Source organism: Oncorhynchus keta, chromosome 9 (genome assembly GCF_023373465.1).
Source record: "Oncorhynchus keta strain PuntledgeMale-10-30-2019 chromosome 9, Oket_V2, whole genome shotgun sequence".
NCBI lineage: Eukaryota > Metazoa > Chordata > Actinopteri > Salmoniformes > Salmonidae > Oncorhynchus > Oncorhynchus keta.
Window position 1 is genome coordinate 24537846 of NC_068429.1, and position 54919 is coordinate 24592764.

Consider the following 54919-nt stretch of genomic DNA (forward strand, 5'->3'; position numbering starts at 1 on the left):
ACACACACACACACACACACACACACACACACACACACACACACACACACACACACACACACACACACACACACACACACACACACACACACACACACACACACACACACACACACACACACACACACACACACACACACACACACACACACACACACACACACACACACACACACACACACACACACACACACACACACTCAGCACTATCTCCTCTCTCCCAGGTGAAGGGTCCACTGGACACTGGCAACTTTGACTGTTTCTCTGATGACAACGAGGACCCGCCCCCAGATGAGGAGTCTGGCTGGGATCTAGAGTTCTGACTTAAAAACACACACTGAGTATACCAAACATTAGGAACATTAGAATGGTGGTGAACCATTCTTGATAGACACAGGAAACTGTTGAACATGAAAAACCCAGCAGCATTGCAGATCGTGACACAAACCGGTGTGCCTGGAACCTACTACCATACCCCGTTCAAAGGCACTTAAATCTTTTGTCTTGCCCATTCACCCTCTGAATGGCACACATACGCAATCCACAGTGGTGTAAAGTACTTAAGTCAACATAATTGAATGTACTACTTTAGTAGTTTTATGGGGTATTTGTACTTTACTATTTATATTTTTACTTCACTACATTACTAAAGCAAATAATGTACTTTTTACTTCATACATTTTCCCTGACACCCAAAAGTACTCGTTACATTTGGAATGCTGAGCAGAACAGCAAAATTGTCTAATTCACACGTATCAAGAGAACATTCCGGGTCATCCCTACTGCATCTGATCCTCTGGACTCACTAAACACATGCTTAGTTTGTAAATGATGTCTGAGTGTTGGAGTGTGCCCCTTTCTATCCATGAAAGAAATGGGGACTTCTGGTTTACTTAATATAAGGAAATAATTTAGATACTTAAGTATATTAATACAATTATATTTACTTTTGAAACTTAAGTATATTTCAAACCAAATACTCTAAGACTTTTACTCAAGTAGTATTTTACTGGGTGACTTTCACTTTTACTTGAGTCATTTTATATTAAGGTTCCTTTACTTTTACTCAAGTATGACAACTGGGTGCTTTTTCCACCACTGACAATCCATGTATTAATTGTCTCAAGGCTTTAAAAATCATTTGAATGCGAACTTGCCTAGGTGTAGGTGCTTTTACCAGGTGTACTAGGTTTACCAAGTGTACCAGGTGGGTTTATCAGATACACAGGCTGTCTCTGCCAGGGTGAGCTGAGGATTATAGAATCTCCAGGTAATTAGACAATCAGCTGTTGCTTTCACATGCTCTTCATGACAGTTTTCTACAAAACAAAGTATATTCTAGAGATTTGTTTGTGTTGATATGTTCTGAATGGGTAGGGGAATAGTGTACAGTTTCACAACATTTAGTCATAACATATAAGCAAAATAACAACCTGAAACCCTGTATGAAATTTCTGAATACCTTAACAGAACACAGTGTCATGCAGAAACACCCAGAAGGAGGGAGAGGTGACAGTGTGTGTGAAAGGAAGAATTTGAGAAATAATGAGAGGAAGAGTGTGAGAATGAGTGTGAGAGTGAATGAGGGGAAAGTTAATGAAAGGTAAAACAGGATCATTTCCGTTCTCAGACGTCACAGCACTGAGGTCCTTATCAGATCATTTAACTCATTATAGGCTGAAGAGGTGTGTGTGTGTGTGTGTGTGTGTGTGTGTGTGTGTGTGTGTGTGTGTGTGTGTGTGTGTGTGTGTGTGTGTGTGTGTGTGTGTGTGTGTGTGTGTGTGTGTGTGTGTGTGTGTGTGTGTGTGTGTGTGTGTGTGTGTGTGTGTGTGTGTGTGTGTGTGTGTGTGTGTGTGTGTGTGTGTGTGTGTCAGATCCAAAGAAGTTGCCCCGGTAACACAGGTCATCTTGGAAACTCCACCACCTTCACAAATTACTTCTTTCCCCCTGATAACACACACACACATACAGTGCCTTCAAAATGGATGGAATATATTATTTTTTGCACACAATGCCCCATAATGACCAGGTGAAAACATGTTTTTCAAAGAAATTGCTAATTTATTGAAAATGAAATACAGAAATATCTCATTTACATAAGTCAATACTTTGTAGAAGCACTTTTGGCAGCGGTTACAGCTGTGAGTACTTCTGGGTAAGTCTCTAAGAGCTTTCCACACCTGGATTGTGCAACATTTGCCCATTATTCTTTAAAAAATTATTCAAGCTCTGTCAAATTGCTTGATCAATACTAGACAACCAATTCAGGTCTTGCCATAGAGTTTCAAGTAAATTTTAGACTAAACTGTAACTCGGCCTCTCAGGAACATTTACTGTCTCCTTCGTAAGTACTCAAGTGTAGATGTGCTTACAGTAGCTCCATTCCATGTATGTTTTATCCTGAAAAACTCCCCAGTCCTTAACAATTACAAGCATACCCATAACATGATGCAGCCACCACTATGCTTGAAAATATGGTACTCAGTAATGTGTACATAACACTTTGTATTCAGGTCAAAAAGTGCATTTCTTTGCCACATTTCTTGCAGTATTACTTTAGTGCCTTGTTGCAAAAAGGATGCATGTTTTGGAATATTTGTATTCTGTACAAGATTCCTTGCTTTCACTCTGTCAATTAGGTTAGTATTGTGGAGTAACTACAATGTTGTTGATCCATCCTCGGTTTTCTCCTATCACAGTTACAGTTTAAACTAAGTCACCATTGGCCTCATGGTGAAATACCTGAGTGGTTTCCTTCCTCTCCGGCAACTGAGTTAGGAAGGAAGCATGTATCTTTGCAGTGACTGGTTGTAATTGCTACACAATCCAAAGTGTAACGAATAAGTACACCATGCTGAAAGGGTTATTCAATGTCTGTGTTTTTTACTCATCTACCAATAGGTGACCTTCTTTGTGAGGCATTGGAAAACCTCCCTGGTCTTTGTGGTTGAATTTGTGTTTGAAATTAATTACTTAACTGATAATTGTATGTGTGGGGTACAGAGATGAAGTAGTCATTCAAAAATCATGTTGAATGCTATTATTGCACAACAAGTGAGTCCATGCAACTTATTATGAGCTGAGAGAGAGAGAGAGAGAGAGAGAGAGAGAGAGAGAGAGAGAGAGAGAGAGAGAGAGAGAGAGAGAGAGAGAGAGAGAGAGAGAGAGAGAGAGAGAGAGAGAGAGAGAGAGAGAGAGAGAGAGAGAGAGAGAGAGAGAGAGAGAGAGAGAGAGAGAGAGAGAGAGAGAGAGAGAGAGAGAGAGAGAGAGAGAGAGAGAGAGAGAGAGAGAGAGACTAATAAGAAGTGATTGTTCTGAGGAGGAGAGGTGTTCAGAAGCACAGGCGCCACTGAACACTGTTTGTTTATTTGAAAGATGGAGAACTGGTGGGACACAAAGATCACACAAAACCAGAAATATTCATAAAACCATATTCACAGTTTCGGGCTCTTTTCAGGAACAATAAGCCTAGACAATGCACCAAATCACAGATATGAATGTTCTCATGAAAAGTACTTGTGGTTTGGGGTGAGTGCAGCTAAACCAGTCTACATGCCGCCAGTTAGTAGTGATAACAGTATATTGTGCTGCTGCTGCTGTTCACAATGATTGATCGGATTTTCAAATCAAATTGTATTGGTCACATATACAGATGGTTAGCATATGTAAATGTGAGTGTAGCGAAATGCTTGTGCTTCAAGTTCCGACAGTGTAGTAATATCTAACAAGTACTCTAGCAATTCCACAACAACTACCTTATACACACAAATGTAAAGTGATGGAATATAATACAATAATATAAAAATATAATAATAATATAATAATATGTGCAAATAAATATATGGATGAGCGATGGCCGATCAGCGTAGGCAAGATATAATAGATGGTATAAAGTACAGTATACACATATGAGATGAGTAATGTAAGACATGTAAACATGATTAAAGTGGCATTATTTAAAGTGACTAGTGATCCATTTACTAAAGTGGCTAATGATTTGAGTCTGTATGTAGGCAGCAGCCTCTCTGTGTTACTGATGGCTGTTTAACAGTCTGATTGCCTTGAGATAGAAGCTGTTTTTCAGTCTCTCGGCCCCAGCTTTGATGCACCTGTACTGACCTCGCCTTCTGGGTGGTAGAGGGGTGAACAGGCAGGGGCTCGGGTGGCTGTTGTCCTTCATTCACTTTTTGGCCTTCCTGGGACATCGGCTGCTGTAGGTGTCCTGGAGGGTAGATAGTTTGCCCCCGGTGATCAAATCAAATGTTATTTGTCACATATAAACATTGTTAGCAGATGTTAATGCGAGTGTAGCGAAATACTTGTGTTACTAGTTCCGAGCATGCAGTAATGTCTAACAAGTAATCTAATGTAACAATTTCACAACAACTACATTATACACACAAGTATAAAGGAATGAAAAACTATATGTACATAAATATATATAAATGAGCGATGGCCGAACGGCATAGGCAAGTTGCAGTAGATGGTATAAAGTACAGTATATACATATGAGATGAGTAATGTAAGATATGTAAACATTATTAAAAGTGGCATTGTTTAAAGTGGCTAGAGATACATTTATTACTTCAATTTTTTCATTATTAAAGTGGCTAGAGATGAGTCAGTATGTTGGCAGCAGCCACTAAATGTTACTGTTAACAGTCTGATGGCATTGAGATAGAAGCTGTTTTTCAATCTCTCGGTCCCTGTACTGACCTCGCCTTCTGGATGATAGCGGGGTGAACAGGCAGTGGCTCGGGTGGTTGTTGTCCTTGATCTTTTTGGTCTTCCTGTGACATCGGGTGGTGTAGGTGTCCTGGAGGGCAGTTAGATTGCCCCCGGTGATGCGTTGTGCAGACCTCACTACCCTCTGGAGAGCCTTACGGTTGTGGGCAGAGCAGTTGCCGCACGAGGCGGTGATACAGCCCGACAGGATGCTCTCGATTGTTCATCTGTAAAAGTTTGTGAGTTGCTTTTGGTGACAAGCCGAAATTCTTCAGCCTCCTGAGGTTGAAGAGGCGCTGTTGTGCCTCTTTCACCCCACTGTCTATGTGGGTGAACCATTTCAGTTTGTCCGTGATGTGTACGCCAAGGAACTTAAAACTTTCCACCTTCTCCACTACTGTCCCATCGATGTGGATACAGGGGTGCTCATTTTGCTGTTTCCTGAAGTCCACAATCATCTCCTTTGTTTTGTTGACATTGAGTGTGAAGTTATTTTCCAGACACCACATTTCCAGGGCCTTCACCTCCTCCCTGTATGCCGTCTCATTGTTGTTGGTAATCAAGCCTACCACTGTAGTGTTGTCTGCAACCTTGATGATTGAGTTGGAGGCGACCATGGCCACGTAGTCATGGATGAACAGGGAGTACAGGAGAGGGCTGAGAACACACCCTTGTGGGGCCCCAGTGTTGAGGATCAGCGAGGTGGAGATGTTGTTACCTACCCTCACCACCTGAGGGCGGCCCGTCAGGAGGTCCAGGACCCAGTTGCACAGGGCGGGGTCGAGACCCAGGGTCTCGAGCTTATTGACGAGTTTGAGGGTACTATGGTGTTAAATGCTGAGCTGAAGTCGATGAACAGCATTCTTACATAGGTATTCCTCTTGTCCAGATTGGTTAGGGCAGTGTGCAGTGTGATTGCGATTGCGTTGTCTGTGGACCTATTATGGCGGTAAGCAAATTGGAGTGGGTCTAGGGTGTCAGGTAGGGTGGAGGTGATATGGTCCTTGACTAGTCTCTTTAAGCACTTCATGATGACGGAAGTGAGTGCTACGGTGCGATAGTCATTTAGCTCAGTTACCTTCACTTTCTTGGGAACAGGAACAATGGTGGCCCTCTTGAAGCATGTGGGAACAGCAGACTGAGATAAGGTTTGATTGAATATGTCTGTAAACACACCAGCCAGCTGGTCTGCGAAATGCTCTGAGGACACGGCTGGGGATGTCGTCTGGGCCGGCAGCCTTGCGAGGGTTAACTCGTTTAAATGTTTTCCTCGCGTTGGCTGCACTGAAGGAGAGTCCGCAGGTTTTGGTAGCGGGCTGTGTCAGTGGCACTGTGTTGTCCTCAAAGCGAGCAAAGAAGTTGTTTAGTTTGTCTGAGAGCAAGACATCGTGGTCCGCGACGGGGCAGGTTTTCCTTTTGTAGTCTGTGATTGACTGTAGACCCTGCCACATACCTCTCATGTCTGAGCCATTGAATTGCGACTCTACTTTGTCTCTATACTTACGCTTACCTTGTTTGATTGCCTTGCGGAGGGAATAGCTACACTGTTTATATTCGGTCATGTTTCCGGTCACCTTGCCTTGATTAAAAGCAGTGGTTCGCGCTTTCAGTTTTGCCCGAATGCTGCCATCAATCCACGGTTTCTGGTTGGGGATTGTTTTAATAGACGCTCTGGGTACAACATCACCGATGCACTTGCTAATAAACTCGCTCACCGAATCAGCGTATTCATCAATGTTATTGTCCGACGGTATGCGGAACATATCCCAGTCCACGTGATCGAAGCAATCTTGAAGCGTGGAATCCGATTGGTCAGACTAGCATTGAACAGACCTGAGAACGGGCGCTTCCTGTTTTAGTTTCTGTCTATAGGCTGGGAGCAACAAAATAGAGTCATGGTCAGATTTTCCGAAAGGAGGGCGGGGGAGGGATTTATATGCGTCACAGAAATTAGAGTAACAATGATCTAGGGTTTTGCCAGGCCGGGTCGCGCATTTAATATGCTGATCAAATTTAGGGAGCCTTGTTTTCAGATTAGCCACGTAAAAAAATCCCCAGCTACTATTAATGCAGCCTCAGGATATGTGGTTTCCAGGCTACATAGAGTCAAATGAAGTTCATTCAGGGCCGTAAATGTGTCTGTTTGGGGCGGGATATACACGACTGTGATTATGATCGAAGAGAATTATCTTGGTAGATAATGCGGTCGGCATTTGATTGTAAGGAATTCTAGGTCAGGTAAACAAAAGGACTTGAGTTCCTGTATGTTGTTATGATCACACCACGTCTCGTTGATCAAAAGGCATAAGGCCCCCCTTCTCCTTACCAGAGAGATGTTTGTTTCTGTCAGTGCGATGCGTGAAGAAGCGAGGTGGCAGTCCGCACCACCCTCTGTACCAGGTGGTGATACAGCCCGACAGGATGCTCTCAATTGTGCATCTGTGAGGGTTTTAGGTGACAAGCCAAATTTCTTCAGCCTCCTGAGGTTGAAGAGGCACCTTCTTCACCACACTTTTAATTTTACCTTTATTTAACTAGGCAAGTCAGTTAAGAACAAATTCTTATTTTCAATGACGGCCTAGGAACAGTGGGTTAACTGCCTGTTCAGGGGCAGAATGACAGATACAACCTTGTCAGCTCGGGGATTTGAACTTGCAACCTTCCGGTTACTAGTCCAACGCTCTAACCACTACCCTGATGCCCCACTGTCTATGTGGGTGGACCATTTCAGTTTGTCTGTGATGTGTATGCCGAGGAAGCCTACACGATTGAACCTTTCAAATAAAACGTGACTGAAATTGTTAAAAGCAACACATTTTTATTTCCTAGGTCTAATTTAACCAGGATATGGGGTTCTACTGCTTAAAAAATAAAGCTAAAAAAAAGCTGAAGCATTCTAAATTAAACTTGAGCTAATTGTAGGCTGGTCTTTTCACAATACTGAAATGTTCCTTGTTTTGTAGACAAATATTGTTTCCCCCCCGAACTCACCTGAACATTTGTCTCTCTCACCACAGCAGACTCGTGTAACCTCACCCTATGCACTTGCAGTAGTGGAAAAAGTACCCAATTGTCATATTTGAGTAAAAGTAAAGATACCTTAATAGAAAATGACTCAACTAAAAGTGAAAGTCACCCAGTTAACTTGAGTAAAAGTCTCAAATTATTGGGTTTTACATATACTTAAGTATCAAAAGTAAATGTAATTGCAAAAAAAATGTTTTTGTTTGTTTTGTATTTAAAGTTAGCCAGGGGCACACTCCACACTCCACAGGACCTCCATGTTAGACCTCCACAAGTCTGGTTCATCCTTGGGATCAATTTCCAAATGGCTGAAGGTAGCACGTTCATCAGTACAAACAATAATACGCAAGTATAAACACCATGGGACCACACAACCATCATTACCACTCAGGAAGGAGACGCTTTCTGTCTCCTAGAAATGAATGTACTTTGGTGCGAAAAGTGCAAGTCAATCCCAGAACAACAGCAAATGACCTTGTGAAGATGCTGGAGGAAACAGGTACAAAAGTATCCACAGTTAAAGGAGTCCTATATCGACATAACCTGAAAGACTGCTCAACAAGGAAGAAGCCACTACTCCAAAACCACCATAAAAAAGCCAGACTACTGCACATGGGGACAAAGATCATACTTTTTGGAGAAATGTCCTCTGGCCCGATGAAACAAAAATATAACTGTTTGTCCATAATGACCATCGTTATGTTTGGAGGAAAAACGGGAAGGCTTGCAAGCCAAAGAACACCATCCTAACCACGAAGCACAGGGGGTTTCAGCATCATGTTGTGGGGGTGCTTTCCTGCAGGAGGGACTGGTGCACTTCACAAAATAGATGGCATCAGAAGGATGGAAAAGTATGTGGATATATTGAAGCAACATCTCAAGACATCAGTCAGGAAGTTAAAGCTTGGTCGCAAATGGGTCTTCCAAATGGACAATGACCCCAAGCATACTTCCAAAGTTGTGGCAAAATGGCTTAAGGACAACAAAGTCAAGGTATTGGAGTGGCCATCACAAAGCCCTGACCTCAATCCTACAGAAAATTTGTGGGCAGAACTAAAAAAGCGTGTGCAAGCAAGGAGGCCAAAAAATCCTGACTCAGTTACACCAACTCTGTCAGGAGGAATGGCCCAAAATTCACACAACTTATTGTGGGAAGCTTGTGGAAGGCTACCTGAAATGTTTGACCCAAGTTAAAGAATGTAAAGGCAATGCTATCAAATACTAATTGAGTGTATGTACACTTCTGACCCACTGGGAATGTGATGAAAGAAATAAAAGCTGAAATAATTCATTCTCTCAACTATTATTCTGACATTTCACATTCTTAAAATGAAGTGGTGATCCTAATTGACCTAAAATAGGGAATTTTGGGATTAAATGTCAGGAATTGTGAAAAACTGAGTTTAAATGTATTTGGCTAAGGTGTCTGTAAACTTCTGACTTCAACTGTAATCTACAAGCGAAGCATTTGTGTTTAGTGAGTCCGCCAGATCAGAGGCAGAAGATGACCAAGGATGTTCCTGTCCTGCGAAGCATTCAAAATCTAGCTTGCACTTCTGGGTGTCAGGGAAAATGTATGGAGTACATTCTTTAGGAATGTAGTGAAGTAAAAGTAAAAGTGTCCAAAATATAAACAGTAAAGTCAAGTACAGATACCCCCCCAAAAATAATTAAGTAGTACTTTTAAAGTATTATAACGACCCTGGGTTTATAAACGCGGATAACGACTCTGCTGCTTGAGCATGCTTTTGGGGCACAGTCGATAGCGCGTTGGACTTCGGGCTAGGATTCGAGGCCTGCTCCCTCCCTGCCTGTTTCAATACAGTATTTTACTTAAGTAATTCACAACACAGTGCACTTGGGAATAAAATCATCACAGGAGTTTCAGTGTTCACAATGAAAGTTCTATCATGAATAAATATAAGCCCACGCACGGAAAGTTTAAAAGTTCCAAAGCGCAAGCTCAGTGGAAACATTCTATGGCGCGCGCCGCTGACCCCCACTGGAGATGCCGGGCGCTGATTGGACAAACCCGTGGGTTATCTAGTGATGTATGTAAAAACGGCTATAAAAACAGCCCGTAACTAACACCGGTCAGTGAACGAACAAGATATCAACAGCCTAACTGTTCTCCACCGACAATTCAAGCCGACCTGTCCTACCTATCCCATCGAAGAACATCACCATCTGACAAGATGCTCGCAAAATTCGGCCTGTGCGCGGTCTTCCTCGTCCTGGGAACTGCAGCCACCTTCGACACCGACCCAGAGGAAGCTTCTCCTCGCCGTGCACGCTTCTCACCCAACAGCCCCTGTGAGTAGCCTACATCTGGTTAGCCAACTGTGAAAAATATTCAAACGGCAGTTCTTATTCGAACAAGAGTTGGTTATGAAAGTTGCCTTTCTTCTAAAAATATGTACACTGCCATGGCTGGAGATATAGGCAAATTCCTTAATGTATGTCAGTTAATTCCATTACAGCCTCTGTCAAGAGGACTGGACCATTGCTAAAGTTGTATCTCTCTCTCTCTCTCTCTCTCTCTCTAGCGGATGTGGCTAGGTGTTTGAATGGCGCTCTAGACGTGGGATGTGGTACGTTTGCCTGCCTGGAGAATTCTACCTGTGACACTGATGGCATGCACGATATCTGTCAACTGTTCTTTCACACCGCAGCTACCTTTAACACACAGGTAAGCCTACACACACACACTTTTTGACGACCCACTTCAGTGTCTCTAACCCTGTGTGTGTGTGTGTGTGTGTGTGTGTGTGTGTGTGTGTGTGTGTGTGTGTGTGTGTGTGTGTGTGTGTGTGTGTGTGTGTGTGTGTGTGTGTGTGTGTGTGTGTGTGTGTGTAGGGTAAGACATTTGTAAAGGAGAGTCTGAGATGTATTGCCAACGGCGTCACGTCTAAAGTCTTTCAGACCATCAGGCGCTGTGGCGTCTTCCAGAGAATGATTTCTGAGGTCAGTCCCTCTGCTTTATTAGAGGTGCACACCATGTCAGCCTTCATATCATCCTATCTGTGCCCAAATGAGCTCTACATTTTTGTCATATCCAGAGCAATTAGAGTTAAGTGGCTTGCTCAAGGGCACATTGACAGAGATTTCACTTAGTTGGCTCTGGGATTCAACCCAGCAACCTTTCAGTTATTGGCCCAACACTCTTCACCACTTGGCCACTTGTCGTCCTTTACTGTGTGTCAACATGAAGTGCTAGTTTCTGAGTTTAACCTATTGTGTGTGTGTGTGTGTGTGTTTAGGTCCAGGAGGAGTGTTACAGTAGACTGGACATCTGTGGTGTGGCTCGCTCTAACCCTGAGGCCATTGGAGAGGTGGTGCAGGTCCCTGCACACTTCCCCAACAGGTGTGTGTGTGTGTGTGTGTGTGTGTGTGTGTGTGTGTGTGTGTGTGTGTGTGTGTGTGTCGCGGTGTGTGTGTGTCTAACCTCTTACATTTTTAGTCATTTAGCAGATGCTCTTATCCAGAGTAACTTAAAAGTAGTGAGTGCATACATTTTTATATTTGTTCGTACTGTGTGTATGTCATAACACGGTGTGTGTGTGTTCCAGGTACTACAGCACTCTGCTCCAGTCCCTGCTAGCCTGTGATGAGGAGACAGTGGCTGTGGTCAGGGCAGGGCTTGTTGCTAGGCTGGGGCCAGACATGGAAACTCTCTTCCAGCTACTGCAGAACAAACACTGCCCCCAGGGTTCTAACCAGGGTCCTAACTCAGCCCCCGCTGGCTGGCGCTGGCCAATGGGGTCGCCTCCTTCCTTCAAGATCCAGCCCAGCATGAGAGGAAGAGACCCCACCCACCTATTCGCTAGGAAACGCTCTGTGGAGGCATTGGAGAGAGAGATGGAGTAGATTGGAGAAGAGGAGGCAGACATACACACCACTTATACCTTAAGCATACATTCACGTGTACACACACACACACACACATACACACCACAGCTACCTTAAACACAAAACACACTCATGATAGCTTTGCTCACACACACACTGACTCACACACACACTGACACACACACATTTTCACACAACGCACACACACACACATAGCTTTACCCTCAAATGATTAAGGCTAAATTATTAATGGACGTTTGGGGCTGTTGTAATGTAGTATTTGATTTGGGGAAGCATCTCTCTGTAAATGCTGTTGAAGGTATTTCTGTGGGGGTTGATACTTGATGAAGGGGAGATGAAACCTGTTACCTAGAGCTTGAATGTGGAGGATTATATCTGCTCAGAATAGACTCGACTAAACATGAGAGCTGTTGAAAAGTCTGAACATTTAATATTAACAAGTGTTAATATTAAAACATTTCAAATGCCACCTAAGAAAACGAACCATCACTGTAGTTCCATTGGATTTCAACGTGGCCATAACATCCCCGTTTTGACCAGTTATTAAAGACTGATGGGTATATTATTATAATAATATTATTGATATTTATTTTCTTACAGAATGTTTATTAATGATGTCGATGTTGTGTTGTAACTCGGTTTGTTTCCCCCGGTGGGTGGGGTTTGACATCCTGATATGACGTCACTGGCTGATGTGTTGCTCTATGAGGATGTCACCACCTCAGAGGGACAGTGTGATGTCACCATGCTGGTCGTGGGACTCACCGCGTCCCTCTGTCTTCATCTGTGTTAATGTAAGATCCTGTAGTGTGTAAAGACATTATAGAGTGATCCTATGCTGTGTTCCTCAGATGTGGTTATGTGGTGTATGTTTTGAGATCCTGTGTGAGAATGTGTGCTCGTCTGGTACTATACACCGTGGGGCTTGGGGTCATTCTCTCTGCTATGAATAAATATTGTGATCTTCATCATTTTGTCTGAGGTGATTTGTGTCGAGACTCACTGGTGATTAAACGATCACAGTTTCAAACATTGGTGATCTTTAATCATTTGCATTGGTGTAGTGTGAGGTTAAGGGATTTTCTAAGTTTGCTGTCATTCCCATTTCAATCCAATGGGTGGCAATATAGTCCTGTGGTTGATCCCTGGTCAGGGGCAGAGCTACGTTGGCTGATCACTGGTCAGGGGCAGTGCTACGTTGGCTGATCACTGGTCAGGGGCAGAGCTACGTTAGCTGATCACTGGTCAGGGGCAGAGCTACGTTAGCTGATCTTTGGTCAGGGGCAGTGCTACCTTGGTACAGCCCAGTCGTTGGTACAGCAAGACTAGTTGTGGTATGTCTCTCCAGTCCCAGCCAAACTCCCCAGGCCTATGTCTTTACCAGACTTCTGTACATATAGCCAGCAGTCTAAATTACAGGCCTGTAAAACCTGTCTTCTCACCACTTTCTCAGTCAGTTTCTATGCTTTCACATACTCATCTGTTCAAGTACTTAGGGCCAGTTTTCCAAACAAGTCTGTGTCCAGGAAACCAGTGTACAGCAGTGGTTCAAAATGTCCTGTTTATTGTGATCAAGTGTTGAGATAATACCACTGACAATATAACTAATGATAATGGGTCCTTTATCAATCAGTCTGATCAGTTATGATGGGGGGGGGGGATGAGTCCCTAAGTGTTCAGTAATGACATTGAAAACATGATTTTTCTCTCTCTTCTACCTCTTTATTCTTTCTCCTACTCCCAAGTGGTCCAGCGTTCTATAGCACTGCATCTTAGTGCAAGAGGTGTCACTGCAGTCTCTGGTTCAAATCCATGCTGAATCACATCCGGCTGTGATTGGGAGTCCCATAGGGTGGTGCACAATTGGCCCAGTGTCATCTGGGTTTGTTGGTGTAGGCCGTCATTGTAAATAAGAATTTGTTCTTAACCGACTTGCCTAGTTAAATACAATTCTCTCCTTTCAACATGTCAGGAATACATGTGGTAAAACATACCTGTCTTAACTGCCTCAGAAATAAATGGCTGTAGTAAAAAGTTATGTTTCTAAAATGGTGGTTTGGATCACAGCAGATCCATTCCTTCTGGATTGTTATTGTGGTCGCAGCAGGGAATTCTGGAAGGCTTTAGATGGGTCACAGTGTAAAACAGTCTAGGAAGCACTGGTATGAGGTAGGCTACATGCTGCTGACCTGAGTACAACTGTAACTCTCTTTAACTCTCATGGTGCTTGCCTACGGAGCTGTGAGGGGAACGGCACCTCAGTACCTCCAGGCTCTGATCAGGCCCTACACCCAAACAAGGGCACTGCGTTCATCCACCTCTGGCCTGCTCGCCTCCCTACCACTGAGGAAGTACAGTTCCCGCTCAGCCCAGTCAAAACTGTTCGCTGCTCTGGCCCCCCAATGGTGGAACAAACTCCCTCACGACGCCAGGACAGCGGAGTCAATCACCACCTTCCGGAGACACCTGAAACCCCACCTCTTTAAGGAATACCTAGGATTGGATAAAGTAATCCTTCTCACCCCCTTAAAAGATTTAGATGCACTATTGTAAAGTGGCTGTTCCACTGGATGTCATAAGGTGAATGCACCAATTTGTAAGTCGCTCTGGATAAGAGCGTCTGCTAAATGACTTAAATGTAAATGTCTTTTTTCTGTGTCTGTCTCTCTCACACACGCACGTGTGTGTGTGTGTGTATTGCCTTTTCAGTGTGTGTGTTACAGTGGTCATCAGCTGGGCAATAGGGCAGATGGCTGGGTTAACAGGAATACGAGGAGCCTTGAGAAAATACATTTACACAGTCACTCAGGTAGAGTTCATGGAAGCTTATACCTGCTTTCCCTGAAAGGGTTAACAGGAATACGAGGAGCCTTGAGAAAATACATTTACACAGTCACTCAGGTAGAGTTCATGGAAGCTTATACCTGCTTTCCCTGAAAGGGTTATCAACAAATCAAGACAGAGAATTGGAGGGATCCTGAGAATTTCTATGATCTGAAACTATAATAAGGACAAGATCTGTATGAAGTGGTTTTGTTATAACACATAGTCATGAACTGTGGAATAGAATACAGGACACAGAACCATATAAAATCTCACTGGAGAGAATGTAGCCAGAAGTGTAACATGTTTCCTCTCCAAGGGACAGACATGCTCTCTAGACTCTGGACCTAAGCCATGTGTATGTGGGTGTGTGTGCCAGGGAGGAAGCTGCTCTCTGCTGCTGTGATTGATAGAGCGACCGTACTGACCAATCCTCTCTTCCCACCATTAATCATACAGACACATCTGGTGGAGTGAATGTTTCCTCTGCAGTCAACAGCTGAACCTATCCTCGCTCTGTTTCTCTCCCATCACACAGTCTTTCACCTCTCCTTCATTCAGCCCTGAAGTCCTGGCTGATCAGTTCAGCATGTGCTCTCTTCTCTCTCCCTCTTTTCTTTCTCATTCAAAAACACGCCATTGAAGTTTTGTAATGCCATTTTCTTTATTACAATACCTTTAATAAAGGCATTCTCTGTAAAGGCAGGTAGACTTCCATTGGAGATAAGTGAATTTGCCACTGTTTTAAAACCATGGCATTATCATTTACATTATCATTAACCTCAACATAACACTGTAGTGTCCATAGAGTCCAGACAAGAGAGTGATACTGAAGGCAAGCCCTGACTGACTAACACTGCTGCTATATTAGCTTATTAAAACACATAGCATCATAGCCACTTCTTTCCTCTGATTCTAACACATTGCATCATATCCACACCTCTCTTAGATGTCATTTCAATGACAGGGATAAAAACAAGCTACCATGTACAAAATAAAAATACTGGAAATATGTATTCATATTAACAATTCGTAATATACTGTATTTACAAAAGAACAACATTTTTCCTTGGTATCAATTTCCTTTATATATCCTGTATGGTTTGCTCAGCAAAGCAGCAGCATGTTTCATAATATGGCGATGAAGATCAATAATGTGTAGCAGCCTTCTCTTCCTCCTCCTGCTCCTGGGAGAGTCTCCCTACATTAAAGGGATAGTTCACCCAAATAAAAAAATACACATTGGTTTCCTTGCCCTGTAAGCAGTCTATGACCCTGTAAGCAGTCTATGGACAATGTTTGACAGCAATCCATGCATTGGTTTAGGTTCCCTTGCACTGTTTTAGCATTTGTGGCACATATCCAATTCAAGTCATGGAACTGATATTATACTTTTTTGCACATTATGTCCAAATTATCCAAAAGTATTTTAAATTGATTGTGAAGCTCAACAAAGTCACTTAGATGTTTTGTCCATGGGTGACAAATGCTAATATCAGTCCCATGACTTGAATGGGATATGTGTCACAAATACTAAAATGTTAGCATGTGAAAATAGTGCCACGGAAAATAAACCAAAGCATGGATTGCTCTCATACATTGTCTCATACCTTGCTTATAGTTTAAGAAAACCTCCAGGTAGCCTAGTGGTTAGAGCGTTGGGCCAGTAACCAGAAGGTTGCAAGATTGAATCCCCGAGCTGACAAGGTACAAATGTGTCGTTCTGCCCCTGAGCAAGGCAGTTGGTTCCTGTTCCCTGGCTGCCGTGGATGTCGATTAAGTCATCCCCCGCACCTCTCTGATTCAGAGGGGTTGGGTTAAATGCGGAAGACACATTTCAGTTGAAGGCATTCAGTTGGACAACTGCCTAGGTATCCCCCTTTCCCAATGTGTCATTTGGGTGAACTATCCCTTTAATAGTTCAGTATAGTCCTGGGGAGGAGGAGAGAAGAGTTCATATTTGTGCAAACTCTATTTCATGTCTTATGACTGTTATAACCCTCCATGTGTCTGTCTTTTCCATTGTCTTTATCTGTGGATAAAGAGGGAGGTGGATAGGTTAAGGTGTACAGGCGGGGCAGTGTTTTTAGATCAGCGTAGGCTGTGTCCGTGGGGGTACGTCAGGGTAGATGCTGTGGTGATCGTAGGCTAGGATGGAGGTTCAAGACGGGGTTCTGGAAGGTTTGTGGTGTGTGTAGGCCAGGGTGGAGGTATGAGAGGGGGTCCTAGAGGAGGTGTGCTGGGTGGAGGTCCAGGATGGGCTCAGCGGAGAGTACTCTGCTCCGTGAGTCGTCTCCCTGGAGAAGACAGAGTCAGAGGAGCTGCTGGTGTCTGGACCCAATGGAGAATACTGGACCACAGGGAGGGACAGATTCAAATACTCCTAGAGAGAGTTGAGGGAGGGAGGGAGGACACATTCAGGGGAATAATTCAAATGATACGAAAATGACACTGTTTGTGTGTGTGCGCACGTGAATGTGTTTGTTTACCTGGTTGGTCATGAGTGAGAGTGTGCGGTCCAGATCCTCTACCAGCTGTTGGAAGGTTGGTCTGTGAGATGGAACAGCGTGCCAGCAGTCTCTCATCATGATATACCTGAGAGCACACACCACAGTGTTACAACAGAGCGTGTGTTTGTATTACTCTACTTGCGAGGACATTCTTACAGTATACTTGTGTTTTTTTGTGTGTGTGTGTACTCACAGCTCCTCTGTGCAGGCGGCTGGCCTGTCCATACGATGTCCCTCCTTCAGCAGTTTGAACAGCTCCTCTACAGGGACCCCTGGGTAGGGAGATCCTCCTAGAGTAAAGATCTCCCACAGCAACACCCCAAACGACCACCTACAACAGAATTCAATACAATCAACATCACTTTCTCAGGGACAGTTATTGCTGGGCTTGAAAGTAAACCTACAGGCACATAACAACAGGATGGATAGCACAACACCACAGAATGTATATTAGGAGTTAGGAGTGTGACTTACACATCACTCTGGTGTGTGTAGATGCGGTCGAACAGAGCCTCTGGAGCCATCCACTTCACTGGCAGGCGACCCTGGGAGGAAAACAAGGGGTTAAACCACGAGGAAAACAAGGGGTTAAACCACGTGTTAAACTCATTCCACAGAGGGCTAAATGTCTGCAGGTTTTCGCTCCACCCTTGTACTTGATTGATTAATTAAGCTGACTAATTAGTAAGAAACTCCCCTCACCTGGTTATCTAATGCTTTTGTCTAGGTTTTAATTGAAAAACTCATTCCCTCCGTGGAATGAGTTTGCCACCCCTGGGTTAAAACATCTATATGTACGTCTGTGTCTGAATTTCAGTCGTCTACTCGCTCCACTGTGATCATGTTACTTACATTGGTGGTCTTCTTGTAGTAGTCTATGTGGTGGATGTCTCTGGCCAAACCAAAGTCTGCTATCTTCATCACATTGTCCTCTGTCACCAACACGTTCCTGGCTGCTAGGTCTCTGTGGATACACTACAGAAAAAAATGTGATTGATTAATTTATTGGTTGACTGATTTACACTAATGCCCAGTAAAGGAGAGGTAGAGTAAGATAAAATAATAGATTCAGATGAAGAGAATGAAACACCAAAAGAAGAGAGAGAGGGAGAGAGACAGACAGACAATAACACTGGTCTCTTCTCTGACCTTCTGTAAGGCGAGGTATGCCATGCCCCTGGCCACCTGGTAGGCAGCAGACACCAGCTCCCTGACCTCTACGCTGTCCAGGGGGGCCTGGGTTGGCCCAGACCAGTACTCCAGATCCACAGGCCTCCGACAACGCAGGTACTCCCTCAGGTTGCCCTGAGATGCATACTCTACCACCACGTAGAGAGGGCCTGGAGAGAGAGGGAAGGGTTATAATAAACAATGTGGTGTTCCCCAAGGTTCAGAGCTTGGACCCCTGCTGTTATTTTCACCCCTTGGTACTGTGGCCATTGTACTCATCTGTGCAAATAAAATGCTATTTCGCTCACACGCACACACATACACACACAAGCACACAAACACACACAGCACCAGTATTACCATCCTGTGTGCAGGCTCCCAGCAGGTTGATTATGTTTTTGTGTTTCCCGATCATCTTCATCATCTCCATTTCAGCGATCAGATCACTCAGGTCCTTCTCTGTGGCGTCCGCTACACAGGAAACAGGATGTGACATCAAATCAATATCAACCAATACAAACACTGTTTTTCAGTTTATTTTAAATGATCTCCTTAAATATTGGGAATATATTTCAGGAAGTAGTTTTATGTACCTTTGAGCATCTTGACGGCAACCTTGGTGAGACGAGAGGGTTTTTCTCTGTCCAGACCTGCAGCCTCTGCTAGCACAACCTGACCAAAACAACCTTCACCCAGTGGCTTCCCCAGAGACAGCCTAGAACACAGACATGCAAGGCTATGAATGTCCTGTGCATGGAGGTTATGAATCTCCTTGGTTACGTTATGAGTACCGTGTGCAGATGATGTAAGCAATATGTAGGGTTATGTATGCCGATATTATAGATTGGGTATTCTCTATGCAGGGATATAAGCCCTCTAGTACCTGTCTCGTGACAGCTCCCAGAGTGGGTCTGCGGGCAGCTCATACACTGACACGCCAACCAGGGTGGGCGTGGCTCCACTGGAAAGGCGGTACGGTCTGACCAGACACACCCCCGACTGTAGAGAGGAGGAGGAGTCTACTGACACCTTGAGAAAGAGAAGGGGAGGTAGTGAGAGAGGATATACTGTAATAAGAGTTAGCCTGCTGAACTAAAGCCTATGGATTAGCTCAGGAAAAAAAGTATTCACATCTCAGGCAAAGGTTACCCATCACACGATCATGGGGCACTAGTGTGTGTGTGTGTTACCTGTCTGTGTAGGGGAATGCTCTTGGCCAGTTTGTGAACGGCCAGCTGGCTGCTGAAGTTGCTCTTCTTCGGGGAGCAGCGTAGTCGGCAGGCGGTCACTACGGCGACCATGAACATGATGATGAAAAAACCGACGCAGTAGATGAAGATCTCCAGGTAGGCCTGAGATGGTACAGGGGAGGGGGGCAGATCTGGAGGAGAGGGAGTGAAGTGGGATAAATTCATAACATTTTTTACATAGTTTTTCTTCTTCTTCCATTTTAAGTGCAAATATACAAAGCACATTGGGCTGCAAAGGTTTGTACACAAGTGTACCTTTGATCACACTGAGCCAGGCAGAGTGGTGAGAGAGTCCTATAGAGTTTCCTGCCAGACAGGTGTACTCTCCTTCATCCTCCACAGACACGTTCCTCAGAGTAAACACCTCCATCTCCCTGTCTGTGTTGTTAAACCCTGCAGTCTGAGAGAGAAAGAGAGATTTTGTGACATAACCCTCGTCAATACAGTGTGCGTTAACCTTCAGAATGTGTACATATATATGTGTGTGTGTGTGTGTGTGTGTACCTTCAGTACGCGTACGTAAGGCAGTCCATCTGGTCCCACTCTGCTGCCATTAATGGTGATGCGTTTGAGCCACTGGATGTGGGGCTGAGGGTCGCTGAACACTCGACAAACAAACTCCACGTCGCTACCAACCATGGCCGTACGATTAGCTGGCAGGCCTGCCTGGAGGATGGGCCTGTGAGGGGAACGTTCTAGAATACACAGAAAACATCAATGCAATGTGAGTGATACAAAAACACTAACATACACACTCCCACCACTCAAGGCACACATAACAAAAGTAAACACACACAATATATATATAGTACCAGTCAAAAGTTTGGACACACCACCACTGCAGAATGCTGTGGTAGCCATGCTGGTTAAGTGTGCCTTGAATTCCAAAGAAATCACAGACAGTTTAACCAGCAAAGCACCACCTACACCATCACACCTCCTACTCCATGCTTCACGGTGGGAACTACACATGCGGAGATCATCTACTCTGCGTCTCACAAAGACATGGAGGTTGGAACCAAAAATCTCTAATTTGGACTCATCAAACCAAAAGACAGATTTCCACCGGTCTAACGTCCATTGCTCGTGTTTCTTGGCCCAAGCAAGTCTCTTCTTGTTATTGGTGTCCTTTAGCAGTGGTTCTTTGCAGCAATTTGACCATGGCCTGACTCATGCAGTCTCCTCTGAACAGTTGATGTTTAGATGTGTCTGTTACTTGAACTCTATAATACGGACTTGGTCTTTACCAAACAGGGCTATCTTCTGTATACCAACACTACCTTGTCACAACACAACTGATTGTCTCAAACGCATTAAGAAGGAAAGACATTTCACAAATGACCTTTTAACAAGGCACACCTGTTAATTGAAATGCATTCCAGGTGACTACTTCATGAAGCTGGTTGAGAAAATGCAAAGAGTGTGCAAATCAAGGCAAGGGGTGGCTACTTTGAAGAAACGCAAATATATTTTGATAGGTTTAACACTTATGGTTACTACATGATTCCATGTGTGCTATTTCATAGTTTTGATGTCTTAACTATTATTCTACAATGACCACTGGATGTCATAAGGTGAATGCACCAATTTGTAAGTCGCTCTGGATAAGAGCGTCTGCTAAATGACTTAAATGTAAATGTAGAAAATAGTAAAAATAAAGAAAAACCCTGGAATGACTACGTGTGTCCAAACTTTTGACTGGTACTGTATTTATATGCACACATACTGACTGACCCACTACGTCCAGCTGGTAGGTGTGTGTAAGGCTGCCGTGCTTGTTCTCCACCAGACAGGTGTAGTTGCCTTTATCAGACGGAACCACTGACTCCATTATTATTGTCCACATGTGGTCCCGGAGCTGAAAGAGGGAGACAGCGAGAGAGGAAGAGCGTGAGAGAAAGAGGCAAAGGAGTGAAAACGTGAGAAGAGCCATGAAAAATACACATTTTGTGTTGTGTTAGTAATTTAATTTTGGCAAAGTAGAAATAACATGTGTTCTCCAAGGTTCAGTGCTTGGACCCCTGCTGTTGTCTTTTTACACGGTATCCCTTGGTACTGTAATATTCGTTTTTAAGGTATGCTATTTACTCTCTGACTTACAGGCTCAATGCATCCATTTTTATTTCAATATCAAATAAAGAAATATTGTGTAACGCACCTTACTGTGATTGTTTTTTTAGTTGTTTTTTTTATAGCAAGAGCCATTTCTGAAGCAAGAATTTTGCTAAGACTGTCTAGGATTGGTTTGAGTGGGGAGGAGAACACTGAAAACTAGCTGTTATTGGCAGAGAGGTTTGGAACTAACTAATTTATCACCTGGTGATGTCACCAGGCACGACAAAACTCCATCCCACCAAAACAGGCTGAAATTTCAGGCAGTCTTCTCACAAAGTTCTTACACTAAAAGGGCATTCATATAATTTTCACAATATTATTCCAACCTCATAGTGTGGAAATACAGTTGAGGTCAGAAGTTTACATACACTTAGGATGGCATCATTAAAACTAGTTTTTCAACCAGTCCACAAATTTCTTGTTAACAAACTATAGTTTTGGCAAGTCGGTTAGGACATTACTTTGTGCATGACACAAGTAATTTTTCCAACAATTGTTCACTGACAGATTATTTCACTGTATCACAATTCCTGTGGGTCAGAAGTTTACATACACTAAGTTCACTGTACCTTTAAACAGGTTGGGAAATTCCAGAAAATTATGTCATGGCTTTAGAGGCTTCTGATAGGCTAATTGACATCATTTGAGTCAATTGGAGGTGTACCTGGGGATGTATTTCAAGGCCTACCTTCAAACTCAGTGCCTCTTTGCTTGCCATCATGGGAAAATCAAAAGAAATCAGCCAAGACCTCAGAAAAAAAATTGTAGACCTCCACAAGTCTGGTTCATCCTTGGGTGCAATTTCCAAACGCCTGAAGGTAACACGTTCATCTGTACAAACAATAGTATGCAAGTATAAACACCATGGGATCACGCAATTGTACTTTAGTACGAAATGTGCACATCAATCCCATAACAACAATAAAGGACCTTGTGAAGATGCTGGAGGAAACCGGTACAAAAGTATCTACATCCACAGTAAAATGAGTCCTATATCAACATAACGTGAAAGGCTACTCAGCAAGGAAGAAGCCACTGCTCCAAAACTGCCATAAAAAAGCCAAACTATGGTTTGCAACTGCACATGGGGACAAAGATCGTACTTTTTGGAGAAATGTCCTCTGGTCTGATGAAACAAAAATAGAACTGTTTGGCCATAATGACCATCGTTATGTTTGGAGGAAAAAGGTGGATGCTTGCAAGCCGAAGAACACCATCCCAACCATGAAGCACGAGGGTGGCAGCATCATGTCGTGGGGGTGCTTTGCTGCAGGAGGGACTGGCGCACTTCACAAAATAGATGGCATTTTGAGGATGGAAAATTATGTGGCTGTATTGAAGCAACATCTCAAGACATCAGTAAGAAAAACAAGTTAAAGCTTGGTCGCAAATGGGTCTTCCAAATGTACACTGACCCCAAGCATACTTCCAAAGTTGTGGCAAAATGGCTCAAGGACAACAAAGTCAAGGTATTGGAGTGGCCATCGCAAAGCCCTGACCTCAATCCCATAGAGAATTTGTGGGCAGAACTGAAAAAGCGTAGCAAGGAGGCCTACAAACCTGACTCGGTTACACCAGCTCTGTCAGGAGCAATGGGCCAAAATTCACTCAAATTATTGTCGGAAGCTTGTGGAAGGCTACCCGAAACGTTTTACCCAAATTAAACAATTTAAAGGCAATGCTACCTAAAACTAATTGAGTGTATGTAAACTTCTGATGAAAGAAATAAAAGCTGAAATAAATAATTCTCTCAACTATTATTCTGACTTTTCACATTATTAAAATAAAGTGGTGATCCTAACTGACCTAAGACAGGGAATTTTCTACTGGGATTAAATGTCAGGAATTGTGAAAAACTGAGTTTAAATGTATTTGGCTAAGGTGTCTGTAAACTTCTGACTTCAACTGTATATACACTGAGTGTATAACACATTAAGAACACCTTCCTAATATTGGGTTGCAATTGTTGTCTCATCTATATTGATTGAAGTGGATTTAACAAGTGACATCAATAAGCAATCATAGCTTTCACCTGGAATCACTTGGTCAGTCTTTGTCATGGAAAGAGGAGGTGTCCGTAATGTTTTGTACACTCCGTGTATAAAACACAGGACAATCACGTTTCTGGCTGTACTGGGGCTTTGACAGATTATACACAACTCAGACAACACAGTATGAAGCAGAGGGCTGTATAAAAAACACATACCTTGAAGCCTCCAATGCGCTGGTCTTTCCTGAACTCTTTCCCATTCCTGTACCACCGCAAAGTTGGTGTGGGATTACCAGTCGCCTGGCAACGAAATTTAACAGTCTTACTGGCAGGAACGGCATGGAGCCTCTTCTCCATCTTGTCTGGAGTCGCCCACTGAGGAGCCATCACTAGAGAGAGGGTATTTATATTTCACATTTTTGATTCAATATCAATCTTTCTTCAGTTGGTTTGGCTAGTAACTACTTTTTCAGACCAATAAAAGGGGAGAGAAAGGAAAGTGGCAGGGAAAGAGGTCAGAAGAAGGAGCTTACATTGGAGCTTTTGATTGTTGGATAGTTTATTTTCCTCTGAAGAAGACTCATCATCATCATCTTCGTCCTCAGAAGATGCCAGCATGTCAGCTATGGAGAGAGAAGAAAACGTAAACCAAAAATAGAAACCAGTGTGTGTGTGTTTAAACAGGAAGAGCTGAGGCAGGGTTACTCTGTGGGGGTCTGGGATGCTCCTGCTGAGTGAAAAGGGAAACGGCTTAAAGATTAACCGTTCACATTTTTACCCCTTTAAGCTGCCACACACACACACACACACACACACACACACACACACACACACACACACACACACACACACACATATCCCCTGTTGCTCCCTAACCCCCAGCTCAGAGATAAACAAACACACTAATAATCACCACCTTCATTCTGACAAATGGTTGTGAACAAAGGGTGAGGAGGGATGTGAGGGTGAGTTGGGAGAGAGGAGGGAAAAGCAGCAGGTTTCAGATCTTTAATGGGTCCTGTTTGAATACGTTGAATGAGAAAAAGCCTACTTCCTTCTACCATTAGACACAGTCGGCTCAGGTTCCATTCCACAGCATTCACAGATCCGGCCACATCCGATCAGTGATTACTATAAGCATGGATATTTACTGCCACACATCCCTTTTCACCTCTCATCAGGATTACTGATTACTATACAATATATTGGTAACTCAGGACATGTTCTGCCACAGATTCAATACCTCCCAACCTCTCAGCAGGACCTACACCAGAAAAGCAGCATTTCTCCTCTAATCTCCAGATATTAGGTCCATAATCAGCATCACCACAGACTGACACAGACCATCCCTGAATTCAAGCTCCCAACCTCACTACATTATGTATGTAATCTACAGGGAGAGGTCTACAGAGACTGCATTATGGGAGGTCTTGAATACAGCATGTCTGTCATCTAGAGGGAGAGGTCTACAGAGACTGCATTATGGGAGGTCTTGAATACAGCATGTCTGTCATCTAGAGGGAGAGGTCTACAGAGACTGCATTATGGGAGGTCTTGAATACTGCCTGCTCATAGCAGGGGGAACATTCTCAATGAGAGGTTGTCAAAAATAGACAGAGAGAGCGTGAAAGAGAAAGAGAGAGCGGGGAAGCGAGAGAGCGACAGAGAGAGGGGATAAAGACAAAAAGAGAAAAAAAATTACTGAAAAAAAAGAAAGGAATCCACTAAAAGAGAAAAAAGCAGGGGGAGTTGGTTGAAGTCCAAAAACATAAACCTTTATTTGAACGAAGCAACGAGAAGGAGAGAAGGATATGGGAAATTGGGAGCAGACTTTGTTTATGGAAAAAGAGTTTGCGGCACAAAAGTTACATTTAGGTGTTTTTGACTAAGAGAGAAAAACAAGAATTTATGGGTTACAAAACAACAGTATTACACACACACACTCTCAGCTGGATACCAGATGGCTGGAAGCGAAACACACACATAGACACGCATGCGCGTACAAACACACGCACACAACACAGGGTGTTAGGGTTGGTCAGGATGGTTGTGATTACAGTACTCGCCAATACAAATAAAACCATCTCCTTTCAGACGGCATTCATCCTTTCCTACCAAAACTAGCATTTCTGTTCCACCTCCAACCAGCTGTGTGTGTGTGCTCATGTATGTATGCGTGCGTGTGTGGACACGATATGTAAACCATTGCACCATGAAAAATCACTGTAAACATCCTCAGCTTTAAACTAAATGGACAAACCCTGAAGAGCTTCTTTCTAGCTCAATATAGAATCTCCCCCACCCCATACACACATCCATAAATGTAAGTGTATGTTCTGTTTTCTCGAGCTCAGAATAGAGACCCACTACTAACGGAACAGTTCCAGATCGCACTGACTCTGTTCTGCTATTGAACCACCATGGTAGCAGCCTGAACCCAGAACCCTCAGCCTGAACCTAGAACCTTCAGCCTGAACCTAGAACCCTCAGCCTGAACCCAGAACCCCTAGCCTGAACCCAGAACCCTCAGCCTGAACCTAGAACCCTCAGCCTGAACCTAGAACCCTCAGCCTGAACCTAGAACCCTCAGCCTGAACCCAGAACCCTCAGCCTGAACCCAGAACCTTCAGCCTGAACCTAGAACCCTCAGCCTGAACCTAGAACCCTCAGCCTGAACCCAGAACCCTCAGCCTAGCCTGAACCTAGAACCCCTAGCCTGAACCCAGAACCCTCAGCCTGAACCTAGAACCCTCAGCCTGTAAACAGAACCCCTAGCCTGAAAACAGAACACTCAGCCTGAACCCAGAACACTCAGCCTGAACCTAGAACCCTCAGCCTGAACCCAGAACCCTCAGCCTAAACCCTCAGAACCCCCTCAGCCTAAACCTAGAACCCCCTAGCCTGAACCCAGAACCCTCAGCCTGAACCCAGAACCCAGAACCTCAGCCTGAACCTAGAACCCTCAGCCTGAACCTAGAACCCTCAGCCTGAACCTAGAACCCCTAGCCTGAACCCAGAACCCTCAGCCTGAACCCAGAACCCTCAGCCTGAACCCAGAACCCCAGCCTGAGCCTGAACCTAGAACCCTAGCCTGAACCTAGAACCCCTAGCCTGAACCCAGAACCCCTAGCCTGAACCCAGAACCCTCAGCCTGAACCCAGAACCCAGTCAGCCTGAACCCAGAACCCTCAGCCTGAACCCCTCTAGCCTGAACCCAGAACCCTCAGCCTGAACCCAGAACCCTCAGCCTGAACCCAGAACCCTCAGCCTGAACCTAGAACACTCAGCCTGAACCCAGAACACTCAGCCTGAACCCAGAACACTCAGCCTGAACCCAGAACCCCCCTAGCCTGAACCTAGAACCCAGCCTGAACCTGAACCCAGAACCCTCAGCCTGAACCCAGAACCCTCAGCCTGAACCTAGAACCCTCAGCCTGAACCCAGAACCCTAGCCTGAACCCAGAACCCTCAGCCTGAACCCAGAACCCTCAGCCTGAACCCAGAACCCTCAGCCTGAACCTAGAACCCCTAGCCTGAACCTAGAACCCTAGCCTGAACCCAGAACCCTCAGCCTGAACCTAGAACCCTCAGCCTGAAACAGAACCCCTAGCCTGAACCCAGAACCCTCAGCCTGAACCCAGAACACTCAGCCTGAACCCAGAACCCTCAGCCTGAACCCAGAACCCTCAGCCTAAACCTTCAGCCTGAACCTAGAACCCTAGCCTGAACCCAGAACCCTCAGCCTGAACCCAGAACCCTCAGCCTGAACCCAGAACCCTCAGCCTGAACCCAGAACCCTCAGCCTGAACCTAGAACCTGAACCCAGAACCCTCAGCCTGAACCCAGAACCCTCAGCCTGAACCCAGAACCCAGCCTAGAACCTGAACCCAGAACCCTCAGCCTGAACCCAGAACCCTCAGCCTGAACCCAGAACCCTCAGCCTGAACCCAGAACCCTCAGCCTGAACCCAGAACCCTCAGCCTGAACCCAGAACCCTCAGCCTGAACCTAGAACCCCTAGCCTGAACCCAGAACCCCTAGCCTGAACCCAGAACCCTCAGCCTGAACCCAGAACCATCAGCCTGAATCTAGAACCCTCAGCCTGAACCCAGAACCCCTAGCCTGAACCTATAACCTCTAGCCTGAACCCAGAACCCCTAGCCTGAACCTAGAACCCTCAGCCTGAACCTAGAACCCCTAGCCTGAACCCAGAACCCTCAGCCTGAACCCAGAACCCTCAGCCTGAACCCAGAACCCTCAGCCTGAACCCAGAACCCTCAGCCTGAACCCAGAACCCTCAGCCTGAACCTAGAACCCTCAGCCTGAACCTAGAACCCCTAGCCTGAACCCAGAACCCTCAGCCTGAACCCAGAACCCTCAGCCTGAACCCAGAACCCTCAGCCTGAACCCAGAACCCTCAGCCTGAACCCAGAACCCTCAGCCTGAACCCAGAACCCTCAGCCTGAACCCAGAACACTCAGCCTGAACCCAGAACACTCAGCCTGAACCCAGAACACTCAGCCTGAACCCAGAACACTCAGCCTGAACCCAGAACACTCAGCCTGAACCCAGAACCCTCAGCCTAAACCCTCAGCCTGAACCTAGAACCCTAGCCTGAAACCAGAACCCTCAGCCTGAACCCAGAACACTCAGCCTGAACCCAGAACCCTCAGCCTGAACCCAGACCCCAGAACCCTCAGCCTGAACCTGGAAACCTCAGCCTGAACCTAGAACCCCTAGCCTGAAACCGGAACCCTCAGCCTGAACCCAGAACCCTCAGCCTGAACCCAGAACCCTCAGCCTGAACCCAGAACCCTCAGCCTGAACCCTCAGCCTGAACCCAGAACCCTCAGCCTGAACCCAGAACCCTCAGCCTAAACCCTCAGCCTGAAACTAGAACCCTCAGCCTGAACCCAGAACCCTCAGCCTGAACCCAGAACCCTCAGCCTGAACCCAGAACCCTCAGCCTGAACCCAGAACCCCTAGCCTGAAACCAGAACCCTCAGCCTGAACCCAGAACCCTCAGCCTGAACCCAGAACCCTCAGCCTGAACCCAGAACCCTCAGCCTGAACCCAGAACCCTCAGCCTGAACCCTCAGCCTTAACCTAGAACCCTCAGCCTGAACCCAGAACCCTCAGCCTGAACCTAGAACCCCTAGCCTGAAACCAGAACCCTCAGCCTGAACCCAGAACCCATAACCCTCAGCCTGAACCTAGAACCCTCAGCCTGAGGGATTAAAAGAGATTAAATAACAAAGAGGAAAAGAAGGCTCACAAGCGAGTACACACACACACACACACACACACACACACACACACACACACACACACACACACACACACACACACACACACACACACACACACACACACACACACACACACACACACACACACACACACACAGCTAATGAGACGTAGCCCTGCCTGTCAACTACAACCGAGAGAGCACAAGCAAGAAAGAAAGAGAATTTAAGATCTTTATGTGGCCCATGTCTCTTACCTGTGTCGCTGACGTGGGCAGCAGCTGGTCTGGACTGGGTCAGGGGAGAGTAAATCAGTAGAACCAGCAGTGACCAAAGGAGCAGCAGAGTCGAGCGGGACAACAACATACTGGCACTGGTATAGGTTAACTGGTGCAGTACTGGAATGGTAGGGGCTACTGGTACAGGGCAGGCTGAAGAGGGCGCTTAAATGTATCAGCCTACAACCATCAACTCTTCAGGTGGGGAACTGTAAGAGGAAAAAAAGAGAGGGACATTCATGAACATGTTAAAGACAAGACAAGGCATTTTATGAAAATAATTGGCAAGAAAAGGATGTGACACTGCTACCCTGTCTAGAGCCCGTCCGATATATCAGGTCACCAATACTATCAGCCGATAACCAATATTTAATAAATAGGATGAAAAAAGGGAATCTCATGCTTATATGAACACTTGTCATTATTGTCACAATGTATGAAATCAATATTTGAAGCACAATTATTGGACAATTGCTCTTTTGGATGGCAATTTATGAGAACTTAGTGTGGAAAATGTATATCAGTATCGGTAAGTTTGTCCCCCCCAAAATCGGAATCGGATCCGAAAAACATATGGGTCAGGCTCTAACGGGTCAGCCCATGCTCGCAGGAGGACATTGGTAGAGACTGTGACACATGCGCTGGTGTCTCATTTCACAGATCTCAGATGAGAACTCCGCTTCCAACACTCCTCACACTACAACATCTTTCGACGCTTGTCCAATAAGCTCACCTGTCACATATTAATGCCCATCAAACGTTCCAAAACAAAGCTGTGTTTTATCACAGTTTTGTTATGCCTCCCCCTAAAGGCATCAGCATGCTTCGGTTTGGCTGGCGCCTAGCCAAGTGCTGAATGAGTGTGCTCGCATACTCCCTTAAAAGTCATTAAGCAGCAGTAGTACTGTTTGTCCATCTTGAGACGCCGTAGCCAGTATACACTTCCTCAAAATAATCAGACTTCATCAATGGTAACTCAAGAATTCTGTCATTCATTTAGAAGTATTTCTCAATTAAACAATTAGCATGAAAATTATTAATCTCTGGTTGAATGACAAACACTTGATTGAAGAATCCCTACTGTTGACCAATCACCGACAAAGGGGCGTAGACTTCGGCCACAGACTTCGGCTTTCCTCGAGAAAAATGTTTGTGTACAAGATCAGCCACAAAAACCTTACCGAATACCAAAACGAACAAGAACGTCATGATTAATATATGCACAAACTATTTGATGGGAAGCATGTGGAGATTGGGGACACCTTAACCCGCACCCCCAGCCCAAACACCATATGCCCCCCAGTCCGCCTGCCAGTGCCACAGTGTTAAAGTCTCATTGAGAAGATGGATCTGGTGTTTAGGTGTTATGAGATTGCTTCAGACCACAAACAAACACTGACGTAGAGAGACTAACACCCAGGAGAGCTGTAAACATATTCTATAATACATCATCTCCCTTCTCATTAAATACTGTTGTAGAGTCAGAAACATGTTGAACAGCTTGACGGTACATTAACATTACTGAAACTTGGACACTACTGTAGCTGGCAGCTAGGGATGGTGTGGGCATTACTGAGGGTTACTCTGTCCTTCAGAACTGGCAGCCAGTGTGCGTGTGGTTGTGCGTGTCAGGGTGATGACCCAGAGTGGGAGATATGTAACAGTAAAGAGTAGAGTGGCAGGTTTATGAAGATGTCATTAATGCCCTTGATTTACACCACACACAGAGAATTTACCCTCGTTGACACCGCCCGTAACTCAACCTCACACCACACTAACGTAAAGAGTCTCTTAAATTGATGAGTTTGTTTGCAGATTTATGAGTTTTATGGTGGAGAGTCTCCATCGTACTGCTGGCTGGCTGACAGCAGAGCCCAGCACAGAAACAGCTAGGCAGACAGTCTTCTTATTACATACTGTAGGTGAGAGAGAGAATGAGGGAGAGTAAGAGAGAGACAGCGTATGTAGGCTTTTGCTCCAGCTCTACCCCCCCCTCAAAATCATCACAGACACAATTAGAACAGAAATAAGACCACTTTCTCCCGACCCTAGCCTTGCTGTGTGGCTTCTTTAACTTCTAAAAGGAACTTCAGAGAAAGGAAACAGCAGATAACAGTAACTTTGACATCCATTTCAGCAATTTAACAGACGGTCTTATACAAAGAGTTGCTTTGAACCAGAGCAGGGTAGAAAACCCCTACAAATGATGATCATTGCAAGTAAAACCTTCCAAAATAGCTTCAAGTCCAGTGCTAGTTGTTTTCTGAGCTGTTATTCTGCAGATGCTGTTGGTTTAAACTAGAAGCCACCGGGTCAGCTTGCTGGTTCTGTGTATAGCTTAGAATGACTCAGGGAGGTTGATATGATAAAAAACGGATGGTAACTATACACACACAGAGGGTGGCATATAGTCGCTAGGCCAAGAATAGAGCATCACACCAGCTCTCTATTGAGGAGAGGGCTTCAACATACCAGAAACATCTCCCTACTCCATCTTTCTCCCATGCCTTCCTCCCCATACACCCCCCAAACCCTTCAATCAGACAACTTCTAGTTCTTTTAAGATTACCCCCTCCATCAAACCCTTCAATCAGACAACTTCTAGTTCTTTTAAGATTACCCCCCCCCCTCCATCAAATCCCTTCAGTCAGACAACTTCTAGTTCTCCTAAGATTACCCCCCCCCCTCCATCAAATCCCTTCAGTCAGACAACTTTAGTTATTTTAAGATTACCCCCTCCATCAAATCCCTTCAGTCAGACAACTTCTAGTTCTTTTAAGATTACCCCCCTCCCATCAAATCCCTTCAGTCAGACAACTTCTAGTTCTTTTAAGATTACCCCCTCCATCTAATCCCTTCAGTCAGACAACTTCTAGTTCTTTTAAGATTACCCCCCCCCCCCCTCCATCAAATCCCTTCAGTCAGACAACTTCTAGTTCTTTTAAGATTACCCCCTCCATCAAATCCCTTCAGTCAGACAACTTCTAGTTCTCCTAAAATTACCCCCTCCATCTAATCCCTTCAGTCAGACAGCTTCTAGTTCTTTTAAGATTACCCCCTCCATCTAATCCCTTCAGTCAGACAACTTCTAGTTCTTTTAAGATTACCCCCCCTCCATCAAATCCTTCAATCAGACAACTTCTAGTTCTTTTAAGATTACCCCCCTCCATCAAATCCCTTCAGTCAGACAACTTCTAGTTCTCCTAAAATTACCCCCCCCCTCCATCTAATCCCTTCAGTCAGACAGCTTCTAGTTCTTTTAAAATTACCCCCCTCCATCTAATCCCTTCAGTCAGACAACTTCTAGTTCTTTTAAGATTACCCCCCCTCCATCAAATCCTTCAATCAGACAACTTCTAGTTCTTTTAAAATTACCCCCCCCACTCCATCTAATCCCTTCAGTCAGACAACTTCTAGTTCTTTTAAAATTACCCCCTCCATCTAATCCCTTCAATCAGACAACTTCTAGTTCTTTTAAGATTACCCCCCTCCATCAAATCCTTCAATCAGACAACTTCTAGTTCTTTTAAAATTACCCCCCTCCATCTAATCCCTTCAGTCAGACAACTTCTAGTTCTTTTAAGATTACCCCCCTCCATCAAATCCCTTCAGTCAGACAACTTCTAGTTCTTTTAAGATTACCCCCCCTCCATCTAATCCCTTCAGTCAGACAACTTCTAGTTATTTTAAAATTACCCCCCATCTAATCCCTTCAGTCAGACAACTTTAGTTCTTTTAAGATTACCCCCCCTCCATCAAATCCCTTCAGTCAGACAACTTCTAGTTCTTTTAAGATTACCCCCTCCATCAAATCCCTTCAGTCAGACAACTTCTAGTTCTTTTAAGATTACCCCCCTCCATCAAATCCCTTCAGTCAGACAACTTCTATTTCTCCTAAAATTACCCCCCTCCATCTAATCCCTTCAGTCAGACAGCTTCTAGTTCTTTTAAGATTACCCCCTCCATCTAATCCCTTCAGTCAGACAACTTCTAGTTATTTTAAGATTACCCCCTCCATCAAATCCTTCAATCAGACAACTTCTAGTTCTTTTAAGATTACCCTCCATCAAATCCCTTCAGTCAGACAACTTCTAGTTCTCCTAAAATTACCCCCTCCATCTAATCCCTTCAGTCAGACAGCTTCTAGTTCTTTTAAGATTACCCCCCACTCCATCTAATCCACATATGTCAGAGTCAAGGCCCGCGGGCCACATCCGGCCCAGCGAGAAGGTTTTTTACGGCCCCTGGGATGATCTTGATTTATTATTAGAACCGGCCCGCAGACCGCAGCAAGCCGGCAGCCCGCAGATCTTTTACACGCACCAATACTACATTTCCCACAATGCAACGGTGACGCACCGAGCAGTAGGCTGCTTCATTTCAATATTTATTGGCACAGCAGTTGTCAGCATCACAGTAAAATTAACTTTCAGATACCCATCAAAAATGGCAAAACGGAAGGTGGACACTGAGAACCGGGGTTTCAAACAAGGTGGGAGTCGGAGTATTTGTTCACGGAGGTAGCTGGAAAACCTGTGTGTCTTCTGTGTGGAGAAAGTGTGGCGGTACTGAAAGAGTATAATCTGAGACGACATTATGAAACGAAACACGCGGACAAAAACAAGAATATGGACATGGAACAAAGGCTACAAAAGGCAGAGGAATTAAAACGAGGCCTCAAATCTCGACAGGCTCTGTTCAAAAAAAGCCAAATCACAAGGCCAGGCTGCTGTCAAGGCCAGTTTTATTTTGGCAGAAGAGATCGCTAAATCAGCCCGGCCATTTACGGAGGGGATTTCATCAAAAACTGCATGATTAAAGTTTGTGACGAAGTTTGCCCAGAAAAAGGCAACTCTTTTTAAATGTGAGTCTGAGCAGAAACACCATTGCCGAGAGAGTAGACCAGTTGTCCATCAATCTAAAAGAGCAGCTTGTGAAAAAGGGAAAAGATTTCATTGCATATTCCTTGGCTGTGGATGAGAGCACCGACATTTCTGACATTGCCCAGTTGTCAATTTTCATCCGCGGAGTGGACTCCAGCCTAAGCGTGACAGAGGAGTTTTTGGCTTTACGTCCTATGCATGGCACAACTACGGGGCATGATTTGTATGAAGAGGTGTCAAGATGTGTAAATGAGATGGAGCTGCCTTGGGAAAAACTGCCTTGGGAAAATTTGAGCCACTTTCCCAGCTGCCAGACCATGAAAGAGAAGCTCTCTACCAGTGCGTTCCCGAGCGCACAGTTGGCTGATAAAATAGGTATGCTTGCCGCTGACTTTCGACGCCGATTTGCTGACTTTGAAGCACAAAAAGCAGGTTGGAACTGCTCGGTAACCCATTTGCTGTTGACGTGGAAAGCTCACCACCAAACCTCCAAATGGAGTTGATTGACCTCAATGCAATGATGCACTGAGGGCAAAATATGCGGCAGTGGGTGCTGCGGAGTTCGCCCGTTTCCTCCCGACACAATGCCCCAGCTGCGCATCCAGGCTGCTCAAACGTTGTCTATGTTTGGCAGCACATACCTGTGTGAACAACTGTTTTCTTTGATGAACTTGAACAAACATCACACAGAAGTCGACTTACTGCTGAACACCTCCACTCAATTCTGAGGATTTCCTCAGCTCAGAGCCTTACCCCGAACATTGATGAACTTGTGGAAAAGATGGGACACCACCAAGTATCACCCTCAACCTCAAACAAGTGAACATTACTGTGCAATCACATATTTAGAGTTTTTACTCAGTTCAAGTTTAAAAGTTAAAGTTTAATATTTGTTTTCACTGCATGTTACTTCTCCTTAAACAAAGTGTTGTTTTTGATTAATAGATTTTTGCACTTTATTTTATTGTATTTCAATCCAATTATATTTTAAAAATATTTCAGTTGAGTGGATGATAGAAAATTGCTATTATTGTTTTTTTCTTTGAAGTAAATTTAGCCCACTTTTGCTAAAATAGAAAATATAGGCTACTGATGGTGCCTTGAATACCGGTTTCTTTCATTTAATGTTCATGTTATGGGGATTTTTATATAAAGGAAATTTGTCTTTTGTGTCTGTTGAAAATTAAAGATTACTGACAGAGCCATAAGAAAATATTGCTTTATTTATCTGATCATATTGGAATATATTTGTTAGGTTTTCAGTAGGTTCAATTAGGTTCACTAGACTATATGCGTCATTTAAAAAATTTTCAATGAACATTCGAACAGTCCGGCCCTCGGCTTGTAGCTAAATTTTTTATTTGGCCCTCCGTCCATTTGACTTTGACACCCTGATCTAATCCCTTCAGTCAGACAACTTCTAGTTCTTTTAAAATTACCCCCCTCCATCTAATCCCTTCAATCAGACAACTTCTAGTTCTTTAAGATTACCCCCTCCATCAAATCCTTCAATCAGACAACTTCTAGTTCTTTTAAAATTACCCCCCACTCCATCTAATCCCTTCAGTCAGACAACTTCTAGTTATTTTAAAATTACCCCCCCATCTAATCCCTTCAGTCAGACAACTTCTAGTTATTTTAAAATTACCCCCTCCATCTAATCCCTTCAGTCAGACAACTTCTAGTTATTTTAAAATTACCCCCCCCCCCTCCATCTAATCCCTTCAGTCAGACAACTTCTAGTTATTTTAAAATTACCCCCCTCCATCTAATCCCTTCAGTCAGACAACTTCTAGTTATTTTAAAATTACCCCCATCTAATCCCTTCAGTCAGACAACTTCTAGTTATTTTAAAATTACCCCCTCCATCTAATCCCTTCAGTCAGACAACTTCTAGTTATTTTAAAATTACCCCCCTCCATCTAATCCCTTCAGTCAGACAACTTCTAGTTATTTTAAAATTACCCCCTCCATCTAATCCCTTCAGTCAGACAATTTCTAGTTATTTTAAAATTACCCCCCTCCATCTAATCCCATCAGTCAGACAACTTCTAGTTATTTTAAAATTACCCCCCTCCATCTAATCCCTTCAATCAGACAATTTCTAGTTATTTTAAAATTACCCCCCTCCATCTAATCCCTTCAGTCAGACAACTTCTAGTTATTTTAAAATTACCCCCTCCCATCTAATCCCTTCAGTCAGACAATTTCTAGTTATTTTAAAATTACCCCCCCTCCATCTAATCCCATCAGTCAGACAACTTCTAGTTATTTTAAAATTACCCCCCTCCATCTAATCCCTTCAATCAGACAATTTCTAGTTATTTTAAAATTACCCCCCCTCCATCTAATCCCTTCAGTCAGACAACTTCTAGTTATTTTAAAATTACCCCCTCCATCTAATCCCTTCAGTCAGACAACTTCTAGTTATTTTAAAATTACCCCCTCCATCTAATCCCTTCAATCAGACAACTTCTAGTTCTTTTAAAATTACCCCCTCCATCTAATCCCTTCAATCAGACAACTTCTAGTTCTTTTAAATTACCCCCCACCATCTAATCCCTTCAATCAGACAACTTCTAGTTCTTTTAAGATTACCTAATCCCTTCAATCAGACCTTCTAGTTCTTTAAGATTACCCCCTCCATCTAATCCCTTCAATCAGACAACTTCTAGTTCTTTTAAGATTACCCCCTCCATCAAATCCTTCAATCAGACAACTTCTAGTTCTTTTAAAATTACCCCCTCCATCTAATCCCTTCAGTCAGACAACTTCTAGTTATTTTAAAATTACCCCCCTCCATCTAATCCCTTCAGTCAGACAATTTCTAGTTATTTTAAAATTACCCCCCCCACTCCATCTAATCCCATCAGTCAGACAACTTCTAGTTATTTTAAAATTACCCCCCTCCATCTAATCCTTCAATCAGACAACTTCTAGTTATTTTAAAATTACCCCCCCATCTAATCCCTTCAGTCAGACAACTTCTAGTTATTTTAAAATTACCCCCCTCCATCTAATCCCTTCAGTCAGACAATTTCTAGTTATTTTAAAATTACCCCCCTCCATCTAATCCCTTCAGTCAGACAACTTCTAGTTATTTTAAAATTACCCCCCTCCATCTAATCCTTCAATCAGACAACTTCTAGTTATTTTAAAATTACCCCCTCCATCTAATCCCTTCAGTCAGACAACTTCTAGTTATTTTAAAATTACCCCCTCCATCTAATCCCTTCAGTCAGACAACTTCTAGTTATTTTAAAATTACCCCCCTCCATCTAATCCCTTCAATCAGACAACTTCTAGTTCTTTTAAAATTACCCCCTCCATCTAATCCCTTCAATCAGACAACTTCTAGTTCTTTTAAAATTACCCCCCCCACCATCTAATCCCTTCAATCAGACAACTTCTAGTTCTTTTAAGATTACCCCCTCCATCAAATCCTTCAATCAGACAACTTCTAGTTCTTTTAAAATTACCCCCTCCATCAAATCCCTTCAATCAGACAACTTCTAGTTCTTTTAAAATTACCCCCTCCATCTAATCCCTTCAGTCAGACAACTTCTAGTTATTTTAAAATTACCCCCCCCACCCATCTAATCCCTTCAGTCAGACAACTTCTAGTTATTTTAAAATTACCCCCCCTCCATCTAATCCCTTCAATCAGACAACTTCTAGTTCTTCTAAAATTATATTTTTAATTCCCCCTTCCTCTCTTTCTGGCAGATGTGACCTCTCCAGGTGTTCCATTCCAAAAGCCTTTACCTACACACCACATTCTGCCTCAGCCCTGGCCTGGTCCACCCGTCATAGTAACGCTGTCATAGTAACACACCATTTTCCTGGAAACTGGAAAACAGCTCATGGTGTGTACCTGTGTGTCAAGGGGAGCCATGGCTCAGATATGCTACCATGAAGCATCCATGAAGACATTGATTGTGCACCTATACAACCCAGCTGTAGTACTGTTACTTACAGAGGCTGAATGTCTGGAGACAGAGGACAGGTGGAGAGTAGAACAGAAAGCACACAGGTCTGCTGTAGGACTTTAATCCTCCTAACTCACTCACACTCCTGGTCAGTGACCCTGGAGTCTTCTATAGGCCTGGATAACAGCTCAGTGCCTGACCATACACCTCTATCTACCTCCCCACTCATCTCTTTATCACTCTCTCAGTCTCTATCGGTTCTATTATCTCTCTCTACTCATCTGTTTCTCCTCCCATAATGTGGTATCTGATACAGATTAGCAGCCATCACACATTCTCTCCATTCCCAAATGGCAGAGTGAGTCAGTTCTCACACTCACGTTCAGTATCTCTCTCTCACTGTTACCCTGGCGAGTAAGATTTAGATTTCCAATGTATTCATTACACAAATACACTTGAAACTGAACTCTCACACCACACCATTATTATCATCATTGTGTGTATGTGCTGACATAAACATCCAAAATGGTATTCTGATCATAATGAGCCATTTCTGGACAGATAAAAAAAACATAGGAGAATCTGGATTTAAAGTTTTTTTTTAGTTGAGCACCAGGTTTAATCTCGGTCTAGGAAACGAGCCCAATAACTTCAATGTCATGCATGGCCCACGGATCATGTGGCAACAGTACTACTGTTATTCCCATTCTACTAAGGAGTAGGTGACAGTTCGGTAGCCTAGTGGTTAGTTTTGGACTAGTAACGGAAAGGTTGCAAGGTCGAATCGCCAGCTGACAAGGTAAAAGAAGTGTCTTGTGTCTTTCTGCCCCTGAACAAGGCAGTTAGCCCACTGTTCCCAGGCCTTCATTGGAAATAAGATCATGTTCATAACTAACCTGCCTAGTTAAATAAAGGTAAAATAAAAAAAATAAACAGTTGGTTCTGCGCGTGACTCACCGGTCAAGCAGTAGCGCTGTAATGAGTCAACGAACAGCAGATATGGCGCGTGCTGCTGAATGAACAGCCGGATCTCATCAGAGTTGGAATGTCACACGCACAAGCCTCATTTACCGTAAACAGATTAAACTGATACATGTACACCCACCGCGGTCGGTGTGCCCAGTCTGCCCATTGCGGTGGCATGTGACTCGACTGACTGCTTTACGGTGTGTTCCTCAGTCAGAGAGAGACATGGGTCAAATCTTACTAGCTGGACTGTGGTTTGTAATTATGTGGTCATCTTTGTGTATATATTATACATGATTAATGAAGCCTTCATAATAAGGCATTATAAAGGTTGGAATTTATGAAATGGTTACAAATAGTTATAGTTTACGACGGCATCTACATCAGGATGATTTTCTTTTTTACTTTGTTAGGGCTAACACTGGCAGGGCCCCCTAAATTGCATAACATTCTTATAGCCTATGTAGGATAATTCCAATATGATCATGAATGGCCAGATCGGTCTATACCTACTTTATTTAAAAGTATAATTGTTTTCTCAAATGTTTACATATCACGTAGGCCAGAGCAAGCTGCAACATTGTATCCTTGACAGTGTGGACATCTAGGCTATTGGTTGCATTGAAGGTAGTGTCTCACCTGAATTTCTGATCCTTGTGCAGCTCCCCTCGAGAAGGTAGGTTAGACGTCTAAAAGAAAGTAATTAAATGTCCGATTCGATCGATGTATTTTCAACCTTAAAGTAACAACTCTCGTAAACAATGCGGTGTTTTTCCAGAGTTCAAACGCAGTGGCGCGGTGAAGCTTCGAGTAACCTTAATGGCCATTGATTTCGGAGTAGCAATGGAGCGGTCTCTCTCTATCTTCCGAGAGAAGAGGTATAAAAACACGTTCAGCACAAATACCTCACACGTAGCCTAAAGTTTTCGACCGGTTTCAGTAAAGATGTCTCTAACAGCAGCAAATCTCAAGGCATTTGACTTTACTCAATTACGTTCCTATTCTTGGAGAAAACATGTGGAAACTCCGACCATCTTCTGTATTGTCTTGCAACTGTCGGGAAAAACATTTGCAGAATACTGCAACCCGCATAGATCTATTTGCGAGGCGAATTGTCTGGCAACATTATAACGTTAGGTCATTGAATGTATTTCCGAGCGGCGAATTCCAGCTCTCTTACCTCCCCCAACCACTTCTCACCGTGTGTTGAGAGATTCTGAAGGAGACCTCCCCCTTCCCTCCTTGCCTCCTCCTTTCCTCCCCCTTCCCTCCTTGCCTCCTCCTTTCCTCCCCCTTCCCTCCTTGCCTTCTCCTTTCCTCCCCCTTCTCTCCTTTCCTCCCCCTTCTCACTCCCCTCTCCCTCTCACTTGCAGGAACTCAAAATGATTTAGCCTACACTGTAGACTTGTAGGTCTGTCACAAATAAATACAAAAGTTGGCTACTGGCTTGACTAATCTTAACACAGCATATTTTGGAAATAGACAGCCTGTTTATTTGTGTTTTGGCAACATTCTCACAAGACGTTAAATACTAGACTACTCAGCATTTGTGTCTACTGCCCTCTTAACTAAAATTCTGACAGAGGGAAATGGCTTTCATATCTTGGAGAGCCCTGCTGTGTGTGTGTGTGTGTGTGTGTGTGTGTGTGTGTGTGTGTGTGTGTGTGTGTGTGTGTGTGTGTGTGTGTGTGTGTGTGTGTGGCAAACTGGTTGGGCAGTGGTGTAACTGGGCCTGGTCTGAGTAAACAGTTAAAAGTCAGAGGAAGGTGATGAAGAGAAAGAAACACACAAAAACACTTGTATGTTCTGTCTGAGTCCATTGACTGATGCTGTGTGAAATGTGTCTGCATGTCCAGGAAACCTTGGCATGGGATACAGGGGGCTGGCTAGACTACAGTAGGAATGGCTGTTTTATAAGAAACAGTAATGCTATTGGCTGTGATGGATGAACTGGGAATGGTGTTACAAGCTGTACTTCCTGGTATAGTCAATAATGGCCAAAGGTCAACTACTTTCCCAGCATGCATTAGGGATCCCAAATTGGAAAATAACCCAATAACATTTATTTATTGGGTACCTCATATATCTGACTGTCTATCAGTCTGTTCGATGGTGTGCAAACTCCACTGACGACAGGTTAGCTAAATGCTGCATTACAGCCTCAAAAGGAATATGGGCTGTATAAAAATGCTTCATATAAGGCACAAAAAATGTCAACAAGTAAGTGCAGTCAGTGCAGTCAAAAACGTGATTTGCCTCTGTTTAAAAAATATATATTTAGTACTGTGAAATTGTGAAAATGAGGATAGTGCCCACTTAGTGTAAGAGCTATTTGAAAAGACCGGCAGAAATGTCACACTGTTTTGGTGGGAGTTTTGGCCTGCCTGGGGACATCACCAGGCAGTAAATTACCTTCAGATGCCATATGTAACATTTTGGGCAACCCAACCAAATTCATATAGAAATGTGAGTTATAGATCTGTCGTTCTCATTAGAAAGCAAGTGTTAGAAGTGGTGGATCTGTTCTATGTGCACTATTTCTATGCTTCCCATTCTTAAGTTTAATTTTGGCTTCTTTTTCATTTCAGTTTTGTACACCAGCATAAACAGCTGAAAATACAATATTTTTGGTTATTGAAAATATATTTCACAGTGGTTTAGATAGTACAATGATTCTCTACACTACACATTGCTAGTTTTATCACATAAACTGAAATTCTGCGAACTATTAGACTTTTAGCAACCAGGAAGTGGCAAAGTGATTTCTGCATATTGCACCTTTCATAGAAAAATAAGAAAGAGAGTTCCAAACCTCTCTGCCAATAACACACCATTTTAATTTAAAACTATCCCAGTTACCAAGAAATTATTTGATATTGACATTAAAAAAACACACACACACACACACACACACACACACACACACACACACACACACACACACACACACACACACACACACACACACACACACACACACACACACAGAGACATGGCCTGGTCCGCCCTATGGGAGTCTTAAACTGACTAATCTAAAATAAAAACACGTCATAAACCCAGAGCTTCTCTTCTCCTCTGGTGGCTGTGTGCACACAAGCAAGTGTCCGAATGGGTGTGTGCGTTTCTGTGTAGGGCGGGGTAGAGGATAGGCAGGGTAGGCCGGGAGCATATCGTCCAGACCACATCACATGTGCAGAGGGTGTGTGTGTGTGGTGGGGGGGCACATCTGGAGCTGGTTGCTGCTGACGCCACATTGGCGAGTATAGCAGAGGAGGGGGAGATGAGGAGAGGGAAGATGAGGAGAGGAGAGATGAGGAGAGGAGGGGGACAGAAGGTCCTAAACCAGTGGTTTATTTTTAAGAATGGAATAAAGCAAACAATTGTTTCTAGTTCCGACCCAGCCATCCCTGTCTCCAGCCCCAGACAATCAGCTTTACACACCATTAAAGGGGCAATCAGCAGTTGCTACATACTTTTAAAACTTTTAACTCATGATATGTACCAGAGGAGGCTGGTGGGAGAAGCTATTGAAGAATGGCTCATTGTAATGAGACCATCCCCCTATAAATCCTACCACCAGCATCCACTGATATGTACCTATTGATTATTGAAGAATATAACTTCAAATGCCTCATGTTCTTAGCTCAACTGTCGTAACCCATCAGTAACAAAAATATAAGCTCATTTTACTATGTTTGTAACAAAGTAAATGTAAACAAATGCTATACAGCCTCAAAACATGGTTAGAATTATTATTTGATATCATTGATGGTCAGTCCTTGCATCCACAGCTCTGTTTATGAGAGTGCTTACTTTTTACCGAAACAGGGGTGGGAGTAAGCTTTATTATTGTTTCAACAGCTGATTGCCGTTTTAAGGAAACTCTAACACTGTGTGTGTTTACCCTCTAGAAAATGCAGTTCTGAATGCCTCAGAATTGCAGAGCCCCAAACACACATCTACTATCATTATAAGGTGCCCATAGATCTGCCCCAGACACAAGCATACTGATGCACATACAAATGCATGCACGCACACCAGATGTTACCAGCTGTTGCAGGCTCAGTCCACTCCAGTCTAGCTGAACACAGGAGAGGAAATAAAAAGATATGTGTGTGTTTACAACACAGCAGACAGTTAGAGAGGATACCCACTGTAGCCACAGAACAGGGGAAAAGAGGACAACTAAATACAGAAACACACAGATCCCTTCTGAGCTAAAGGCCAAAACCACACAAACAGCCTCAGCCCAGGTCCTCTCCCCAGCCCCAGCATCAGCCTCAGCCTGGGGCCTCTCCCCAGCCCCAGCCTCATCACTCAGTCATAGCCCTCTCCCCAGCCCCAGCCTCATCACTCAGCCATAGCCCCCTCCACAGCCCCAGCATCAGCCTCGGGCCTCTCCCCCCTAGCCTCTAGCCTCAACCTAGCCTATCACCCAGCCATAGCCCTCTCCCTAGCCTCAGCCCAGGCCTCTCCCCAGCCCCAGCCTCATCACTCAGCCCCTCTCCCCAGCCCCAGCCTCACACCAGCCATAGCCCCTCCACAGCCCCAGCATCAGCCCAGCCCCAGCCTCATCCCCCAGCTATCAGCCCAGCCATAGCCCTCTCCCCAGCCCCAGGCCTCAGAGCCCTATCACCCAGCCATAGCCCTCTCCCCAGCCCCAGCCTCATCCCCAGCCTAGACCTATCACCCAGCCATCCCTCTCCCCAGCTCTAGCCTCAGCCTATCACCCAGCCATAGCCCTCTCCCCAGCCCCAGCCTCAGCCCCAGCCTCAGCCTCAGCCCTATCACCCAGCCATAGCCCTCTCCCCAGCCCCAGCCTCAGCCCTATCACCCAGCCATAGCCCTCTCCCCAGCCTCAGCCTCAGCCTCAGCCCTATCAGCCTCAGCCCCCCTATCACCCAGCCATATCAGCCCAGCCAGACCTATCACCCAGCCATAGTCCTCTCCCCAGCCTCAGCCTCAGCCCTATCACCCAGCCATAGCCCTCTCCCCAGCCCCAGCCTCAGCCCTATCACCCAGCCATAGCCCTCTCCCCAGCCTCAGCCCAGCCCTATCACCCAGCCATAGCCCTCTCCCCAGCCCCAGCCTCAGCCCTATCACCCAGCCATAGCCCTCTCCCCAGCCTCAGACCTATCACAGCCTCAGCCATAGCCCTCTCCCCAGCCTCGGCCCTATCTCTCCCCAGCCCCAGCCTCAGCCCTATCACCCAGCCATAGCCCTCTCCCCAGCCTCAGCCCGGGCCTCTCCCCGGCCCCAAACCTTACCAGCCTTGTCAGCGCACAACAGCCCTCTCACACCACAGTAGACTGTGAGACCCGTGACTTCAGCCTCTGTGATCTCAGCCTTTACCATGTCACTGATCACAGCTGTCACTGTAACCCAGACACACACACACACACTCCTCATACACATATTTCGCACAAGCATATGCACAAACAAGCATACGATGACATCAAGTCATGACCACTACTGGTAATTAAACACTTTAACCAGGCCAGCCGAGCTGTGTGTGTGTGAGTTCAGTCTTCTGGTTCAGCCCTATGGTCAGGCTGACCTTGGTAGAGCAGCGAAATGTGAGTGTGTGTGTGTCTGTGTGTTGAATGTGGCTTTATATGACGCTGTTTTATAAGGCGTTACCCAAGACGATGTCGGACCACAGAGGGTGACATGAGGAACCAAAATGGCTGCCAAGAGAGGCTGAGAGAGAGGAAGATGGAGAGAAAAGAGCAGGGGTAGAATCAAAGAGAGGAGAGTGGAGATGGAATGGAAGAAGGATGGGTGAGACTACCAAACCCTTTAAACCACAGTTCTAATATAAGGAAAATAACATCCTAAAACATCATTTAAATTATTCAAAATTTCTGGAAACCTGTAGGAACATCCTGGAACAAGCCTTGTTAAAACAGTAGAAACATGTGATCACACCTGTGTGTAGATGGGAGAGAAAGACTGGGTCCATATAACCATCTCTCCAGTTATGCTGGATTCCCTCCCCAGGCAGGGATGAGCATGAATGATGGATGACCATGCCTGCCTCTCTGCTTCGCCACTTCTTCACTCTCACTAGCATACACACAGTATCAGCTAGCATGAACTAAAACATGCACCCAGCTCAACGAAACACAGGACCTTCCAGAGAGGAGAGTGTATTTATACAGGAAGTGGGTTCTGGCCTGACTGAAGGGACATTCTCTGTCCTCCAAATAAAACTGCTTGGCTGTGTAAACTCCACATTCCCGAGCTTGTGGTCTCTCTCAGAGGGAAGGACTGAGGCAAGACTACATCTATACTGTTTGAACGTGTTAAATCAGTATGCTTTAGAAATAAAATAAATCACAAAAAAATTGTTTCCAAAGATCAATCAAGACCTTGCACATGCTTGCCTGCCTGCACCATAAGTGTGTGTGTTTTCCTCCCATGAGCTCATGCTGCAGGAGAGTGTTCAAGCAGACAGAGTATTGAGGAAGGAAGGGAGGAGGCCTGAGGGGTTTAGGAATGGAACGTGTCCCGCCCTTTAACCCCAAATCTAAGGATTCCAGTCCACACCACAAAAGGCACACCCTCTCTCTCTCACACACACACACACACACACACACACACACACACACACACACACACACACACACACACACACACACACACACACACACACACACACACCAACCAATGGGGTTATCTAGCTATCCCTCTGTGAATGCCGTCGCTGACCTTCAGTACTGCTTGGTTAGGAGGGAAGGGGCACATACATGCACGCATACACACACACACACGCACACACACACACACACACAGAGCAGGACCATCTGTGATGTCATCAGAATTAAAGCTTCTCCACCACACTCAAGGATACACTGTAAATACAATGCATTACCATGCATTTTACACACATAATCTAGCCCAGTATCAAGACTCTATTATTATTGTGGAGTTCACTGACTTGTGACAGTTTGAATCTCACCTAAATAACAGTTTCACAGCACACATTCATGATCTACAGAGAGAGAGAGAGAGAGAGAGAGAGAGAGAGAGAGAGAGAGAGAGAGAGAGAGAGAGAGAGAGGAAGAGAGAGAGAGATAGAGACTTTGTGTCTCTGCCCCTCCAAAAATAGCTAGTTGTTTTGGTATGCCATTTTCAATTCTACTAAAAGATAGAAGAATACAAATAGGAAGAATTGAAGCTGAGTTATATAATGAGAGTTCTTGCTGAGGAAAGCACTTGAACAGCCATTCTACCTATGATGTGTTTGTTTGTGTTCAGTAATTAGCATATCCGTGCCATCGCCCCCTTTGATTTGACCACAGGCCACAGGACCCCTCTGTGGTCCCGCCCCCACAGCCTCATGCCACCATACAGGGTCTCCCACCCACAAATCCGACACACACAGACAGAAACACACACGCACTTCCCCATCCATCACGGGTCGTTAGTAAAAGCCACATCCATCCAATCAGCTCTGTGGTTTGTCTATAGAAACAAATCAAATCAATCAAATTGGATTTGCCACATGCGCCAAATACAACAGGAATAGACTTTACCATGAACTGCTTATTTTATAAGCCCTTTCCCAACAATGCATAGTTAAAAAGTACGAAAATGTAAAAAGCTAATATTTACACAATAAAAATAATGAGAGTGTAAGGAGTACCAGTACCGAGTCAATGTGCAGGGTTATGAGGTAGTTGAGGTAATATGTACATGTAGGTAAGGGTAAAAGTGACTAGACAATCAGGATAGATAATAAACAGAGTAGCAGCAGCATATGTGAAGAACGTGAAAGAGTGTGAAACTGTGTCTATGTGCATGTGTGCGTTTTGTGTGTTTGAGCATATGTAATGTGTGTTGGAGTGCCAGTGTAGTATATGTGAGTGTGTGTGTTGGAGTACCAGTGTAGTATATGTGAGTGTGTGGGTAGAGTCCAGTGTAGTATATGTGAGTGTGTGTGTTGGAGTGCCAGTGTAGTATATGTGAGTGTGTGGGTAGAGTCCAGTGTAGTATATGTGAGTGTGTGGGTAGAGTCCAGTGTAGTATATGTGAGTGTGTGGGTAGAGTCCAGTGTAGTATATGTGAGTGTGTGTGTTGGAGTGCCAGTGTAGTATATGTGAGTGTGTGGGTAGAGTCCAGTGTAGTATATGTGTGTGTGTGGGTAGAGTCCAGTGTAGTATATGTGAGTGTGTGTGTTGGAGTGCCAGTGTAGTATATGTGAGTGTGTGGGTAGAGTCCAGTGTAGTATATGTGAGTGTGTGGGTAGAGTCCAGTGTAGTATATGTGAGTGTGTGTGTAGTGCCAGTGTAGTATATGTGAGTGTGTGTGTTGGAGTACCAGTGTAGTATATGTGAGTGTGTGTGTTGGAGTGCCAGTGTAGTATATGTGAGTGTGTGTGTTGGAGTGCCAGTGTAGTATATGTGAGTGTGTGTGTTGGAGTGCCAGTGTAGTATATGTGAGTGTGTGTGTTGGAGTGCCAGTGTAGTATATGTGAGTGTGTGTGTTGGAGTGCCAGTGTAGTATATGTGAGTGTGTGGGTAGAGTCCAGTGTAGTATATGTGAGTGTGTGTGTTGGAGTACCAGTGTAGTATATGTGAGTGTGTGTGTTGGAGTGCCAGTGTAGTATATGTGAGTGTGTGTGTTGGAGTGCCAGTGTAGTATATGTGAGTGTGTGTGTTGGAGTGCCAGTGTAGTATATGTGAGTGTGTGTGTTGGAGTGCCAGTGTAGTATATGTGAGTGTGTGTGTTGGAGTGCCAGTGTAGTATATGTGAGTGTGTGTGTTGGAGTGCCAGTGTAGTATATGTGAGTGTGTGTGTTGGAGTGCCAGTGTAGTATATGTGTGTGTGTGTGTGTGGAGTGCCAGTGTGGTATATGTGAGTGTGTGTGTTGGAGTACCAGTGTAGTATATGTGAGTGTGTGGGTAGAGTCCAGTGTAGTATATGTGAGTGTGTGGGTAGAGTCCAGTGTAGTATATGTGAGTGTGTGGGTAGAGTCCAGTGTAGTATATGTGAGTGTGTGGGTAGAGTCCAGTGTAGTATATGTGAGTGTGTGGGTAGAGTCCAGTGTAGTATATGTGAGTGTGTGGGTAGAGTCCAGTGTAGTATATGTGAGTGTGTGTGTTGGAGTGCCAGTGTAGTATATGTGAGTGTGTGGGTAGAGTCCAGTGTAGTATATGTGAGTGTGTGGGTAGAGTCCAGTGTAGTATATGTGAGTGTGTGGGTAGAGTCCAGTGTAGTATATGTGAGTGTGTGGGTAGAGTCCAGTGTAGTATATGTGAGTGTGTGTGTTGGAGTGCCAGTGTAGTATATGTGAGTGTGTGGGTAGAGTCCAGTGTAGTATATGTGAGTGTGTGGGTAGAGTCCAGTGTAGTATATGTGAGTGTGTGGGTAGAGTCCAGTGTAGTATATGTGAGTGTGTGGGTAGAGTCCAGTGTAGTATATGTGAGTGTGTGGGTAGAGTCCAGTGTAGTATATGTGAGTGTGTGGGTAGAGTCCAGTGTAGTATATGTGAGTGTGTGGGTAGAGTCCAGTGTAGTATATGTGAATGTGTGGGTAGAGTCCAGTGTAGTATATGTGAATGTGTGGGTAGAGTCCAGTGTAGTATATGTGAGTGTGTGGGTAGAGTCCAGTGTAGTATATGTGAGTGTGTGGGTAGAGTCCAGTGTAGTATATGTGAATGTGTGGGTAGAGTCCAGTGTAGTATATGTGAGTGTGTGGGTAGAGTCCAGTGTAGTATATGTGAATGTGTGGGTAGAGTCCAGTGTAGTATATGTGAGTGTGTGGGTAGAGTCCAGTGTAGTATATGTGAGTGTGTGTGTTGGAGTACCAGTGTAGTATATGTGAGTGTGTGGGTAGAGTCCAGTGTAGTATATGTGAGTGTGTGGGTAGAGTCCAGTGTAGTATATGTGAGTGTGTGGGTAGAGTCCAGTGTAGTATATGTGAGTGTGTGGGTAGAGTCCAGTGTAGTATATGTGAGTGTGTGTGTTGGAGTACCAGTGTAGTATATGTGAGTGTGTGGGTAGAGTCCAGTGTAGTATATGTGAATGTGTGGGTAGAGTCCAGTGTAGTATATGTGAATGTGTGGGTAGAGTCCAGTGTAGTATATGTGAGTGTGTGGGTAGAGTCCAGTGTAGTATATGTGAGTGTGTGGGTAGAGTCCAGTGTAGTATATGTGAGTGTGTGGGTAGAGTCCAGTGTAGTATATGTGAGTGTGTGGGTAGAGTCCAGTGTAGTATATGTGAGTGTGTGGGTAGAGTCCAGTGTAGTATATGTGAGTGTGTGGGTAGAGTCCAGTGTAGTATATGTGAGTGTGTGTGTTGGAGTACCAGTGTAGTATATGTGAGTGTGTGGGTAGAGTCCAGTGTAGTATATGTGAGTGTGTGGGTAGAGTCCAGTGTAGTATATGTGAGTGTGTGGGTAGAGTCCAGTGTAGTATATGTGAATGTGTGGTAGAGTCCAGTGTAGTATATGTGAGTGTGTGGGTAGAGTCCAGTGTAGTATATGTGAGTGTGTGGGTAGAGTCCAGTGTAGTATATGTGAGTGTGTGTGTTGGAGTACCAGTGTAGTATATGTGAGTGTGTGGGTAGAGTCCAGTGTAGTATATGTGAGTGTGTGGGTAGAGTCCAGTGTAGTATATGTGAGTGTGTGGTAGAGTACCAGTGTAGTATATGTGAGTGTGTGGGTAGAGTCCAGTGTAGTATATGTGAGTGTGTGGGTAGAGTCCAGTGTAGTATATGTGAATGTGTGGGTAGAGTCCAGTGTAGTATATGTGAATGTGTGGGTAGAGTCCAGTGTAGTATATGTGAGTGTGTGGGTAGAGTCCAGTGTAGTATATGTGAGTGTGTGGGTAGAGTCCAGTGTAGTATATGTGAGTGTGTGGGTAGAGTCCAGTGTAGTATATGTGAGTGTGTGGGTAGAGTCCAGTGTAGTATATGTGAGTGTGTGGGTAGAGTCCAGTGTAGTATATGTGAGTGTGTGGGTAGAGTCCAGTGTAGTATATGTGAGTGTGTGGGTAGAGTCCAGTGTAGTATATGTGAGTGTGTGTGTTGGAGTGCCAGTGTAGTATATGTGAGTGTGTGTGTTGGAGTACCAGTGTAGTATATGTGAGTGTGTGGGTAGAGTCCAGTGTAGTATATGTGAGTGTGTGGGTAGAGTCCAGTGTAGTATATGTGAGTGTGTGGGTAGAGTCCAGTGTAGTATATGTGAGTGTGTGGGTAGAGTCCAGTGTAGTATATGTGAGTGTGTGGGTAGAGTCCAGTGTAGTATATGTGAGTGTATGGGTAGAGTCCAGTGTAGTATATGTGAGTGTGTGTGTTGGAGTACCAGTGTAGTATATGTGAGTGTGTGGGTAGAGTCCAGTGTAGTATATGTGAGTGTGTGGGTAGAGTCCAGTGTAGTATATGTGAGTGTGTGGGTAGAGTCCAGTGTAGTATATGTGAGTGTGTGGGTAGAGTCCAGTGTAGTATATGTGAGTGTGTGTGTTGGAGTACCAGTGTAGTATATGTGAGTGTGTGGGTAGAGTCCAGTGTAGTATATGTGAGTGTGTGGGTAGAGTCCAGTGTAGTATATGTGAGTGTGTGTGTTGGAGTACCAGTGTAGTATATGTGAGTGTGTGGGTAGAGTCCAGTGTAGTATATGTGAGTGTGTGGGTAGAGTCCAGTGTAGTATATGTGAGTGTGTGGGTAGAGTCCAGTGTAGTATATGTGAATGTGTGGGTAGAGTCCAGTGTAGTATATGTGAGTGTGTGGGTAGAGTCCAGTGTAGTATATGTGAGTGTGTGTGTTGGAGTACCAGTGTAGTATATGTGAGTGTGTGGGTAGAGTCCAGTGTAGTATATGTGAGTGTGTGGGTAGAGTCCAGTGTAGTATATGTGAGTGTGTGGGTAGAGTCCAGTGTAGTATATGTGAGTGTGTGGGTAGAGTCCAGTGTAGTATATGTGAATGTGTGGGTAGAGTCCAGTGTAGTATATGTGAGTGTGTGGGTAGAGTCCAGTGTAGTATATGTGAGTGTGTGTGTTGGAGTACCAGTGTAGTATATGTGAGTGTGTGGGTAGAGTCCAGTGTAGTATATGTGAATGTGTGGGTAGAGTCCAGTGTAGTATATGTGAGTGTGTGGGTAGAGTCCAGTGTAGTATATGTGAGTGTGTGGGTAGAGTCCAGTGTAGTATATGTGAGTGTGTGTGTTGGAGTACCAGTGTAGTATATGTGAGTGTGTGTGTTGGAGTACCAGTGTAGTATATGTGAGTGTGTGGGTAGAGTCCAGTGTAGTATATGTGAGTGTGTGGGTAGAGTCCAGTGTAGTATATGTGAGTGTGTGTGTTGGAGTACCAGTGTAGTATATGTGAGTGTGTGGGTAGAGTCCAGTGTAGTATATGTGAGTGTGTGGGTAGAGTCCAGTGTAGTATATGTGAGTGTGTGTGTTGGAGTACCAGTGTAGTATATGTGAGTGTGTGGGTAGAGTCCAGTGTAGTATATGTGAGTGTGTGGGTAGAGTCCAGTGTAGTATATGTGAGTGTGTGTGTTGGAGTACCAGTGTAGTATATGTGAGTGTGTGGGTAGAGTCCAGTGTAGTATATGTGAGTGTGTGGGTAGAGTCCAGTGTAGTATATGTGAGTGTGTGGGTAGAGTCCAGTGTAGTATATGTGAGTGTGTGGGTAGAGTCCAGTGTAGTATATGTGAGTGTGTGGGTAGAGTCCAGTGTAGTATATGTGAATGTGTGGGTAGAGTCCAGTGTAGTATATGTGAGTGTGTGGGTAGAGTCCAGTGTAGTATATGTGAGTGTGTGGGTAGAGTCCAGTGTAGTATATGTGAATGTGTGGGTAGAGTCCAGTGTAGTATATGTGAGTGTGTGGGTAGAGTCCAGTGTAGTATATGTGAGTGTGTGGGTAGAGTCCAGTGTAGTATATGTGAATGTGTGGGTAGAGTCCAGTGTAGTATATTTGAGTGTGTGGGTAGAGTCCAGTGTAGTATATGTGAGTGTATGGGTAGAGAGTCCAGTGTAGTATATGTGAGTGTGTGTGTTGGAGTACCAGTGTAGTATATGTGAGTGTGTGGGTAGAGTCCAGTGTAGTATATGTGAATGTGTGGGTAGAGTCCAGTGTAGTATATGTGAGTGTGTGGGTAGAGTCCAGTGTAGTATATGTGAGTGTGTGGGTAGAGTCCAGTGTAGTATATGTGAGTGTGTGGGTAGAGTCCAGTGTAGTATATGTGAGTGTGTGGGTAGAGTCCAGTGTAGTATATGTGAGTGTGTGGGTAGAGTCCAGTGTAGTATATGTGAATGTGTGTGTTGGAGTACCAGTGTAGTATATGTGAGTGTGTGGGTAGAGTCCAGTGTAGTATATGTGAGTGTGTGGTTGAGTACCAGTGTAGTATATGTGAGTGTGTGGGTAGAGTCCAGTGTAGTATATGTGAGTGTGTGGGTAGAGTCCAGTGTAGTATATGTGAGTGTGTGGGTAGAGTCCAGTGTAGTATATGTGAGTGTGTGGGTAGAGTCCAGTGTAGTATATGTGAGTGTGTGGGTAGAGTCCAGTGTAGTATATGTGAGTGTGTGGGTAGAGTCCAGTGTAGTATATGTGAGTGTGTGGGTAGAGTCCAGTGTAGTATATGTGAGTGTGTGGGTAGAGTCCAGTGTAGTATATGTGAGTGTGTGGGTAGAGTCCAGTGTAGTATATGTGAATGTGTGGGTAGAGTCCAGTGTAGTATATGTGAGTGTGTGGGTAGAGTCCAGTGTAGTATATGTGAGTGTGTGGGTAGAGTCCAGTGTAGTATATGTGAGTGTGTGGGTAGAGTCCAGTGTAGTATATGTGAGTGTGTGGGTAGAGTCCAGTGTAGTATATGTGAGTGTGTGGGTAGAGTCCAGTGTAGTATATGTGAGTGTGTGTGTTGGAGTACCAGTGTAGTATATGTGAGTGTGTGTGTTGGAGTACCAGTGTAGTATATGTGAGTGTGTGGGTTGGAGTACCAGTGTAGTATATGTGAGTGTGCGGGTTGAGTCCAGTGTAGTATATGTGAGTGTGTGGGTAGAGTCCAGTGTAGTATATGTGAGTGTGCGGGTAGAGTCCAGTGTAGTATATGTGAGTGTGTGTGTTGGAGTACCAGTGTAGTATATGTGAGTGTGTGGGTAGAGTCCAGTGTAGTATATGTGAGTGTGTGGGTAGAGTCCAGTGAGCCGGTGCAAGAGAGTCAGTGCAAATAAAAAGGGGGTCAATGCAAATAGTAATTTAGCCATTTGATTCACTGTTCAGCAGTCTTATGGCTTGGGGGTAGAAGTTGTTCAGGAGCCTTTTGGTCCCAGACTTGGCTCTCCGATGCCGCTTGACATACGATAGCAGAGAGAACATTCTATGACTTGGGTGACTGGGGGCTTTTACAATTTTTAGGGACTTCCTCTGACACCGCCTTACATATCTTACTAAAAAGTTAGGAAAAATCCTAAAGGAAAACCCACAGGAAAAATCTCACAAAGGCAAAAATTCCTCAAGGAATCTTGTAAGCATTTTCTGTAAGGTCAGGTGCTTGACATCTGCTTTGAGAGAGACCAATCCTGGCCACAGATACTGAGAATACTGTCCTCTTCTGCATACAGAAGGAATTACAGCAAGCAACACAGTAAGATGAAGCTTGTGGTTTTCAAGTTTTAATGTAAAATGCACAGTGACATGCCTTTCTTGCCAGCTCTAACCCCAACATTGCAATAATCAGTAACAATGTAATACTAAAAATAACAAGGTAGAACACGATAAAGTATGTAAGCATAATATATACAGGGTAAATTCCAGTACCGTATTTACAATGTGCATGGATACTGGATCTGCAGTTGAAGTCAGAAGTTTACATACACACTTATGTTGGGGTCATTAAAACTTGTTTTTCAACCAGTCCACACATTTCTTGTTAACAAACTATAGTTTTGGCAAGTCGGTTAGGACATCTACTTTGTGCATGACACAAGTAATTTTTCACACAATTGTTTACAGACAGATTATTTCACTTATAATTAACTTGAACACTTTCAGTGGGTCAGAAGTTTACATACACTAAGTTGACTGTGCCTTTAAACAGCTTGGACAATTTGTAGACCTCCACAAGTCTGGTTCATCCTTGGGAGCAATTTCCAAACGCATGAAGGTACCACGTTCATCTGTACAAACAATAGTACGCAAGTTAAACACCATGGGACCACGCAGCCGTCATACCGCTCAGGAAGGAGACGCGTTCTGTCTCCTAGAGATGAGCATAATTTGGTGCCAAAAGTGCAAACCAATCCCAAAACAACAGCAAAGGACCTTGTGAAGATGCTGGAGGACACTGGTACAAAGTATCCACAGTTAAAGGAGTCCTATATCGACATAACCTGAAAGACTGCTCAACAAGGAAGAAGCCACTACTCCAAAACCACCATAAAAAAGCCAGACTACTGCACATGGGGACAAAGATCATACTTTTTGGAGAAATGTCCTCTGGTCTGATGAAACAAAAATAGAACTGTTTGGCCATAATGACTATCATTATGTTTGGAGGAAATAGGTGGATGCTTGCAAGCCGAAGAACACCATCCCAACAGTGAAGCACAGGGGTGGCAGCATAATGTTGTGGGGGTGCTTTGCTACAGGAGGGACTGGTGTTCTTCACAAAATAGATGTCATCACGCGGAAAGACAATTCTGTGGATATATTGAAGCACCATCTCAAGACATCAGTCAGGAAGTTAAAAGCTTGGTAGCAAATGTGTCTTCCAAATGGACAATGACCCCAAGCATACTTCCAAAGTTGTGGCAAAATGGCTTAAGGACAACAAAGTCAAGGTATTGGAGTGGCCATCGCAAAGCCCTGACCTCAATCCTATAGAAAATGTGTGGGCAGAACTGAAAAAGCATGTGCGAGCAAGGATGCCTACAAAACTGACTCAGTTTCACCAGCTCTGTCAGGAGGAATGGGCCAAAATTCACCCAACTTATTGTGAGCAGCTTGTGGAAGGCTACCTGAAACATTTGACCCAAGTTAAACAATTTAAAGGCAATGCTACCAAATACTAATTTAGTGTATGTAAACTTCTGACCGGGAATATGAAAGAAATCAAAGCTGAAATAAATCACTCAACTATTATTCTGACATTTCACATTCTTAAAATAAAGTGGTGATCCTAACTGGCATAAAACA

The 54919-nt window shown here is 44.3% G+C and overlaps 3 protein-coding genes across 7 annotated transcripts in view; 2 read left to right on the forward strand and 1 right to left on the reverse strand.

The window, feature by feature from the left end:
- The window catches only part of LOC127931888 (cGMP-dependent protein kinase 1-like), an 11601-nt gene extending 10921 nt beyond the window's left edge, over positions 1–680 (forward strand). The window contains exon 10 of the mRNA XM_052526037.1: positions 225–680. Coding sequence (XP_052381997.1) covers positions 225–323 — 99 coding nt within the window. The 3' untranslated portion in view covers positions 324–680. The remainder of the gene's footprint in view (positions 1–224) is intronic.
- Positions 681–9588: 8908 nt separating this feature from the next.
- LOC118374924 (stanniocalcin) lies at positions 9589–12649 on the forward strand. Its single transcript, XM_035761416.2, has 5 exons — positions 9589–10062; positions 10296–10438; positions 10606–10713; positions 11010–11113; positions 11319–12649. Exons 1-5 carry the CDS (start codon positions 9945–9947, stop codon positions 11614–11616), a joined length of 771 nt encoding a protein of 256 aa, XP_035617309.1. The 5' UTR covers positions 9589–9944; the 3' UTR covers positions 11617–12649.
- A 2439-nt stretch (positions 12650–15088) lies between these two features.
- On the reverse strand, positions 15089–40053 carry LOC118374923 (fibroblast growth factor receptor 1-A-like). Of its 5 annotated transcripts, none has more exons than XM_035761413.2 (17): positions 39979–40053; positions 28980–29209; positions 24011–24100; positions 23694–23866; positions 21107–21230; positions 19877–20067; positions 19628–19772; positions 19313–19503; positions 19006–19151; positions 18716–18837; positions 18483–18593; positions 18102–18292; positions 17805–17927; positions 17427–17497; positions 17146–17283; positions 16932–17037; positions 15089–16825 (listed from the first exon to the last, which is right to left on the reverse strand). In XM_035761413.2, exons 2-17 carry the CDS (start codon positions 29086–29088, stop codon positions 16604–16606), a joined length of 2253 nt encoding a protein of 750 aa, XP_035617306.1. In that variant the 5' UTR covers positions 29089–29209; positions 39979–40053; the 3' UTR covers positions 15089–16603. The 5 variants fall into 5 exon arrangements, with proteins under 5 accessions (XP_035617306.1, XP_035617307.1, XP_035617305.1 ...); XM_035761414.2 differs by having other exon boundaries at positions 39959–40036; XM_035761412.2 differs by lacking the exon at positions 39979–40053 and adding an exon at positions 39418–39972.
- Positions 40054–54919: the final 14866 nt, after the last annotated feature.

Coding starts and splice junctions, on each gene's coding strand:
- LOC118374924 (XM_035761416.2), top strand. CDS start 9,945: ATGCTCGCAAAATTCGGCCTGTGCGCGGTCTTCCTCGTCCTGGGAACT. Junction 10,439..10,605: donor CAGCTACCTTTAACACACAG/GTAAGCCTACAC, acceptor GTGTGTGTGTAG/GGTAAGACATTTGTAAAGGA. Junction 10,714..11,009: donor TCCAGAGAATGATTTCTGAG/GTCAGTCCCTCT, acceptor GTGTGTGTTTAG/GTCCAGGAGGAGTGTTACAG.
- LOC118374923 (XM_035761413.2), bottom strand. CDS start 29,088: ATGTTGTTGTCCCGCTCGACTCTGCTGCTCCTTTGGTCACTGCTGGTT. Junction 24,101..28,979: donor TGCCCACGTCAGCGACACAG/GTAAGAGACATG, acceptor CTCTCTCCATAG/CTGACATGCTGGCATCTTCT. Junction 18,594..18,715: donor TGCCGTCAAGATGCTCAAAG/GTACATAAAACT, acceptor TTTCCTGTGTAG/CGGACGCCACAGAGAAGGAC.